The sequence below is a fragment of the Cannabis sativa genome, chromosome 5 (genome assembly GCF_029168945.1).
Source record: "Cannabis sativa cultivar Pink pepper isolate KNU-18-1 chromosome 5, ASM2916894v1, whole genome shotgun sequence".
In the NCBI taxonomy this organism is placed as follows: domain Eukaryota; kingdom Viridiplantae; phylum Streptophyta; class Magnoliopsida; order Rosales; family Cannabaceae; genus Cannabis; species Cannabis sativa.
Genome location: NC_083605.1, coordinates 58,491,329 through 58,563,417, shown reverse-complemented (window position 1 = coordinate 58,563,417; position 72,089 = coordinate 58,491,329). Strand labels below are relative to the sequence as shown.

Here is a 72,089-nt window from a genome sequence, read left to right as displayed (position 1 = left end):
AGTTTTATTTAGGGCACAAAACCCAACAAGTGTTTTAAGGATAAAATACATTGAAAGGGTGTAACGGTAATTTTATCCCTATGCAATGTAAATCATCTATAGATGATCATTGATTATTGGCATTATAACAATGGATAATTTATAGTCTATCTATATCGTGGAACATATAGAGTGTTCTATATGACTGAGAGTGCAATTCTATGTTCTATGCGTGGATGCAACAAGGAATTAATAAGTTAGTGAATTTACTCGGTAAATTCTTGATCTGCTTATTGGAAGCTCGGTTATATAGGCCCATGGTTCCCATACTAGTTGAGACCATACTGCTTGTAAGACTCAGTTAATTGATTTTAGTTAATAAATTATAATTCTAAAATTAGACAATGTCTAATTTATGAATTTTTACTAAGCAAGGGCAAAATTGTAAGAAAAGAGATTCTAGGTTTTATTTATTAATTGAAAGACTTTATTAAGTCTAATTAATAAATATATTAAATGACAATATCATTAAATAATTAATTTTTAGTTATTAAATAATTGAAATTGGCATTTAAATGGTTAAATTGGAAAATTAGCGTTTTTGAGAAAATGGGATAGAAAAATGACAAAATGGTAAAATTTCAAATTGGGTCCATTATCCATTCTAGGGCTGGCACTTAGTGTGAAATTTACCATTTATTTTTCTATTATTTTAATACCAAATAAATCTAACCTAAACCTAGGTGGTTACCTATAAATAGATAGTGATGGCTCACATTCAAACTTAACAGTTTGAGATGAAATTAACTTTCAAAAAATTGAGTCTTCTGTTCTATACCCTAGCCGCCACTTCATCTTCTGTTTCTTCTTAAATTTTATTCAGCCTTGAGTGATAGAGTGAGTGCCCACACACATAAAGTGGTATCTCAATCATAGTGTGTAAGACTGTGAAGAATCCAATCAACAAGAAGGAGAATCAGCATCAAGGAAGGAGAGAAAGAGATCCAGGTTCAGATCTGGATAATGCTCTGCTACTGAAATGAATCAAGGGCTAGAGATCTGAACGGAAGGAGTCATTATATTCCGCTGCGCCCAATGTAAGGTTTCTTAAACTTTATATGTGTTTATTTTATTGTTTAGTAATTCACATTAGGATTTTAATGAAACATACTTGGTAGTAAATCTAGATCCTGGTAAAATATTCCCAACAATAACAATATTGTCATTTCTTGGGTCTTGAACACTATTTCAAAAGAAATATCTTCTAGCATTCTTTATGATTAATCTGATGCTGCCATATGGTATGATTTAAAGGTTCAATTTCATGAAAAGAATGATTCACATATATACAACCTAAGAAAAGGGTTGATGAACTTATAGCAGGATAATCAAGGTGTTAGTATGTACTTTACTAAACTAAAAACTATATGGTAACAATTGTCTCACTATCGGCCCACCTTCATGTCCTTTCTTATGGGACTTTCAGATTCTTACTCACAGGGAGCAGCATGCTTCTCATGGATCCCCTACCTGAAGTAAATTGTGTCTTTCATCTGGTTACTCAAGAGGAAAGCAAGAAAGGAAATGACACTATGACAAATGTGTTGGAAATTATTTTACCAGGATCTTAAATCTACTCATAAGTATGTTGATTAACACCCTAAATATGAATTTTCTAAAACGATGAAATAAACACATATAAAGTTTAGGAAACCTTACATTGGGTGCAGCGGAATATAATGACTCCTTCCGTTCAGATATCTAGCCCTTGATTCCTTTTTGTAGCAGAGCATTATCAATATCTGAACCTGGATCTCTTTCTCTGAATCTTTGATGCTAAAACTCCTTCTTGCTGAAAGTCTTTCTTCACGATCTTCCTCACTATGATTGAGGTATCACTTTCTGTGTGTGGGCACTACTCATACACTAAGAATTTCGAAATTTGAGAGGGAAGAAAGAGAGAGGGAGTGGTCGACCAGATAGGGAGAGAGAAGGCTCAAGTTTTTCTGAATCAGAAGTGTCAGAAGAAAAGTGTAATTTTCCTGAAGCTTTCACTATCTATTTATAGCATTCCACTAGGGTTAGGTTTGAATTATTTGGCATTAAAATAATGAAAATATCAGAGGTAAATTCCTATAAAAGTGGCTGGCCCTATACTAGTGGATTTGGGCCTCACTTTTTGCAATTTTGCAGTTTTATCTTTTCTGCATCTGATTTTCTCAAAAACGCCAATTTTCTAATTCAACCATTTAAATGCCAATTCTAACTATTTAATAACTATAAATAATTATTAAATAATATTGTCATTTATCATATTTATTAATTGAACCATACAAAGTATCATAATTAACAAATATGCCCCTATTAACTCTTTCTTTACAATTTCGCCCTTACTTAGTGAAAAATTCACAAATAGACATAGTCTAATTTGAGAATTATAATTGATTAATCAAAACCAATTATATGAGTCTTACAAGCAATATTATCTCAACTAGTGCGGGGACCATGGGTCTATATAACCGAGCTTCCAATAAGTAGATTTAGAATTTAGCACTAAAATTCACTAACTTATTAATTCTTCGTTGAATCCAAGCATAGAACTCAGAATTGCACTCTCAGTATATAGAATGCTCTATATGTTCCACCATATAGACGCATCATTAGTTATCCATTGTTATAATCCTAATGTGATCAATGATCCTCTATATGAATGATCTACACTGTAAAGGGATTAGATTATCGTTACACCCTACAATGTATTTTATCCTTAAAACACTTGACCCCGTATAAATGATATTTTAGCTTATGTGAAATGAGTACTCCACCATTTATGTTTGTTTGGTCAAGCTCGAAGGAGATCATCCTTTGCTTACTATTCGCCAGATAGAAGCTATAGATTCCATGTTTATGCAAGCGCTCCCACTCAATTGCACTACCGTGTTCCCAAAATGTACGTATCACCCTGACCTAAAAGTAGGCTTAACTAACAAATCAAAGAACACGAATAACCATTCAAGATTGAGCCTAATCATAACAGGATTAAGAACATTTGATCTAGGATCAACTAGGCGATATTGACTTGAATAGATATTACGGTAAATTTAATAAATCTAAGTCAAAGTTCAATATCGGTCCCTTCCGATGCATACTCCATGCACCCAACCTGAGCTTTACTTTAACCAATGCTCTGGAAAGAACATAGCATTTCTCCAAATGCAAGTAAACTCTGTTGTAGATTCTCATATCAGTAAAACCCTATGTCTGATAAATCTAGGAAACTTTATTCACATAGTCATGTTTACTTTCCAATGTGTTCACGGCACAATAAACAGGATCAAGTATGTGAAAAGGGTTTCAGATGAATTTATACATTATGTACATATAATCATGAAATAAATCATGTGAACCATGCAACATTAAATGTTATTTCTGATCTATATTAATAAGTAAATATTATTATATTGAAATGAGTTTTATTTAGGGCATAAAACCCAACAAACTCCCACTTGCACTAATATAAAACAAAAAGTGCGTTTCAAATAATCTCAACACCTCGATATACAAATCAAGTGTAGTAGTAGTAAACTCCTCGTAATAGGATCTGAAAGGTTGAATTAACCACAACCTTTTCTCCACCATTACTCTTCCTTAATCACAAAACCATTGATAATGTGAAATTCGTCTCTATATGTCTACCCTCTTGAGATAATGGATTCTATATCTTTGGCAACTACTACTTGGTTATTCAGCAAGTAACACTAGTAGTTAAGGCAATTTGGAATGGTGCCAAAGATGTATAGAACTTTCCTTAGACTGAATAAGTACCTTTCCTGGAGCTTTAACATTCAACCCCTTTCTGGTAGACCTAGAGACTTCGGATAGGTTTTTACACTTCTCCAAAATCACTATTCCACCCCCAGAGTAATCACCATCTTATCAGAAAGATTTTCTAGCACAAAGGAAAATTTCGAAATCTGATGTGGTGTAGTATAAGAGTTTTAAACACACCCTTATAGACTAACATATAGTTCCTCTTCTTAATCTTAAGATTTACTTGATTGTCTTCCAATGTTCTTCTCCTGGATTAATCTGATACCTACTCATTACTCCCACTCAACAGCAGGTGTCTGGTCTAAGGCATACAAAAGCATATCTAAGACCTCTCACTGTTGATTTAAAAAATTCTTTCATGGCTTTATCTTTTCTGGAATAGTTGAGACTTTTCCTTAGATAAATAAAATCTATGCCTAGAAGTCGAGAAGCTTCTATAGATTTCCATTAGAAAGAAAATGCTTCAGCATCTTACTAAAGTAAGTTGCTTGCATTAGAGTAACTAATTACCAGGTATACCACAAGCCATAGGTTTAGATAAACTCAAACCTATAATACTAGGAATAGGAAGTTTGTTAAGTCCATTGAACAGACTTATAAATGAAAATTTCCTTTTATGTCCTTGTAATAGAAAACTTTAGGTTACTCCATGTGAATGGATTAAACCATAGTTCTCTTGGCTTTTCTTCTTAGTTTCTTATCTTGACAATCCATTACTTGTTTAAACTCATAATGGATTTTAATTACTAGTGTCTCCCAAGTCATAAGAAGGAGAGTTCCTAGAAACTCTCCCACTACGACAAGGTACCGTGAATTATGTCGAAGAAAACTAAATGGTATTGATCTCTTCGGTTGTGATAAGACAACAGAGGCAGTGGGATCATCATATGTCAAATAAGATGATAGAACACTTTTGGAATCAAGAATTAAATATCTCCTTTATTTGCTACTTTATTTTCAGACTTAGTCATTTCCTTAGAAAAGTAGTATTTGTTTAAACAAACACTTTCTTATCTATTGACTATGGGATGGTCCACCCCTAATCACTTAGAATAGCTAACAAACCATGGTTAATAGTTCTAGCTTTTCTTAAGATTTTGATTAGGTCATCCATGAATCTAGTAATGATTTACATTAAGTATACAACCATTACATCATTCTGAAATTGTATTACCATAGAAAGAATTAGGCAACGACTAGTAACTAATCATCAACATGCAGCTCGAAATTTCTGGGGAGGTAAGTTTGGATATAATTCAAAAATCAATTTGATGATCTTTGAACTGCATATCTACTAACTATTTCTCCACCCCTATCAGTTCGCAAGATCTTTAACCACTTACCTTAATGGTTTTAACCATTGCTAGAAATTAATGAAATTTTTTAAACATTTCAAATTCTTTGCATAAGGTATAATCTAGAGTTATCGTTAAGAATACAACGAAAAACTCATATCCACACCTGAATGTACATCCATCTGCGAATGAGATGAACTACTTTCAGTGGATATAGGCATATTAACTCTTTGCAGAGATTGATCTTGTCAAATCCTCTATGAACAAGATACAAATGCCATAGATTAAAAAAAAAGTGGTAGTGTCTTTTGATGACTTAGGTTTAGTTACATCAAAGAGTTCTTAGAATAGTGCAAGTGGATCCTTGTCACAAAATACCTAACTCATATTCCATACAGTTTGAATCCATTAATAGAAGATGGTTATTAAACACTTGAAAGTGTAACTATATTGCTTCCTGGAAATATAAATATAAGAAAATTTCTGTTTGGATTCTAAAATTAAAGTCAAAGACTTAAATTCAACCAAATGCAATGAGTAATTCTTTCTTGGACAACCACTACTAATTTAACTCTAAGTCTGATTTGCCCATAAAGTAGGAGATTTCTAAGATTGAGGTTTTATATCAATTGGTAATAGAATTTCGGGATTATAATCATATGCGTCATTTAATTTCTTAAGAGAAAATATAGAATGACATGATATGATATATAGACCATTCATCCAATGATATGTTATTGAGCTAATTCGAAATGAATAAGCTAAGAGGAATTAGGATAATTTCGTTTATAAATAAGAATCCAACGATGCTTCGATTAGCGAAAGACAAAGTAATCTTATTTATGTAATCTTCTTGTTTCATATTGTAAAAATACTAGTCTAAGGTGTCATCAATTGATGAACAGCTAGAAGTTGCATATACAATATTTATCTTTCGAGATCTTACACTATTATGAATGTCTAATGGTGAAAATCCACTAGGGATTTATCTCATTAGAAAAACAAACATGTTAGACTAACAATGAAGATTCGAAATTAAACTACAATTTAATAACAGAAAATAATATGGTTCAATATAAATTCATACACAATTCAGAAATTATTAAACATATAGCAAGTAGGAATGACCAGTGAAAATACTAAAACATACAATCCTAAATAATTTCCAAGGTTTCCAACAAACTGATACAGTGTCCCGGTAGGCGAGAGTCAAAGTATCATTTATTGAATAGAGTTGTCAGCTCATCTAAAATAGAAACTGAAAAACCGTGTTTTTGCAAATGTCAGTTGTATATACGAAAATATAAGAACTGTAAGCGTTTGCAGCAGCAAAAAGTAATTCTGCTACAGCAAAACGGAACAGGCAGAATATAAAATATTTGTAGAAAAATAAATAACTTGACACAAGAGATTTATACGTGGTATCAGTGTTCTCCCGAACACTCCTAGTCCACGGGGCCACGCCCAGAGAATGAAATCAATTAATAGAGTATCAAAATTACAAAGACAATTGACTTAAACAAGTTTAGACTCCCTCTAAAGTATTGCTGCAATCCTTTGTAATCCACTTTATGAATCTGACTTCTTGAAACACCTTCAAGCCCGAACTCCCTTCGTCTTTGAAGTGTGAGTGCTTACTTCCTCCCGAAGTAAGGCTTCAACAAGTCTTCTCCCGAAGACCAAGTGCTTACTTCCTCCCGAAGTAAGGCTTCAACAAGTCTTCTCCCGAAGACCAAGTGCTTACTTCCTCCCGAAGTAAGGCTTTATCAAGTCTTCTCCCGAAGACCAATCTCTTGTTCAGTCAAGTAGTTCTTCACAACCTCTAGGATAGAGTAAGAACAGAAATAGAAAAACTAGAACCTAGATGAACAACTAGGCTCTCACAAAACAAAGAAAGACTCTCTTCTCTCAAAAGATAAATGTAGAAAATGAATAATGAAAGAGGTAAATTCCAATGGTTGCTCTCTAGGCTCTATTTATAGATCATAGAAACCAAAGAGGCAACCACAAGTTCGAATTAGCAGCTGTACAAAAACTTTCCAAAAGAAACACGATCTGCTACATCAGATTTGGATGCTGACGAAGCAGATACGCCTTAAACGGAAACTTACTAAAATCGGGACCGATCTTCTTTTAATGCTTGATTCCTGCCAAAAACAGATTAGATATTCTAATTGTATCAAGATACAATCGAAATCAATAAGGAAAAGGCAATAAACAAGGTTTCCCTAAAAAAGACAACTTTCCAAAAGAGAATCCCTTCTCTTTTGAGAAGTTTTCAACCAAGGAAAGTTCAGCTGTAAGTGCAACTTTCCAAACAAGGAAAATGGCAACTAATAACCGAATAATAGAGGTAAGATTTCGAAAATGAATGCAAGGCAATCTTACCATAAAAAGGAAAAATTATTTTGTCACCTAACTTGCCAAAAAAGGACTTTACAGAAACCATTCTAGCAACCTTTTATTAGATCAAAATAAGAATCCAACATTGTCCTGGTAGGCGAGAGTCAAGGTTATTCTCATTTTATGAGCTTCCACCATTGTTTCATGTTTTATAAGTTTATCTCTAAGTAGTCACCGTAGGGGAGAGTCTAATAGAGACGAAAACTTACAAAACACTTATCAAAGGAGATCTTACGGTGTCAAATGCGTTCAACGAATAACCATCCATAGGGGGACGAAGTCTAGCGTCTCGAGGTTATATTGAAAACATTTAACTATTGTAAGACCAACAATGGAGATCGAATATCTTAATAATAAAGCTCATTATTTAAAAAAATTGTATTTTCTTTGATTCTTTTTATTTAATCTATTTATTTTAAATATATATATTTATTAATTAAAATTTCCAATTTAGAATGAAAAATTCTAAATATAAATTTTAATTTAATATTTATAAATTTTACTTAGATGGATATGAAAATAACATGAATTATTTCCATCTTAGTAATAATTTCCAATAAATATTTAGAAAAATATTCAATTTAAGTTGTTACAAAATTAATTTAAATTAATTTACAACTCAAATTTAATTTTCTATAAATGTATATTGCATTTCGAAAAATTAATGTATTGTAGGACACAATTTTCGAAAATGCATGTTAAAATAATAAAAAAAAATTAATCCTGGAAAAATTATTCTAATTTAATGTTGGCCCAAAATTAATTAATAAAATTAATTTACAACAAAAAATATAATTTTCCTATTTAATTAAATATATAAGAAGAATTTCAAATATTTAAGTATGATGATGAAAATCAACTTAAATATTAATTTTATATTTAATTAAATACACTAGAAAAATACTTCAAGCAAAAATATCATCTATCTAGATTTTCCTTTGACTAATTAATTTAATTTTTAATAATATACTTTAATTCAATTTATTTTAAATTAATCATTAAATAAAAAAGTCATTGATTTAAGTTGATCCAAGAATTAATTAAAATAAATAATTAATTTACAACTTAATCTATTTTTCAAGATAAATTCAAAATCATCTTGCATTATGAAATGCAATTTCGAAAATTGATTAATAAAATAAAGAAAAATATATTTTACTTCATTTATTTTAATTAATCATTAAATGAAAAAATCATTGATTTAAGTTGGTCCAAAATTAAAATAAATAATTTACAACTTTAATCTATTTTCAAATAAAATTCGAAATTCCAGCATTTAAGAAATGCAATTTCGAAATTTGATTAATAAAAAATATATTTTGAAAATTATTTTAAATTTAGTTGAAAAAAAAAATTCAACTAAAAATAATTTTCTATTTAATTAAGTGTCATGAAAAAGAAATATTTAAGTATGATGATGAAAATCAACTTTGATATTTAATTTTCAATTTAATTAAATGTATTAAATTCAAGAAATAAATAATTAAGTGTAGAGAAGGCTTAATTATTAATCTCTATTTTAATACTAGGAAAAAATATACTTAAAATAAATTGAACCAAAATTAATTATTTAAATAATTAATTTCACAATTTATAATATTTTCCTATTTTAATATTAGAAATAATAAGTAGTCTAGAAATAACTATCTAGAAAATATCTTATTTGACTAAGTATCTTTTCCACAAAATTTGAAAAAATATCTAATGTAAGTTGTATTAGAAAAAATCTAGAACTTAAATATTTTCAAATTTAAATTTAATTAAATATCAAAAATTAAGTTGTAACCACTTAATTCAAAAATATTCTATTTTAAGTTAATATTCGAAAAGATATTAACCTAAAAAATATCTAAAATATTCCATTTTAAGTTAATATTCGAAAAGATATTAACTTAAAAAATATCTAAAGAATCTTAATAACCAATGCCTAAAATTTCTCAACTTAATTTTGAAATTTTAAATCCAAAAGATATTCAGATTTAAGTTGGTTAGTTGTAGATAACTAAATATCAACTTAAATAGTAATATTTAATGAAAAATTTAAATTAAGTTTCAGAAAGAATCTAGATGGTTATAATTCTATATTTAATTAAATACAAGAAAATACATATAGTTTAGCTTAGAATAAAAAATTCTTTAAACTATAATTTTCTTAAATTAATTTCAAAATAAATGAAATTAATTATGTTGCTAATCAATTTTATTAGGTTAAACTAGTGTAATTAACCTAGTACAGTTGTTCAAATCAGGCACATGGGCCTTCACAATTGGGGTGGTTCATGTGAGGGGGTGCTGGGTTTAGTATGTCGTACCCACTACTATGGCTCCCAACTCTCACACAAGGTCCAAAAGAGAGGAATTTAACCTTAAAATGAACAACTGTTATTAATTGAATAGGCCTAAAAAACTAAATGGGCCTAAATAAAATCTATCAAGAACTATGACATTTTATTTAGCAACAACAACCTTTATGCATCTATAATGAAATTAAACACATAGGCTCACACAGGCACACTTTGGATGGGTCCTATCATGTTGTTAGGTCATACACAGATGAAAGAAGATTGTAAATATACCTGTTACAAATTATTAACTTGACCAAGGGAGCCATCAGATCATTAGATCTGGCAAAAGGTAAACATGACGATTTGCAATCAAGTAATAATAGGTTTTGAAAACTCACACACAAGCTAAAACACATACTCCTGTAACAAGGTTAGCTGGATAGTTGGATGTAGGATTTATTTAATTTTAAATTAAATAATTAATTTCGAAATTAAATAATTAATTAAAAAAATAATTTTTGAAAATTTAAAAAAAAATTGAAATAAAAAAATTTCGAAATTAAATTAAAATTTAAATTTAAAATTAAACCTACAATTTTGAAAAATTGGGTTTCAACCAACCTAAATATCATTTCAAAAATTTGCTAACTACTTTTAAAATTTAAATGTTATTTTATAAATAAAAATTAAATAAAAAATTAAAAAAGATAAATGAATATCTTTTTCAGATTTTAAATGTAATTTAAATAAATAAAATAACAAAATTTAAAAGTTAGCAAAATATCTTACATCTTTTTAAAAATTACATGATTATAGTTATCTTATTTTAAATTTAAATAAGGTCAAACTATTTTTAAAAAAGATTTAATTTAAAAATTTAAAATCTGACCTTAAATTTAAAAATAAGATAAGATATAATCAAATTTAAAAATAAGATAGATTATTAAGCAAAAAAAGATAGATACTAACTATTTTTAAATTCAAATTATACTAATATCTTGAATTAAATTTAAAAAAATATTAAATTAATTCATTATGATAATTAGAATTGAATTAGGAATAGTAATAGTATAAATACAGAACTACACAAAAAATCGGAAGTTAATTCCATGAAAAACATGAAAAAACGAAGAAAAACGAAAAAATTGTGAGCTGTACGGACAGTATGCCAAGCATACTGTCCATGGGCGCACTCTGGGGCTGCCTGGGTGTGAAACATAGGCGCAGGGGGCTGCTTGCAGCCTCTCCGCGCGCGCACGTGGTGCAGCGACACAACTCGATTTTTTCGAAACTTCAAAAAAATCATAACTAATTCAAATTAAATCAAAATTGAGTTCTGTAAAAAAGTAACTTGCTTAATTTTTTCCGTACTATCCAATAAAAATAATTCCAGAAATAGATATGAAATTATGTTTCACGAAAATTCACAAACACCAATCAATCATCAAATAACACTCAATACAACATGATACCATCCAAAAACAAAGAAACACTCGTATTAAAGTCCAAATTTCTTGCAAGTAAATCAATTACCATGGCTCTAATACCAGTTGTTGGAAATTATTTTATCAGGATCTTAGATCTACTCACAAGTATGTTGATTAACACCCTAAATATAAACTTTCTAAAACGATGATATAAACACATATAAAGTTTAGGAAACCTTACATTGGGTGCAGCGGAATATAATGACTCATTCCGTTCAGATATCTAGCCCTTGATTCCTTTCTGTAGCAGAGCATTATCAATATCTGAACCTGGATCTCTTTCTCTGAATCTTTGATGTTGAAACTCCTTCTTGCTGAAAGTCTTTCTTCACGATCTTCCTCACTATGATTAAGGTATCACTTGCTGTGTGTGGGCACTACTCATACACTAAGAATTTAGAAATTTGAGAGGGAAGAAAGAAAGAGGGAGTGGTCGGCCAGATAGGGAGAGAGAAGGCTCAGGTTTTTCTGAATCAGAAGTGTCAGAAGAAAATTTTAATTTTCCTGAAGCCTTCACTATCTATTTATAACATTCCACTAGGGTTAGGTTTGAATTATTTGGCATTAAAATAATGAAAATATCAGAGGTAAATTCCTATAAAAGTGGCCAAACCTATACTAGTGGATTTGGGCCTCACTTTTTGAAATTTTGCAGTTTTATCTTTTCTGCATCTGATTTTCTCAAAAACGCCAATTTTCTAATTCAACCATTAAAATGCCAATTCTAACTATTTAATAACTATAAATAATTATTAAATAATATTGTCATTTATCATATTTATTAATTAAACCATACAAAGTATCATAATTAACAAATATGCCCCTATTAACTCTTTCTTTACAATTTCGCCCTTACTTAGTGAAAAATTCACAAATAGACATAGTCTAATTTGAGAATTATAATTAATTAATCAAAATCAATTATATGAGTCTTACAAGAAATATTATCTCAACTAGTGCGGGGACCATGGGTCTATATAACCAAGCTTCCAATAAGTAGATCAAGAATTTAGCACTAAAATTCACTAACTTATTAATTCTTCGTTGAATCCACGCATAGAACTCAGAATTGCACTCTCAGTATATAGAATGCTCTATATGTTCCACCATATAGACGCATCATTAGTTATCCATTGTTATAATCCTAATGTGATTAATGATCTTCTATATGAATGATCTACACTGTAAAGGGATTAGATTACCGTTACACCCTACAATGTATTTTATCCTTAAAACACTGGACCCCGTATAAATGATATTTCAGCTTATGTGAAATGAGTACTCCACCATTTATGTTCGTTGGGTCAAGCTTGAAGGAGATCATCCTTTGCTTACTATTCGCCAGATAGAAGCTATAGATTCCATGTTTATGCTAGCGCTCCCACTCAATTGCACTACCGTGTTCCCAAAATGTACGTATCACCCTGACCTAAAAGTAGGCTTAACTAACAAATCAAAGAACATGAATAGCCTTTCCAGATTGACCCTAATCATAACAGGATTAAGAACATTTGATCTAGGATCAACTAGGCGATATTGACTTGAATATATATTACGGTAAATTTAATAAATCTAAGTCAAAGTTCAATATCGGTCCCTTCCGATGCATACTCCATGCACCCAATCTGAGCTTTACTTTAACCAATGCTCTGGAAAGAACATAACATTTCTCCAAATGCAAGTAAACTCTGTTGTAGATTATCATATCAGTAAAACCCTATGTCTGATAAATCTAGGAAACTTTATTCACATAGTCATGTTTACTTTCCAATGTGTTGACGGCACAATAAACAGGATCAAGTATGTGAAAAGGGTTTCAGATGAATTTATACATTATGTACATATAATCATGAAATAAATCATGTGAACCATGCAACATTAAATGTTATTTCTGATCTATATTAATAAGTAAATCCGATTATATTCAAATGAGTTTTATTTAGGGAATAAAACCCAACAAAATGATCAAAACAACAGTATGGCTTTTTCCATTCAAGGAGAGAAAAACAACGCAAAAGGGAACAAGACTCAGCAAGAATAAAGAAATAGGCCCTTTTATACCCATTGTAACATCTTGGGTCACACCATTGAAAAGTGTTACAAAATACATGGATACCCTCCTGGATACAATCAGAACAAGGGAAAAGATGCAGCTGTAAACCAAGTGCAAGCCAATCCTGAAGTAAGCAATACTGGTGGAGACAGTCAAGTTATTCTTCCTCAACTCACCTTTGCACAGTATCAACAACTTCCAAATTTACTGGTTCTGCAACAAACCAACACTGCTGCTGCAGATCTTGGCACATCCACAGGTAACACTTGTATTATGTTTTCCATTGTGACCAAACTCCCCCTTGATAAAACTTGGATACTAGATTCGGGAGCAACAAGGCATATATTAATGGGTTGTTACTACCCAATAATAAATATATGCTTGTTGATAAAGGTGGTTTAGTCAAACTCTCATCTAATTTGATTCTAAATGATGTGTTGTATATGCCTAGCTTCAAATACAACATTGTGTCTGTAAATTTCCTAACTAAAGACAACTCTCTTTATGTGAAATTCGATACTAATCATTTTGTTATACAGGACAATGTGCACAAGAGGATGATTGGCAAAGGTGAATCCAAGAATGACCTATACATACTGGATCCTTCACCCGATCAATTCCCTTGTTCTCTATAAGTGCTGATGTTTGGCATTCCAGATTAGGACACCGCTCTAATAAATACTTGAATATTCTTAGCAATAAACTGAATTGTAATGTTTCTGTTTTACACAAAGACACACCATGTTACATTTGTCCTTTGGCTAAGCAAAGGAAACTTCCCTTTGCTAGCAGCAATAAATTTGCTTCTGAAATTTTAGATCCTGTGCATTGTGATATTTGGGGACCATATCATATACCAGCTCATTCTGGACAAATTCTTTCTCACTTTGGTTGATGATCATTCTAGATTTATATGGACTTACTTGCTGAAACATAAGTCTGATGCTCTTAATGTGATTCCACAATTTATTTTTTATGTTAAGAATCAATTTTCTTGTTCTATTGAAAAAGGTTTAGGTCTGAAATGCCCCTGAATTGGCTTTCAAGGAATTGTTTCAACAGCAGGGTATCCTGCATGATTACACTTGTGTAAAGACCCCTGAACAAAATGTTGCTGCTGAAAGGAAGCACCAGCATTTGCTCAATGTGACCAGGGCAATCTATTTTCAAGGCAATATGCCTATTCAATTTCGGGCTGAATGTGTAGTGAGTGCTGTCCTTTTAATTAATCAAACACCAACCCCAAATCTAAAAAATAAATCACCTTATGAGCTATTATTCAAAAAGCAACCAGATTACACCTATTTGAGAACTTTTGGTTGCCTGATTTTTGCCTCCACTCTCACAGCACATCGCACCAAGTTTGATGCTAGAGCTAAGGCTTGTGTTTTTATTGGATATGCCCAAGGTGTGAAAGGATACAAACAATGAATTGAATTTAAAACAAATTTTCATCTCAAGGAATGTTGTTTTTCACAATAATATTTTTCCTTTTCATAAATAAAATGAAAACAGCAGTGGCATTGATGCCTTTATTGCACCTGTCCTGCCTTCCCCTATTGTTACTAACACTCCTCTTGGAGATTATCCCACCATTCAGACTAACAATGCAGGGACAAGAAATGATTCTCCTATCAACAATACATCACCCACGGTTGAAGAGAAACCCACAAACATTGCTGATAGATCACCACAATCTAACAATCCTCCCACTGAGGTTTTACAAACATCACATGATGCTCCTCCTGCTGTTCCAAGAAGGACCACTAGACCCACAAGACCACCGAGTTACCTCAAAGACTTTGAATGCTATTCATACATTCAAGATCAATCTTCTACACCACATCCTTTAGATAAATTCATTTCTTACACTAGATTGACTAACTCATACGAAGCTTTCATTCTTGCAGTTACTTCACAAAAGGAGCCACAAACATACAAACATGCAATGCAATTCAGACAGTGGCTTGATGCCATGAACAGTGAACTCATTGCACTCAAGGATAATAAGACTTGGTCTATTGTTCCTCTTCCTCCAAGAAAAAGAGCAATTGGCTGTTAATGGGTGTATAAAATCAAGTGCAACAGTGATGGCTCGATTGAAAGGCACAAAGCTCGCCTTGTTGCTCAGGGATATACTCAACAAGATTGGCTCGATTTCTTTGATACATTCTCACCTGTGGCCAAAATGGTCACATTCAAGCTTTTGCTTGCTATTTCTACTATTAAACAATGGCACATGCTCCAAATTGATATTAATAATGCATTCTTAAATGGTGATCTTAATGAAGGGGTATATATGCAGTTACCTCCTGGAATGACCCTACCTAATTCTTTGTCTACAGAAACTAATCTCGTCTACAAACTTCACAAGTCAATCTATTGATTAAAGCAATCGTCCAGGCAGTGGTACAAGAAGCTATCCGATGCACTTATCCAAGAAGGATTCAAGCAATCTCAAACAGACTATACCCTGTTCACTCGAGGAAATGAGACTGATTTCATAGCCTCACTTGTCTACGTGGATGATATCATCATCACTGGACCCAACCTAGCTATCCTACATCTGCTTCAACAATCCCTACACTCAAGATTCAAACTCAAGGCCCTTGGATCCCTACGTTACTTCCTTGGCTTCAAGATTTCCAAAAGCAAAGACGACCTATTTCTATCACAATTCAAATATGCGATTGAACTTCTTGAAGAAACGCGATATGCAGGTAGCAAACCTGCAAAGGCTCTCATTGATCCACGGACTAAGTTAGATGATAAACAAGGGGAACCACTAACAAATCCCTCTTACTATAGACAAATTGTTGGCAAATTGCTCTACCTCACTTTGTCCAGACCCGACATCACCTACACTATCAACTGTCTTAGTCAGTTCTTGAGAAACCCCCAGCACACATTTGCAAGCTCTTCACCACCTACTTAGGTACATCAAAGGCCACCCTGGACAAGGCCTATTGTACTCACCAAATTCTTCTCTCTATCTCCAAGGTTTTTCAGACTCTGATTGGGCTTCCTGCCCCATCACTAGACGCTCAACTATAGGATTCTGTATCTTCATCAGAGACTGCTTAGTTTCTTAAAAAACTAAGAAACAACCTACCATATCTCGTATTTCAGCAGAAGCAGAATATAGAGCGCTTGCTGCAACCACTATTGAGATAACTTGGCTTCAATACCTACTCACTGACCTCAAAATTCCTCAAACAAAATCAGCCTTTATTTACTGTGATAATCAATTAGCTATTCATATCGCCAACAATCCAACCTTCCATGAAAGAACTAAACATATCGAATTAGATTGCCACTTTTTTCGTGACAAAATTAACAACTCGGCCATACGACTGATCCCAGTTTCCAGCAACCTCCAGTTAGCAGATGCTTTCACCAAACTGTTGGCCTCCACAGTTCTAACTACACACATAAACAAGATGTATGTCTATGATCTATACCGTCCATCTTGAGGGAGGGGGTAACAAGTTATAGTATATTTTTCTTCTCCAAGCTCTTCTCCAGATTGACTGTCAATAGCAGTTATTGTCTTTAACTATTTTTGGTTGGTTAAGACAACTTAGTTAATTATGTTAGGACTTTCCTTTTCTTTAGTTAAGTTGGTTAGTCACTTAACCGCCTCTACTACACTATATTTAGTTGCATTGGTTCTCTTTGTAATTTTAGATCGATTATCAAATAATATTCTTTCACTGGTTTCAATTCAATTCCGCAATACACACTTTATAATAATATATACATTATATATGTGCTCACAAATAAGATTCTAATCCAACATGCAACACAGAAAGTTTTAGAAGACGAAACTCTACAAGGATTATTGTTCGGGGGATAAGTCCTATTTATTTTTACATTATTAATAAGAGGTCTATTTGTGCTCATAGACCTAGTGATTCCAAGTTAAAATCCCCGTCTTCTAATATAAAAATAAATAAAAGCTCTATATGTAATATATGTATCATTCACTAGAGATAGCGCTTCATGTAGTCGACAGCCGAAACATAATTAATTTCTGGATAAAGTTCAGTGGCTTCGACACCTTCGTCGCCTATTTCGAAATTTGTTAGGCAACCTTCAAAAAACACATTGTAGTAATGTCCCATTCCAACTTGCCAAGCATAATCTAGATCTTCATTTCCATACAAATAAAAATCAAACAAGGAATTAAGTTAGGCCAAACCTGCTGTCGTTTTGATAATAATAAGCTAGGAAGAAAATATAAAATTACTCACATTTTTTGATCTACGTGCACAACACACAAGCTTCGACCATTTCTATATAATTTAATTAGATTATATATTGATCTATTTTATTAATTTTTTGATCGCTAATTGTCCCTAGATATTATTTTATACATATATATTTTGTCACACATTAATAGTAAGATAAACAATGAATTAAAAAAAAAAATTAATCATTTCCTTAAAAAAAAATTATTTAAACATATTAATCACAAACAATTTTGCATATACTAATGAAGCTAAATTCTTTTGATAAAGCAAAGAACACCTAAGAAATAAGTAAAATTTTTGCATTTGGTAAGACTTTTATTTATTTAATTTTGTAAGTTACCTAAAATAAAGTAGTAAAATTTTCAATTTTTAAATTTTGTTTTTGGAAAAATTAAATATATTCTATAATTAGTTTTGTTTTTTAATTTTAAGAACAAAAATAAAAGTGTTATATAAATTTCTTTTTTTGTTTGTCTTTATTTGAGTGAGAAATGAGAAAATGAGGTGAGAAAAAGTGGGATCGTGGCTAGGTCTCGAGTCGGATATGGGTCTAGGGGTGCCTGGGGTCGAGTTTGGGTCTTGGAGGTTGGTTCGGGTCTGAGGGTCAGAGCCGAGTTCAAGGGTCGAGGGTCAAGTCTGAGGTCGACGGTCGAGTCTGAATTTGTGTCTAAGTCTGGGGCCAGGGCAGGCCGGCCTGGGTTTGGGTCTATTGGGTTCTTTTTTAGGGGCCAAGTCTGAGTTCAAGTTTTAGTCAGAGTCCAGTCAGGGTCTGGGTCCGTGGTCCTTGTTAGGGTTCAAGGGTGAGGTTAAGGTCCAAAGTGTCAGTAAAAAAAATATAAATAGATTATAATAGATTACAATGACTTTAAAAATTTTCATTTTAGAAATTAAAAAGTTTATAGAATATGTTTTTTATGAATATTTTTTAGGTTTTTGTTTTTTTTTTAATTTAAAAAAAAAGTATTACAGAACGCAATTTATGTTTTAATTAAGTGGCCGTTAATTATTTTAACTAATAAATACTTCGGCATGCTCTTTTTTTAGGCTACTTGGGAGTGAGTTCTACCCAAGTATTATGAGAGTCTCGCACCACTAGAGGATCGATGTCGCGGAGAGTACGAAATTGGTTAGGTAGTAGTATACAACTGTTTCGACATCTTAGAGTAGGTTGTGGAAGAGAATTCTCTCCAAGAAGTTGTCAGAGACTCAGAGATCATTCAAACACTATTATGTTTTCAATAGCAACTAATGTGGCACAAGTTATTCACCGTCATTAGTCAATAAGGTTTTATAATAACTTTTTCATAGAAAACATGCATTCTCTCCACTTCTTCAATGCGGTTATAATTTATAATATACTTACTAAGTGCCTGCATAGAAATGCAACTATTTTGGTTGACGCTAAGAGAAATATATAAATAACAATATATTTACTCTATGTATATTAAGCTCTCACCTTTCGCACTAGCTAGAAACTCTTGCTTTGAGATTGATGACTTGTGCAACTCTTTCCCAATGAGCTTCTCCCAAACTCCAATAACTTCTCTCTGGGACAAAATATTCTTTGGTGGTCTAAGATACACCGTCTTGTTCAGAGTTCGAGGGTCATCTACGGTTTTGACTGTGTACCTTGCTATGTCATCTTCATCAACGTATATAGCTGCCACATATACATAAACATATATAAAAGTTCCATATTATTGAAATGATAGCTAGGTTAATAATTATTGCCGTTTTCAGACAATTGAGAATACGTTTTTCCATAAAGAAAGAAGTATAATAGCATAGAATAATTTATAAGGTAATTTCTTCCCTCCTTTTTAAGGGTGATTTGGTCTTTTAGATATATATATAAAAGGTATTACTAATGTTTGTTTAGAGTTGCATTAGAGTTGTTATTATTTAATTATTAATTTAAATAATAATAAAAAGTTAAATTTAATAAAATTTAATTTGATTATATTTTTCATTAATTTAATTTTAAATTTATTTATAAAAAATATATCTAACTAATTTTATCAAACAATAAAATAAGCAAATAAGTTTAGATATTTTAAATAATATAACTAATAAATTTGCTGCAATGTATGATTAATTAATTGAATTAATGTCTAATTTAAACTGAAATTAAGATTTATATAAAAAAAAATTATCTAATTTTGTTGATACTTTTAAATAATTATCTATTTTAATAAATAAATAAAATTAAAATAGTTAAAAATATGTTTTCAATCTTAAAAAAAAGGATAATTAATCGATTGATTTAGCGATCTTGGTTTTAACCGTTAACTTTAACAGAAAAAAAAAATAAAAACTTTAAACGAACAATTTTTATTTGTTATCCATGTTTCCGGAAGGTAGACCCGTGGTACAACCAAAAGGTAATCACCATCTAAAACTGGGCCTAATCTTATGGAAGTCCAAGCCAAACTTGGAATGGGCCCAAGCCCAATAAAGACTAAGGGCTTCGCCTCCGAGACTTAACGATCTTCCAAGGCCCAAAACGTGCCTAGTATTCTAAGTCACTGAAGGAACAAAGACCTCAAAACGAAGGTAAGGGCATACATGGACGCAAGTCGTATAGGACTAAAGCTAGAAGCCTACCACAGATTAGGAGCTGGATATCTACCACGGGGTTAGTACCGAATGTCTACCATGATATGGAAAGCATATGTCTCCCATATAATGTCATGCCTATCTCTCTAACACATGACAGAATATTGTCCTGTATATCAGATCATGGTAGTGCAAGCACAACATATACACCTTTTGTCCAACGACTTTTTGACACCTTTGTCTGCCACACTTATTCTCTATGCAACACGTGCCCTACACTAAATAGTCTCCTTGTTAGTACGAAACAACCTCCCCACGAGCTGAATATCTCGATTGGCCCTTATAGTCATGTGTTTGTGTATTTTATTCCAATAATGGGCTTGCTATTACATATAAAACTTGAATGGGTCACTGGTATGCCTGAACCCAAACTCTAGCCTATATAAACCTTATCCCTTTATGCAAAAAGGGACAAAATTTTAGCTAAAATTCTGCTAGTTTTATTCTAAGCTTTCTTTTTATACAAGAGAAACCTAAAAAAAACACCTTATAGCAAGGGTTAGAGTTTTTTATTATAAAACTCATTTGTAATACATTTCAAAGCCTAAAAGGGCAATACACTGACTTGTAGACTATGGATAATTAATGCATGAACCTCGTAAAATTCCTCCATCTCTTTTACTTATCTATGTTTAATCTCTTCAAGCTCTTAAATATTCAGTTTTCAAAAATATTAGTAAAATTTTGGTGCTTTCATTAAGAGCTGCAGAAAGAATCCAATCTACCTATCATCTTCAACGATGGTGGATATAAGGAAAACTGTTGTTGAGAAACCTCATCCTTCTAACCAGGATGTCATCATGGACGACATTAATCCAACCCCTCCAAAATATGCTCAGCCAAGCCATATGAGGGACGAAGAAGTGTCTAAAACTGACGGACAGATGCTTGAAACGAACCAACAATGAGAGTTGTTCGTTGAGAAAAACCCAGAAGAAGAGAAAGACAAAGAAGAAGACGATGAAGAAGATTATAATGGAGAAATTGAAGACGGGTACTATAAGGATAGATATTATTACGAGTAGGATCAAGATCTACTCTGAGTGTCCAATGAGTTTCTTGTAACTTAACTAAAGCTAGCACAGCAAGAAAGGTTCTCTCAAAAGATATAACAAATGATCGCTCGCCTCCGATCCAATCTTGACAACCTAGATGAAGACTTTGAAGAAAATGCTTTAGAAGGACATGATGATCGGGAAAACAAAGCAAACCCCACCAATGTTGGAACCTTAGCTCTAGGAAAAGACAAGGGGAAGGCAAAGGTGGGCGAGCCTTACACCAAATCTGCCTCGTTGCCTTCTATAAAAAATATGAACACGACCAACCAACCCTTATGGACGCAGATGGCCACCAACGCCTCTGGGCTGGGATGCCATTTTTCTCCATAAGGCATGGTTGCGCCACACAAAAGGCCTAGTATTAAAGTACCAAAGCCTAAGGTAAGGAAAAACCATCCTAGTGATTCTGTTAACCAAGTGGGTGGAGGGAATTTTCTTTGAAGATAGTTGGTCCACAGTTGACCTTCAAAGGCATCTTAATGCCAAATATGAGAATGCCAAAGGAGAAAAGGCGAGACCCCGAGGAAACAACCTGAGGAACTATTTAAATGATAAGGTTTGCGAACGTGACCTTCTCAATAGTGACACTAAAAGATTGGAAGAAAAAATGACTAATCTTACCAAGTTTTTTTTTCTCTGATGAACCAGCTGAATTTCATTACTCCAAAAAAACCTTTTACAAACTTATACAAACTAGAGAGACTTCATAAATAGTCTCAAACTATATTCTTTACAATGAGCAACTAATGGAAATTCCCCATTTTTACAAAGCCTCAAACCATATTGCTTCTTCTCTATATCCGTTTTTATGCCCAAGGCAAGTAACTCTATCTTTGACTATTCCTCTTACTCTATATACAAGTTGATCCGCCAAATGCTCCTTTGCCAACCACACCTTTTCATTCCTTGCTGTCCAAATTGTGTATACGAGGCAAGCTAAGGCTGCTGATAGCACCTTCTTCCTGATTCTACCTACTTTTGCTTTTTCAATCTACCGCAAGAGACTTTGCAATGAGTTTATACAAATATTCCATTGCAGCCACTTCTTTACCTGGTTCAAGTAATCTAGAGTAAAGTCACACTCAAAAATTAGATGCTGAACTGATTCTTCCTGTAAGCCACACAAACACAAGTGGGGCTATCTACAATGTGAAACCGATATAATCTCTCTCTGGTTTTTAACCTGTTAAGAGCAGCAATCCACATAATAAAAGAATGCTTAGGCACATTATATCGGCACCACATTACTTTACACCATCTCACATTTTCTTGAGGAGCCTGTAGCAGCTTATACCCTTCAGTAATTTGGTATTTCTTTGACATGAATTGTACTGAATCTATGACTAGCATCACTTTGTTCTTGACCTCCACTACTTTCCTCCAGTACCAGCTGCTTTGAAAGTTTGTGTTGTGTTGCCACCAGTCATCTTCTTGTATATATACATGATTTACCCATTTTAGCCATAGACTATCTTTCTTGGTAGCTATAGCCCAAACATATTTCATCATCGCTGCTATATTCCATGTTGAGATGTCTCTGGATCCAACCCCCCCCCAGTGGATTTGGTTTGACATAGTGTGTTCCAGGCCACTGCTCCTGGCCCAGCGGCAGCCGCCTGGTCTTTCCATAGGAAAGCACGACAGATGCTCTCAATTTCTGCAATAGTCTTCTTCGGCAATATCATAATTTGACAGTATGTATTGCCATCAAAATCGAGTTGATTAAAATAACTCGTCCTACAAATGATAAATTCCTTGTACACCATGCTCTAATTCGGACAGTCATCTTCTCAGCAAGAGTTTTGCATTCCACTTCTGATATTATCTTTACACAGATTGGGATTCCAAGATACTTGAAGGGCATCTCATTCCATCCCACTGAAATGCACAACTGACTTATTTTTATTTGGTTGAAGCCCGGAGGTGTCTGAGAATAGTTTAAGGCCTTGCAGCATGTAGTAAATGCTCTTGAAATCACCTTTACAGAACAACAGAACATCATCTGCAAAGCTTAAGTGGTTTAGTCTTAGAGCTTCACACCTGTCATGGAAACCAAAGTCTTGTTTAAGACCAAATTTCTGCAAAATCCTGGTGAGATATTCCATCCCAAGTACAAAGATCAGAGGAGACATGGGATCACCTTGTCTCAATCCTCTTTTAGCTTCAAAGAACCCATGCATAGAACCATTGAACATGAGCGAGAATCTGGGAGTTTGTATGCAAGTCATGATTAGCTGGATAAATTTTATTGGAAAGTTGAAAGCATGCAGCATTTCTTCTATGAATCCCCATTCTATGGTGTCATACGCCTTGTGAAGATCCAATTTGATCATACAGTTTAGCTTTGCTGATTTCCTGCCATAATATCTAACAAGATCTTGACATATCATAATATTATGAGTAATGAACCGACTTTTTATAAAACCTCCTTGATTCTGGGCTACTAAATCAGGTAATATGTTCTTCAGTCAAGTACAAATGAGTTTGGTATTCACTTTATAAATCACATTACAACACGCAATGGGTCGAAAGTCACTTACATTGATCTTACCAAGTTAGTCCAGTAGTAGAGTGGGGCCCTCTCAAACACGGATCATCGAAGCCCCACTACCCGACAACTTCAAAATACCACAGATAGAGTTGTATGATGGACAGACAGACCCCATGACCCACTTGTTAAAATACAATCGGATGATGCAACTGGAAATAGTAAGTGACGACACCAAATGCCTTTGTTTTTCACTAACACTGACCAAGTCCACAGAAGACTGGTGGAGATTTTGTCTCCTAAATCGATTAATGGCTGGAAGGAGTTGCAGTCTGCCTTCCACAAATAGTTTTATAGTTGCCAGAGACTATGACGTGGAGGTCGGATCGCTGAATAGCCTCAAACAATAGCCTAGTGAAAGCTTGAAGAACTTCATCTAATGGAGGATGGAAGCAGCTGCAAAGACAAAGGTTAGTGGTGATATGAAATTGGTAGCTCTCTAGTCTTAATTAATAATAGGCTCCTTTCTTGTGGAGTGAAATGCAATGAAAAAGAGCTGAGACGCTGTCCAAGTTCATGTCCAAAGCTCAAGGAAATATTAGCTTGGAAGACTTATCAACAAGCTTTTGGAATACCTTCGGCACCTACTCCACTAGTAGCAATGCTAAGTTTTACCCCACTAGTCCCAATTCTGGCAGATATACTTCGGGGAATTCAGTATACATCGACTGTCTACGGGACCACTGCTTCTGAGCAAGCACCCACGAAAACCCATTTCTCTAGGTATAGAGCAATCCAGACTGAATGTAGTATCGCTCCTAGACAATCAAAGCAATAAACACAAGTTTTGGAAGCAAGTGTAAGCCATTCCAAGAGCAAGCGAGGCGGAAGAAGTCAGAACCAAAGTGATTCTCCAAATAAACCAAGGAAAGAGTATGAGCCTAAAATTTCTGAGCATATAAGTTTGGTCTATACTCGAGAAAATGTATACAAGAAAACCTACAACATGGTCCATTATTGGAAGCCTCCATGGATGCCCTAAGGAGGAAAACACAAAAGGGACCAGAGTAAGAGATTTGAATATAATGGAGACATGAGGCACACTACCAACTAGTGTTACTACCTGAAAGACAAAATTAAATTTTTGGTCAGAGTTGGGCACCTGGGCCAATGGATCTAGATCCTGAGTATATATCCCAAACAGGGAGCAGATCACAGACAATCGTTTATTCGCGTCAGTAGGGAACGGTAATCCTTCACAAGGGGTAAGTCTCTCTCAAGCTCTTCGAACATAACTTCCAACTTTCCCTGCTCTATCGGTGCATGTTGTAGTAACTGTCTTAGCTTCAAGACCCAGGAACCCATACCACTAGGTCTAGCTCTGCCACCTGTTGATGCTCACGTTTCCACAATTTTGAGGGGGGCACATATTGCGGGGAACACCCTCAACTCCCAGAAGAGGTACTTAAAGGAATTAGAGCATGAAGAGGAAATATGTGCTTTAGTGCAGTCACCAGCTTAACATCCGAGGATGATAAATCTACCCACCACCTTTACAAAGAAGGACGCTAGGCATGTGTATTTTCCCATAATGACCCCTTAGTCATTGAAGCTCACATTAGCAACAAAAGAGTTCTGTAAATATTGGTAGAAAATGGAAGCTCTATTAACACTCTGTTAAAGTTTGATGTTCAAGCAATCTGATTGATTAAAGGCTGGTCACCTTTCCCCATACAACTCTAATGATTCAATGTTAACTTACTGATTCCAATGGGAAAAATCCACCTTCCAGTCACATTGAAGGGAGAACATAACTTTTGTGCCTTCAAGCACTACACATTTGTAGTTGTGGACTGCCCTACAACCTATAATGATATATTATGATGACCAGTCCTAGTCAATTTTGGCGTGATCACATCCATTAGGTCCTTGTGCAAAAATTTCTCTTGAGACAACGAGAGTATTGGAGTGATTAAAGATGACCAAAAATGATCCAGAAGTGATGACAACATCTTTGTTTTATCCGTGTTTATGGTCAGAGAAGATGTTGAAAGTGCTCCCAGAGCAATTGTCCAGGTAGAAGTTGAAGTTGTTCGGGAGGAGATAGAGGACAAATTGGATCCCAGAGTTAGGACAGAGAGAATGAAAGAACCACTGGAGGATGTTGAAGAATTCAACATTAGTGAGATGGATCCCACAAAATTTATCAAGGTGGGGAGAAACTTACCTCCAGTAATACGTAAAAGGATTGTGTCCACGTTCAAAAAGAATCAGGACGTATTGGCGTGGAATCATTCAGACATGATAGGGATCAATCCAAATACCATTTGCCATTCCCTTAATATTGATGAGAATGAGACACTTGTTTTCCACAAAAGAAGACTGTTGGACCCCATAAGGGCACATGCAATAAAGGCAGAGGTCAAAAAACTAACTGCCAATAAGTTCCTCTAAGAAGCTTTATATCTGGTGTGGTTGGCCAACCTGGTTCTAGTCTCGAAGCCCAACAACACTTGGAGAATGTGTATAGATTTCATGTACCTCAATAAAGCTTGTCCAAAAAACTGTTTTCACTTTCTCCAAATTGACTCAATTATGGATGCTACGTCAGGGTATGAACTGTTAAGTTTTATGGACGCATACTCTGGCTACAATCAAATCAAGATGCATGTCACATGTTGACGCTAAAAAATGACCAACATCAACTCGCTACATTGGCAAGATAAATAATAATTTTAAGTAAAAAATTTAGAGACACACACACAATTTATAGTGGTTCACTGGGATTTTTACACTAGATGTCAAATTTGACATCTTTTTTACATTTTTTTTTTTTTTAAAAATAGCCTGTATTAATGATAAAAGTGACATAATTTTTAAGGAAAAATAAAAAAAAAATATATAATGTCTTTCAATATTTATTTTTTGTTTTTTTTGCACAGTAACAACATATATATAATGTATATATTAAATATAATATTAACTTAGTAAACAATGGAATTACTTTTTGTTCTATTTTTTTAATATCATTTTTTATATGTACTACAAAGTTATTTTTCATATAAAAATAACCGTTTATAATTTTTTTTTTAAATAAATTTATATCACATTAATTTTATAAAAAAATATCAGATATAATTATTTCAAAAATACATAAAAACAAAAAAAATTACAAAAATACAACTGTTCAGAATTTTAACATTTTATTTATTGAAAATACTGTCTTTTAATGTTTCCATGTTATTTTATGTTGTATTCTTGTTAATTTATTGTTAATTTTTGTTATTTTTATATTATTTTTAGGTTATTTTCATGTTGTTTGTTTTATTATTTTCATGTTATTTTATAGAACAATGTAAAAATATTAATATATATATATATGAACGTAGAAGTGTAATTTTTTTTTTTATCAAAAATAATACTTTGTGTAAATTAAAAAATAAAATATATTACCAAGATAAAATATCAAAGCAATTTTTTTTAAAGAAGTATATGTTTAATTTTTTGTTGTTACATATATTTTTGAGTAGATGTAAAATTAATTTGTAGTTGCTTTTAAGTTTATTTATTCTTTTGAGATTACTTAAGTTTTGTTTTTTAAATTAATGCAATGTATTAATTCCTAATTAATTTTCATATTCCAGCAAAAAAAATCAGTATATTAAAGTTGGATTGCTATTTAGTTGTTTGTTCGTTATTAATTAGTTATTCGACCAACAGAAAAATAAATTTATATTTAATTTTTATGGGTACATATATTTTTAAAACGCTTTGTAGTTCCTTTTAAGTTTAGTTTATTTATTAATCATATTTTTATTTATCCTTGGAGTTATACAATCTGTGGAGTTATTTTATGATGCCTATTTAAATATTATTATACACTGGAGTTATTATATAATTATTTATTTATTATTCTTCAGTTGTTCAATTAAGAAAAATTAAATATATATATATATATATTTAGTTTGAATGCATACATATATTAAGATTTTTGTTGTGTTATTTTTCTAAGATTATCTATGTTTTTCAAGTTAACATAACATGTTGATGTCTAATAACTTTTCATATTAAAATAGGATTGTTATCGAATTTTTTGCTCATGTTATTTAGTTGTTTAACTATGTAAAAAAATTAAATGAATATATGTTTACTTTTTATGGGTATATATGTTTTTTAAATTAATGCACTAGTATTTTGTAGTTGCTTTTACTTTTTTTTTTTAAGATTATTTATCAGTTGTTTTTAAAATTTCTTTTGAGTTAATGCAATGTGTTGTTAACTAATTAATTTATGTATTAATATGAAGTTGTTATCTAGTTATTTTATTTCTTCATATTTAATTGTTCAATCAAAAGAAAAATAGTTTATGTTTTAGTTTTTTATGGTTCATACTTTTTGTTGTTTGTTGGTTTCTTTCATATTTTCTACACTATTAGTTGATGTACAATTAATTTTTATATTATAATAGAATTGTTATATTGTGCTGTTTATTCATTGCTATTAGGTTGTTTAACAAAGAGAAAAATGACTATATATATATATATATTTTTTAATGTGTAGATATATTTTTAAGTTGGTGTACAAGTATTATGTAGTTGTTTTTAAATTTATTTTATAGATTATTTGTGTATTTTTTTCTTGAATCTGATGTAATTTATGAAGTTGTTTTCATGCGTATTTAACTTGCATATTATAGTAAGTTGTTATACAGTTGTTTATTTATTGTTATTTAGTTATTCAACCACATAAAAATAAATATATATACATGTTTATTTTATTTTATACATTAGTTGTGTTTTTTACTTTTTTAGAATTATTTTCATGTCTATGTAATTTGCATATTGTAGTGGAGTTTATGCAGTTGTTTTTTTTTTTTTTGTTATTTAGTTGTTTAACTAAGAGAAATAAATGTATCTATATATATGTTTTTTTTATTTGTGTGTTGTTTTTATTTTATTTTTTAAGTTGACGTAAGTGTTGATGCTCAATTAATTTTTATATTAAAATAGAATTGTTATCGTGTTGTTTATTTGTTGCTATTAAGTTATTTCAGTATTGTATTTTTTGAAATTTTAATCATATAAATTTATTTTTATTTGCATAATATTATAAACTTTAATTGATTTATATATTATAGTTAAGTTATTTTCTAGTTGTTTTTGTGTTGTTGTTTAGTTGTTTTGCACTGAGAAAAGAAGCCCTACACGTTAAAATCCACTTTGTCCGAATTCGCCACGTGGCAACCACTGTTGCGTTCTGACGCTACAGTTTGTGAGCGCCAGGCAACTCTGAATGCTTTGTCCCTCACTCGCGTGTGAGTCTCACTCGCCCACATAGCCACATGTGTGTAACACTTCTCATTGCGCATCTGGGGGAGTTTTTCTACCGTATTTTTGTAAATAAGAGACTTTAAAAATAGTATATTTCAAATTAATAAACAATATAAATATTTATTTTTTCTTGTAGTAGTATAAATATTTTTTTAAAGTAATATTAACCCAAAATAGAAAAAATCCCTAATTCACTCCCCATGTCGTGATGGTAATGGAGCTACGTCTATTTTGAGTTTTTATTTCTCACGAGACGGTAATTACAGAAAAAGGCTAAGTGTTTAAGCTCTAATTTCTAGAGAGAAAAACTAGAGTGAGATGCTCTGACCTTGTGCGTAATTTTTTTAATATGAAAAATAAGCTAGAGAAACTCCCTTTTTATAGGTTAAGGAGATCCTTAAAAATAGGAAAAAAATAATTCAAAATATGAAAAAAATATAAATTTGCTAAATTTAACTGTAGATGCTGATCTAACAATCAAAATTAATTTCTAGGGTTGATAGTCAATTTTTTTGAGCCAAGATCGCGGCGGCGAGACCCACTCCAGGTAAGTCGGAGCTTATTTTCATAACTCTGAGGGTCAAATTTAAGGTCGAGAACTTCAGAACTACGATTAAAGTGTGAGACAAGACTTGATAGGTCATTGAAATAGCTTCAAAACACAATTTTAATCGCATCAATCAAACTAATCGTGAGTTATTTATGATCGTTTCACTAAAAGTAGTTCATAACCCAGCACCCAGGTTAACATCTAATGCTTAGGTTGACATCCCAATGCCCAAGTTGACATATTTCGTCAACCTGGATGCTGGGTAAGTGAGAAAACCTCCCAGTGATGTACTTTTTGATGTCTAAGTGATATTTTGACATCACTCTATCTATTTTTGCGTTTTGGCAAAGCTGGTCACCAGTTCTTGGAGATGTTGCTATTCTACAGAAATGAGAGACTCGAAACTCTTCATTTCCGAGTGGTTTTCCCATGTTGGAAATGAGAAATTTGAAGTTATAAATTTGACTTCTCTAACTTCATGGATCTTAGTTGTTGTGAAAAATTAGACGAACAATCAAAACAGAATAAGAATTGGATAAGCAGAACCCAGTTCATTTCTAGGCTCCCACGTTGTCATTTTGATACTTCCAAGGTTCTTGAACTTGATAAAGAGGTCTCTTACCCCATTTTTTTGCATTCTTAAGAGAGTGCTCAAATCATATTTGGCATTTGAATGATTGAAACCAAAACACCAAGTTGATTGTCAACTTGGGCCCTGAGCACTGTTTCTAGGCCCTCGAGTTTGTGGTTTTCTCCCCGAGTTTGCTTGAATCTTAATTATTTCAGATGAGGAAAAGAATTTCTGAAACACTTCTTTGAAAATCTGATTGGAAAAGGCCTAGGTTGATAATATGTCAACCTGGGCGTGAGGCCTAGTATCAAGTGTCAACTTAGGCGATGGGTCCTAGTTTGTGCCCTTTAGAAGCTCTGTTTGGTCCCTAGAAATAGTTGAATCTTAAGCTTTTCTGAAAATGAAGAATATGTGCGGAAGAGTTCTCAAAAAACATTATCAGAATCGGTGCAGGTTGACAAAATGTTAACCTGGGTGTTGGGCCTTGCTTCTGGCACTCATGAAGTTCATTCCCTAAAAGTACATATTTTAATGTTTTTTATGAAGATGAAGATAATGAAAAAGTCAGATCTTTGATCTAATACTTGAAACTTGTCCAGATTGATAAATTGTCAACTTGGGCACTAGGTGCTCAAGCACCGGCTGCTCTGGGTGCTCAAAAATTAACTTTCTCTGAATTTAATTTTGATGCCTCAAATATGTTTGTGGTATGTCTAGTTGATGTCCCAATGAAAAGTTTGACCTATTTTCACTAAGATGATACCAAAAACTGAAACCCTAGTTATGAATGCAAACTTGGGCACTAGGTGAAACCCTAGGTGCCCAGGATGGCTTTTAGGGTGCAAGATTGTGTAATTTGAGCTCCCTGGGTTTGGATTTTGATTGCTCCATGTCTTCATGGTAAAAGATACTAAAACATAAGGAGTTGGGAACATGTTATCGAAGTTTGAACTTCTATTATGGAATTCCTAAACCCTAGTTAGCAATGTCAGCCTAGCCGTTAGGTGAAACCCTAGGTGCCCATGTTGGCTTTTGGGGTGTAGGATCGTGTAATTTCAACTCCTCAGGTCTAGATTTTGATTGCTCCATGTTTTCATGGTAAAGAATACAAAAAGATAAGGATTCAGGAACAAGTTATCGAAGTTTGAACTTCCATTATGGAATTCCCAAAATCAACCTAGGTGTAGGGCTAGGGACCTGTCCCAAGTCGACTTGCTATGACATAGGACTACTCAACTCCATGTCGTCTTTCATGCAACATGTCAAACATTGTTGTCCATGTCATTAGGGCTAATTTTTGTGTAAACATCACGGACTATGAATACACTAGCTTCCAGACGGATAAAGGTATGTACTGTTATGGTCATGCCATTTGGACCAAAGAATGCCTGAGCCACTTATCAAAGGCTGGTCAATAAAATGTTCAAAGATATGCCTGCGAGGAACATGGAAGTATACGTGGATGACATGCTTGTGAAGTCTAGAACTTCTAGAGAGCATAACAATGATCTGGAAGAAGCCTTTGCTGTCATCCGAAAGTATGGCATGAAACTCAACCCAAAGAAGTGCACATTCAGAGTATCTTTTGGGGAATTCTTGGGTTTCATATTAGTTACTGGGATGCTAATCTAGAAAAGATCAAAGCATTCATGGAGTTTCCATCTCTGCCAAGTGTTACAGAAACTGGAGTCATCCAAAAGGTTTTTGAAGTGGGCCATGGAACTTATTCAATTTGACATCCAGTATTAGCCCCAAATCTAGATTAAGGGACAGGCCCTAGTTGACTTCATGGTAGACTGCTCTGGAATGAACGATTATCCAGCCGAGCTAGTTCCAGAATTGCCACCCTAAAAGATCTACGTTGATGGAACGTCAAATGAAAAAGGATCTAGAGCAGGAATCATCTTAGTTTCTCTGCAAGTATAGCAGATCCAAAGTTCCCTTTGTTTTGAGTTTCCCGTCTCAAATAACGAGGCAAAGCATGAAGCTATGATAGCTAGCTTGCAATTATCAAGAGAAGTAAGAGCACAAAACATTGAAGTGTACAATAATTCCCAACTGGTGGTAAACCATATATCTAGGGAGTATCAAACCAAGGGAGAAAAAATGGCTTCCTATGTGTCACGATCAAGGGAACCGTTGCAAAATTTCAAAAACTACAACATATGACAAGTCTCGTGCGAGTAGAATTCATTTGCTATATGTTGGCGAAGCTTTCAATAGACCTAGAGATTGTGTAATATGGCATGGTGTCCGTTGACCACTTGAAAGCCCCAAGTATTGAAAAATTTAAGGTAAAATCCATAATTGACCACTCAAAATCATGGATAGGTCAGATCTTCCACTACTTGAATTCTAGAGAGTCTTCAACTGACAGAGCTGCTGCTCAGAAGGTTCAATACCAGGCTCCCAGATATGTCATTCGAAATTTAAAAGCTTTATTGTAAGGGATTATCTGCACCATATCATAGGTGTGTAGCCAAAACCAAAATAAGCGCCATTATTCATGAGGTTCACAAAGGTTTCTATGCAGTCCATACTTCTAGACCGATCCTTTCAAAGAAGATTCTTCGTCAAGGGTAATTTTGGCCAACAATGAAGAAAGATTACATTGAGTACATTTGGAAGTGTGAGAAATACAAATCCTATGAAAACGTTTTGTGAACCCCACCAACAGAAATAACTTTGATGAACAGTCCTTGGCCTTTCGTAGTATGGGAAATCGACCTAGTGGGATCTCTACCAACTGGAAAAGGAGGAGTCAAGTATGCCATAGTTATTGCAGAATACTTCACCAAGTGTGTAGAAGCAAAACCCATGAATATAGTCACCTCAAATAAGGCTTTGGACTTCGTCATCAAAAATATAGTGTGCCATTTTGGCCTTCAGCATAAGATCGTATCAGATAACAGGAAGCAATTTGACATTGTGTAGTTCACAAACTTTTGTGTCCACCATAGAATTATCAAAAGTTTCTTGGTTGTGGCAAGACCACTAGCGAACGGACAAGTGGAGGTCGTAAACAAGATCTTAAAGATCACATTGAAAAAAAATTGTAGGCATTCAAAGCTCATTGGCAGGAAGCACTTCCAAGAGTTCTTTGGGAATATCAAACCACAAAAGGAACTTCAACATGGCACAGGCCTTACTTAATGGCTTATGGATGCAAGTACCCATCCTAGTTGAAAACACCATTCCTTCACATATATGAGAAATCTATTAACCATGCTCTGCTTCAAGAATCTTTGGACTTAATCGAGGAGCTCCAAGAACAGTCTCAACTCCAACTAAAAATTTATTAGAGCGAGATTGTCAAGCATTTCAGTTCCAAAGTTAAAAGTTGATCATTTGAAGTTGGAAATCTCGTCTTAAGAAAAGTATTCCCATCTTCTCAAGAACTGGGAGTGGGGGTCTTAGCACCAAACTTGGAAAGACCTTATGAGATCCTACATTAAGTGGGTAATAGAATGTACCAATTGAAAAGACTGGATGAATTGGAGATTCCACAAGCTTGGAATGTAGATCACATGCACTGCTAGTACCGGTAAACTGGTGTTGTTTGGATCAAAACATCTTCTTCTATTGGTTGTAATTTTTTAATTTTTCTTCTTTATTTACGCCTCTGGGCACAATGAAATTGGAAAAATTAATGAATTTTATTTTTGTTTTCAAGCTGCATTTTAAATAACTGATCAAGAATTTAGAGACTTTGGAATTCTCAACTCACTTGGGGAGTAGGATATATAGCTATGTACCCCTAAAAATGTGAAATGCCATTTTATTGTTATGTTCAAGTTCTACTCACTATTTTTATTATCAAAAATTGTGGAATGTTGAAGTAGAAAAATTTACCTGAATCATTAACATTTTTAGCTATTTTCTTGCCATATTCAAAATTGATGGAATATGGAAGTAGAAAACTTTGACTGAATCTTTAACATTTTTAGCTATTTTCTTGCCATATTCAAAATAAATGTTTATACCTTTATGTCTTAAAATTGAGAATAGAAAACCACGCCTAAAATTCGTTTTTCAACTGTTTTCTTAACATTTTTTGAGAAGGGTGAATTCTTCGCGCATCATTTTACTTTGTTAATTAATGAACAAATCATGGAATATATACAATACTTTTCTTACCACTTTTTAAATTAACAAATCCTAGTGCAGTCGTGAATCAATATTAAACTAGTTACGAAAGTATAGAGTTCTAGCTAAAACTAGAGACTTTTAGAGCCGAGAGCAAGCCACTATCTCACTGTACTTAAGAATAATACTCACTAAGTCAAGTTGGTCCAGGAACAAAAACACAAAATGAAGTCCATGAGTGTGTATCCTCTAAAATTAGTTGCCTAGGGAACCGAGAGTAAGCATAGCCTTTTTCATCACCTGGAGCCAACAGACTAAGGTTTTTGTTTCGTGGAAAGTTCCTAAGTTGAAAGATATGTACTTGTGTGGAAGAAAAAGCTAGAATCCAAAAATCGTAGGTGTCCTATGTATTAATTCTTAGTATTAAGCACTAAGAAACTTAAATGGAGGATTTTCTTCTCAAACACGAGGGACACATAACATGAAACTTAGAATGGTCCTAACTAAAGCTTAAGCCTTGGAGTTCAATTCATTAGAATCAAGAACTCATGACATCCAAAGTCGCTTGAAAGCACTTATGCAAACATAAATACCAAAGGGGGTATTTTTTTTTTTTTATGTACAAAAACATAAAAAAAAAAAAAAAATGGGTAGCAAATATGGTCCGATGGTCACCTGATGCTACTTTTTTTTTATGAACAAAAACATAAAAAAAAAAAAAAAAAGAGTAGCATCAGGCCATTATTGGACCACCATCGCAGCCACATCGGACCACCATCAGTATAGATGGAAATACGAAGTATGGATGGTGAAGTTAGAAGAGAAGGGTATAATGTATATGAATACAAAATGTGCCTATTTTTTAAATTTTATTAAGTTTTTATTCAAAAAAAAATTAATATACTACAAAGATATGCATATAAATTCAAATTTTCCAACAATTTTATTCTACTCTATTCTTTTTGTTACTTTTTAATATTTTTAAGCAAAACTAAATATTAATTAATCTAAAAAAATAACATCACTATTTACAAATATAAATATTTAAATAATAATATATATTTTTTTAAAATGATTTTTATCTAAAAAAAAAAACACTTTTAAAAATTATAACTTTTCTATTTTTATATTTGTGATATATTCATTTCTTTCTTTTTTTTTAAAAAAAAAAACAATATTAAATGATCACATTTTTTCAAATAAATAAATTTATATTTATATCAATTAACAAAAATATTATATTTTTTTTTTATAAAAATTAATAACTAATTTTTTTGGAGGGGTTTTTCTTTTTTTTTTTCTTTTTAAATTTCACTCATTACCATATATATATATATATATATATATATATAAATATATCCTAATCTTAATTATTTTTTTATGCTACCCCCTCTTCTCTATTTTTCTTATGCTGTTACAATTTTTTCTTTTTCTGTTTCAATTTTATGTAGGAGTGTTCATCCAATCTAATCTGCACTATTTTGCTCATAGTGCATCCGATCTGCACTAAGTGCGGATTTTATTTTTTAGATACAATCCAATCCGCACAATAGCTCAAATCCAATCCAATTCGCAAAAGTGTAGATTGGATCGATTATTTTGGATGGTTACTTATTAATATTAAATTATTTAATATTTATGAAAAAAAAAACTATTTTTTTCACATAACTAGCAACAAGATAAAACAAATTATAATTATTTTATGTCTCCAACAACACATTAAAATAAATAAAATAACAAATACTAAATTCAAATGAAGAAAAAAAATTGTATGTACAAAGAAATGTTTACTTTTATTTTAAATTATATGTATAAAAATAAATTATATATAATAATAAAATATACATTTGATCTATTAAATTTTGAAATATAATTGTATTATATGTATTAGAGTTTTGAATTACTATTTTCTTTACATTAAAATATTATTTGTATATATAATTTTTTAATTTTTTTTTATAAAGATGTGTGGATTAGATTGGATCGGTTACTTTTACATGTCAATCAACATCCAATCCGCACAAGTACAGATTTTGAATTTACTAATCCAATCCAATCCGCACAAGTACGAATAATCGCACTTTGCGAATTGGATTATATTAGATTGAATCGACTATTTTATGAACACCCCTAATTTTATGTGTATAGAGAAAATATTTTCTACTTCAACATTATTTTTTTAAGTTATTTTGTTAGTATTGATTTTGTGTTTTGTTTATATATATCAATATTCCGAAATTGAATCTATTTATGCATATTAATTTAGAAATTTTTACATGAAAAATCTATTTTGCACAATTTATTACATAAATACCTCTACACGCCTATGTCTACATTTTTACTTACAAAGTTGGTTTTATTACACAAATACCACTTAGTCATCATTCCATCCATCATCAATCAAATCCTACTCTCTTCCCTCTCTTTTTTCATTTTCTATCAATCAATCCATCATTTCACTCTCTTTTTTTCTTTTTTCCTTTTTATTTTTAATTTTATTTCAATTTTTAATTTTTTATTTTTAATTTTATTTCAGTTTTTAATTTTTTATTTTTAATTTTATTTTCAATTTTCAATTTTTAATTTTTTTTTCATAACAATTCTTCTTTTTTTTTTTTAAATTTTTAATTATAAAGCTAGTTTCTTATATATTGTTGCTTAGGTCTAGGATTGACTTCTAATTTTAGTGCTACTGCTTATCCATATATTAATACATAGCTAATCTTCATCAGTTCTTTTTTTAGTGAATAATAAATATTTATAATTGGTTATATAAATTTATATATCTATATACTAGGGAACTAAGCCGCGCTTCGCGCGGGTTCGACCCAACTTTAATAATATTTTAATATTTTAATTTATTTTTGTACCACTTGAGTTATATAATTTATAATATAATATTTTGATGTGTATATTATAAATAAAATATTAACTTCAAAATTAGAAACATAATTTGCTATTTTCAAATATGTAAAAAGATAGTAAACTATGTTAAATTACTTAAATTATAATATATTAGTAACATATAAGTGCATTAGTAATTACATAAGTTACTTTTTTTTTTTTTTGAATAATTGCATAAGTTACTTAAATTATAATATATTAGTAATTACATAAGTTACATATTGTTAATTGTTGGTATAGTAACGGTTTTTAAATAATAAATATATAATATATATATATAATTAAGTAATTACATAGGTTTAATTACTTAAATTATATAATATATAATTAAAAAATTGAGAAAAAAGAATAATATAGAACTCAACATATAAACTTATTCATGTTTGTTCCGTGAGAAACTACTTGCAACATATAACTAAATGAATAAAAGTATATTTTCATAATTGAATATATATATATAAACATAAAAATGGAGATTAAATGATATATTAAGAAGAAAAATAAAAAAAAAAAATAAACATTAAATTCAATAGATTCAGGGAACCATACCTTATAGCATGATTATATTGAAAATTTATTGATGTTTTACATTAGAGAAAATAAGTCAATTTCAAGACTAAAGGTTTCTAATCAATAAATAATATATGTGTAAATATATAAATAAAATTATTTAGTGAATTAGTATTTACATAAATTACTTAGTTATAATAGATATAATAAAATAATTAAAAAATTAAGAAAAAAAAACATAAAACTCAACATAGAAAATCAATCCATGTTTGTTTATGATGAAAAACATGATTATATTTTGAGAAGAAAATGAAAAAAAATACCTCATATCCGCTCCATACCTTTAAACATGATTATATTAAAATTTCATTGATATATTACATTAGAGAAAATGAATCAAAATCAAAGCTATCAACTATTAGTATTTTATTTGAAAGAGAGTAAAAAACCTAAAAATAGTAATCTAAAGCATTGACATAATCTTTTTTTCTTGACTTTCCATTTCACAATCCTCATATCATATATATATATGCATGATTATATATATAGATAAATATATCCTAAGAACTATTCGTATTCATAAATTGATTTTCTATTATGATAGTTTAAGATAAATATGTATATATAAATAGAGGCATAATATTATTTGTAGCACACCAAAAATTATTTTTCATTTAAGAATTAGTAATAGTAATATAGTAATAATGGATATCATAAATTGTGTGAGTTATAGAAATGAAAAGACACACCTTGATCATTTAAAAATATATAACAAATAAAATTATAAATAAATTAGAAAAATTAAAAAAATTGAGAAATCAAAGAATAGGATGAAGAAATCATACAAATTGCCACATCATAATGTTTGTGTTTTTCTTTATAAATAGATATATATATAGATAAATATTGATTTATTAATTATTATTGTCTAAAACATACATTTAGAAAAGGAATAATTTTCTGTGTTTTATTCATTAATTATTTATTTATTTACTCGTTATTATTTTAATAACTTACATGAAAGAAGGATTTTTTGTTCAAATTTTGTATTATTGAATAAATAAAATTTTATTATTATTATTTAAATGTACATTTAGAAAATGAACAATTTTCTTTTTTAAAGGTTAAATTATATATGAAATGATATCAAAATTAAGAAAAATTGAAAATGCAAAGAAATGGATAATAAGCTCTTATATGGCATCTCTTATACTTTCTTTTATTTATATATATATTATTTATTATTTATATATATAGATAGATTATTTATATGTTAAATTAATTTTTTTTTTTAATTTTACAATATTATTTTAAATAATTAATAATTGTGAAATATGATACACTCTAATTAATTTTCTCATAACAATTATATTATCGCCCAAATTACCGTACAATATCATCCTAGCTTCAAAATTATACAAATATATAAATATAGATAGTTAAAACATATGTATAAATAGATATATATATAAATAAATAATGAATAATTTTTTTTTTTTGAAAATGATAAATAATTAATAATTAGATACACGTATGTATAAAAAAATAAAAATTAAAACAATGAGAGAAAGCCACAAAATAATTAGTATATCTAAAAATCCAAACATAACCAACATGATATAATAATAAACATGAATAATGTACTTTTACAAATATACATTTTATATCAATTTTTACCTTTTCACCTTATTATATCTATAACTAACTAATCATATTACATTATATAATAATTAATACTGCCAAATATATATATTTTTACATCTAAATATATTTTTGATATTCTTAAGAAGAACTTAAAAAAAAAATACTATTTAATGTATATGTTAATACTAACTTTAATAAAATCTAAAAAAGAAATAAAAATACTTTGGAAAAGAAAAAAATTTGAACAATCTTTATAATCATCTATGTAGATATATATAGTGATCATGAAGAATGTAGATTGAGAGATCATCACATAATTCTCATATGAACAATGGCAATAGATCGTGCTTCTTTTATAGTCTAATATATAGATTGATTTTGTAGTAACTATTTTGTTTAATTTAGTGGGGCAAGTTATAAAAAGGGAATATTGAATACTATATTATCATTGTGTAACTGTTAAGATTGTAAATCAAAGATCATGATATAATTATATAAAATTATTAAATAAGGTGAGATGAAAAAAATGAAAGGTCTTATTATTAAATAAGGTGAGATGAAAAAAATGAAAGGTCTTATTATTAAAGAAAAGTAACTAAATTTTTTTTAAAAAATGTGAAAATATGAGAAAACAAAGAAAGGGAAAGAAATTTTATAGAAACTGCCATGTCATCACTATTGTGATTTCCTTTATTTATATATATTGATTGGTCTGACAATTATTTGCAATGCTCGTCGGTATATTGTTCTCTACAATTACCCCCAAATTTTATTGTCCTCTGCTATTTATGAACTTCTGTCACAAAGAATTACATTATTGCTTAAAAAAATCTTCAAAACTATATATAGTGGTGTTAGAGAGTATTTCACCAAAGTTAACCATTCAGCAGTCATTCCTTAAAATGAGGCAATTGGGTGAAATGAGTCAATACTGATTGAAAACAATTACATTATTACTTAAGAAAAAATTGTTCCCATATAGAGATTTCATTGTCAACGTTTCTGGGAAAAAAGCTAATGTTGGTGCTGATGTTCGAACCGAGGTTTGTTTTCGGTTTCTTTTTGGTTTTCTCCCATATTTGAAATTTTACACCTTCTGTATGTATTTTTTTAATATGTTTTTTATCTAGTTGTTTCCTGTCCATTTTTATATCATCAATGGGTAACAATGAGATTTATCATGGATGTTGATGTTCAAAGAGTTTTTCCTGTATTTTAGTTTGTATACAGTTGTTTTGTAGTTTTATTATAGTTTTGCTACTTGCATATGTTATTTCACTATAAAATTAATATGCAACTATTTGCACAAAACTTACTATGTATAACTACTATTTCTTAGTCCCCATCAAATTAAATTCTTGCATAATATATAAACTATCATAAAACGATAATGCAACTATAAGGCAACTATTTGCACTTGCATACAGTTGTTTTGTAGTTTTATTATAGTTTTGCTACTTGCATATGTTATTTCACTATAAAATTAATATGCAACTATTTGCACAAAACTTACTATGTATAACTACTATTTCTTAGTCCCCATCAAATTAAATTCTTGCATAATATATAAACTATCATAAAACGATAATGCAACTATAAGGCAACCAAAACAAAAAATAAATCAAAATGTAACTGTATATAACGTAGATGTATTATTCATGAGGTTTTTTAAAAATTTTCACATCATACATTGTTTTGAATTTGGTGGGAGGTCCAGATCTGTTTGTTACAGATCTACATTTCATGAATCTGGATTTCGATATTAGGGGGAGTTGTTTTGATCGAATAAAACAGAAAACAAATGTGTAATTTCGCTTTCTTCAGCTTTTTCGATTTTTTTTTCGTCATTTTCGGTTTAGATCATTGCGGTATTCTTTTCCGTTGATTTTTTAATTAATAGTTGTATTTTTCTCGTTTTGGTTTCATTTTGGTTGCTTTGCGGTTTTGAAACGAGCGCGTATTTTCATCTTCATGGTTCGCTCTGTACAGCTGAAGGCTTAGTGCATGTGGTATTTTTGTAAATATTTGTATGTGGACTGTATAAATGTTTAATGGGCCGGCCCAAAGTATTTTTGTAATTTTTTTTCCTTTTTTGTATTTTTTTGTTTTTTTCCCATTAATTTATGTATTAATTTGTGTTTTTGTAATTTGAGTATAAAGACTTGAGCTAACTCTCTTTATATGTTTGCTTAAATTCTTGTAGGTTCGGTGGTGTATGGGATCGAGAGTGAGTGGCAAAGTGAGAGGTCAAGACTAGGTTGATTGTGGTTAACGACTATATGGAGTCGACGAATTACTGATGATATTTTCTTTTTGCTTTTCTAAATGTTATATCGACCACATGTGAACGTGATATACTTATATTTATAATATTAAAAATTAATTGTATAAGTTTCTTGGTTTATAATGTGTTCTACTTTTTTATCCTTTTAACTAAAATGGCTTTTCAAAAGAATTTTGTCTTTTTTATTGTGTTATGTATGCCAACGCAATATCATAATTTTATTTAAAAAATTGTGCTCGAAAAAAATCATTTATATATAGTACATAAAAATTTAAATGTTGATGTTATATATGTTATTTTCTTTTATGATTTTTCTCAACAGGTTGAATTAATTTGTTTAATTTCAATAATTTTATATATATATATATATTAATATTATAATATATATATTTAAAAAATAGTTCAAATCGTTTAATAATATCAATTGAAAAAAAGGGCTTTTTCATTAAAAAAATTAATTAACTTTACCAATTAATAAATTCGTATTCATTATATATGCTTATCTATTATTGCAAAAAAAAAAAAAAAAAAAAAAAATAAAATCTCCAAACTAATTTATTTTTTTCTCATTTTTTTTCAATATTTTTCTAATTTATAATAATTAATTGAGAAGAAAATTAAATCTATTTAAAGAATACATACAATAATAATTGTTAATATTTTTTTAAAATTAATTAAAATACTAATTATTTATAACATATCCATCTAAACCAAATGTATTAATTTATTTATTTTATAAATATTTGAAAAATAATCAATATATCTATCACATAATATTTATTTTGTGATGACAATAATTTTTTCAATTGTCTTTTTTGAGAATTATATTTTGTGTGAAGATTTTTCGAATTCTAACTTTTGAAGATATCTCTTTAATTGAAAATATCTAAAACTTATCATTTGAATTTATTTTTAATTAGATGCAGTTGTATCTGTTTTCTCATTATTAATTAATAAATTAGAAGGATAGGACGATTACAAGTAAATTACGGTAATGACAATAACTTTTAATGTAGTGACGAATACAACAAGTGAGATATGATGTTAACAACGGTTTTGAATTAATAAATTTTATATATATTTATCTATTTTTATATATCTATATATATTTTGAAAACTAACTGTATAATAATGTATATTTATAATAAACTAATTACTTAAAAAATAATCATTTATTAGTTTCAAATAATTAGAATAATTAAGACATTAAAACATAATTTATTTTTCTTACATTATTAAGAGTAAAAAAATGAAGATTTAGTATAATAGTTACTCATACTATTAAAAATTATGTACAAAAAATATTTAAATTTAAAATACAAAATTTGATATAGTTTTTTAATTTAATTATCACTAAATAAAATACAACCGCACATAAAGCGCGTTTCGTTTCTTAGTTTAACTAATACTTTAGATTTGCAAGTAGAAGTTAAGTTAAAGGGTTTTTCCACTTAAAAGAAAGATTAATGGGTTAAGTGTATACAAATTGAAACTTAAAGGAGTTTAGCTGCAAATTTCTCAATATTCTATTACCGATTTAATTTTCGACAACTAATGTGGCATAAATACTAATAGAGTATCTCATATATAAATATAGGATATCGGTCCCAAACTCACTATTCATTATGTGAAAATATTAATTCAATCTAAGAGCATTAGAGTGATTATAAAAGTCCGAATACTCACAGTAACGTCAGTTTTAGTTTTCTTTCGTAGATCCAAAGATCGAAGAATCAAAATTAAAAGAATTAATAGTTGAAGGTATTTTCAGTTATATTCGATTCAATATGTTTATGGTTTAATTCTGTATTTTATATCATTTTTATGTACTTCATGTTTTACATTAAATTATATACATGTTCTTGTAGTGAACGATATTTAGCTTTTATACACGTAAATTGTTAGATAAATAAATAAATATTTTTAGAAAGTTGTCCATAATTATTGTTAAGGGACTTATACACCAGGAATTTAATTATCCCTATATAAATGTCTTACATATATTAAAATTATAGCACTGCTTATTAGTCTTATATTTAGTTGTATATAAGTTATTAATATTTTACAATTTAGTAGTGATGATTAATTAAGAGTATATTTAATTGGTAAAAAAATAGAAAGACATGATTTGAGTATGGATTTTCGAATTTATTTTAGGCTTATACTTTCTTATAGCTAAAATATATATATTTATATATATTATTTGTACCCTTTTTGTTGCCATCTCCAAGCAAATGCACAAAGTCAGTAGAAGGAAGATAGTGACCTGGTTGACCCAAACCACCGAGGAAATAACCAGCACAACAATTAGCTGAAATATATGTAAAAGGAATATTTGCTTCTTCAATAGCTTTTCTCACTTCCATTTTGTCATTAAATACTACTCTTTCTGCACCTATTGTATTTTTCATTCTTGCTGGCTCAGTTCCAAACTCAGATGGCAAAAATCTCTGCAGTTATTTTCATTCAATTATTATTATATCATCTATAAATTTTTTAATAAATATTATAGTACTCATTATATATGATGTTTCTATTTAATTCAAGGAAAATGTACATATATTGTATCTCATCTTTGAACATATATATAATGACCAAGGACAAATTAATCTATATTATTTTGAATCTTGGCTCGATAAATTAGTAATATTATTTTGGAGGGAACTAAAAAAATATAATTTTTATTTGAGATAACTAATTATGTAAAGAATAAATTTATACAATAAGAAAATTTCAGGACAATTTATCATGTATAGAATTTGCATAAGATGCAATACTTGTTAAAAAAACAAACAAACTCAAGATATAAATTTACATGTGGTATAGTTCTTCTAAATAAAAACATATCCAAAAGTTATTATTATTCTCAGAAAGTTGTTGACTGCGGATGGAGGTCCTAGAAGGTTTTCTTGACCTTTCGGAAAGGGTCTTCAGGAAAGCTAGTCCTCCTTGAGAAAGGAGTTCCGAAGGGCTAGTTGTACCTCTTGGAAGGTATTCCCAGATAGTCGACTTCGGTTGGCTCTTTCCTATCCAGGAAGGACCTTCAGCGAGTGCATTGGTCTGTGATTCTAGAAGCCCTCATTCATGCTCCTGAATTCACTCTTACTTTTGCTAACATGGAGATCTTGCTAAAAGGAGAGTTGGTTAAATTAGGTGAAGTTAATTATTGCCTAAGTAACTTAAGAACCTAATTTCTTACAGCCACTAACTTTAGAATATTGATCCCAAGCCTATAAATGCTATCAACACTTATCATTTCAGATATATCAGATTGAGTTGAGAGAGAGAGAGAGAGAGAGAGAGAGAGAGAGAGAGAGAGATTGAGAGAGAGAGAGATACAAAGAAAAGAGAGAGATTGGGTTTGAGTTTTTGTATGAAGAATCTTCTATAGATGAAGAAGATTCTTGGGTAAGAGTGTGAAAGTTGAAACACTTTGAGAGAACTCTTCAAAGAATCGATCTCAACTTTATGATACCTATTCTTACTCAATCAATAAAGAGAATTTGGTGGTGTTTAAGAACTGGAGTAGAGCCATATATATAAGGAGGAGGTTCTAATAGTTGCATTAATTATGTAACCATCATGGTTACATTTTTTTAGCCATTAGATTACTATTGAATGGTTGTGATTAATTTAAAAATTAAATAAAAATAAATAATAATTAACTTATAACCTAATAGTCACCTAATAATTTATTTCCTTATAAAACTTAAATGAAGATTAATTATATTTTAAAATTAAATTAATTATAATTATTAATTAATTTTTCTTAATTTATTATTAGATAAGGATCTTTTAGCAAATTTTTCTGTCCTTATATTATTAAAATTTTATAGGAACTCTTTATAATTTAAAATTATACACACATACTTTCATAATTAAAATTTTATTACACTTATAACTTTAGTTTAAAATTATTACACTTAATTATTTAGTTTTTTTATTTAAATATTTAAAAAGTAAAAAGTGAAATAGGTTGAATGTATTTTCTAAAAAAAAATGGCTAAACTCTTTCATTTTGTTTTTTGATAAGGAGTCATTTACTCATAAAACAAAGTCAAGTTGTCTAGAAAAACGAAGCAACCTCAAACTCGAATAGAAAAACTCATACTTAGTTCTTCTATAAGAAAATAATTTAATATCATTTAAAAAATAATTAATTATTTAAAAATTTATTATACAAGAGGAGAATTTTAATGTGTAAAAAAAGAAAATTTTTACACTAAAAATACAAAATACATATTTTATTACTAAAATACTACCACACGGTTAAGCCTACATTTTTACTCTTCAACTTTATTTTATTACAATTTTACCACTTACACACACATTTCATGCATGCATCACTATATGTCAATAGACTATGACCTCTATCAATCAATCATCCATCATTTTCTTCTCTTTTTCTTTTCTTTTTCCTTTTATTTTCTATTTCTTTTTAGTTTTTTTTTTTTTAAAAAAAATATCAACCTCCATAGCTGAACTCTTTCTTCTCCATGATCCCAACTCTATTTTTCCTCTTCTTTTTGTTTTTCAATTTTTTTTTCAACTCCCATTAACCGAATCTCATAACCGTTTTCTATCCTTTTATTTTTCTCCTAATCCATATATAAATATAGTTGTAACTCGTTCTTCATCAACTCCTTTCCCTGTTCAAAAGAAAAGCTTTAAAATGGGATTGAAATCTTTAGCTAATAGAACAATGGTAAAAGACCTGTTGTTGAGGAGGATGACTCTGATTTTGCTCCTCCATTGTCTAAACGTAAGCGACCTCCTCCAAAGAAGAAATCAAAGGTGGCTGCCCAGGAAAAAATTCCTGAAGATGTTTCTCAAAAAAATAATCAAGTTGGTGGTGGTCTTCGCTCTCAGGTTTTTTTTCGGTTTCTTTTTGGTTTCCCCCTTTTTTGATTTTTTTTTTTGTATTTGACATTAGTGTGTTTTGTGTTTATCGATTTTACTATTTTAGGTTTTTCCTTTTAACATTTCTTTTTGTTTTGTTTGGTTTTTAGGGCTTCTATTTTTTTAGTTTAATTTATATGTTCTTTTATGGGTTTTTCATTTTTCGTTTGTTTAGTCTTAATTTCTGTTTCATTTTGTTGTTTTTTTTTTCTATTTTTATTTTTCCAGATGTTTTATTGTTTTTCATTTCAATTTCTTCATTTGATTATTTCTCATTTTGTAATAGTTTTTTCATAGTTTTTTAATAGTGTAGACACCTTCTGTATGTATTTTTTTTAATATGTTTTTTGTCTAGTTATTTCTTGTCCATTTTTATATCATCAATGGGTAACAATTAGATTTTCCATGGATGTTGATGTTCAAAGAGTTTTTCCTGTATTTTAGTTTGTATACATTTGTTTTGTAGTTTTATTATAGTTTTGCTACTTGCATATCTTATTTCATTATAAAACTAATATGCAACTATTTTGCACAAAACTTACTATGTATAACTACTATTTCTTAGTCCCCGTCAAATTAAATTCCTGCATAATATATAAACTAACATAAAACGATAATGCAACTATAAGGCAACCAAAACAAAAAATAAACAGACTTATACGTAACTGGTTGCACCTTAATTCGAATTTACTCTTCTTATTGTGTTTCTAAAAATATTGTTGTAAAGTGGCCTAGAAACTTAGCCTTAGCTGAATACTTTTAGGACTTTCCTAACTACCTTACCGGTTTTATAGTTATGTTAGTTATGTTGGTTTGTCTATAAATAGACTCAACTAACTCCTAGCTATGTGTGGTTCATATTCCAATTTACAGAAACAATAGAGAGAGACAGAGAGAGAGGCTGTGAGGTGATATAGGACTGGTATTAAGAAACCAGTTTCTGGTGTGCTCAGTTTGAGTTCAATTTCCTCTCACTCATTCTCTAGTTTGAATCACCTATTGATGTACCTTGTATTCTTTGCATACATGTTTAATGGAAAGTTCTTTAATGGCTGAATCTTGATTTCATTCTCTCTTGCTTTAACTCAGTTACTCTTACTGTTTTTTTTACTTATAATCCTTTGCACTAAGCTTTTGTTAAATCTGTCATAGACTTTGATCGATTAGTTTGTTCTTGATATTTGGTCATTGTGATCGGTTTGATCACATCAAATGGTATCAGAGCTGAGGTTCAATCGAGGAGATCAAGAAGTGTTTGATTAAAGTCTGACTGCAACAAGATTGAAATCAAGAAATGGCATCAACTAAGTACGAGGTTGACAAGTTCACAGGAGCTAATGACTTCAGTCTTTGGAGAATCAAGATGAGAGCCTTGCTGGTACATCAAGGCATTGCAGAAGCCATTAATGTGGATGCATTGAAAGGAATTGAAGATGTGAGGAAGAAACAAGAAATCGAGACCAAGGCACATTCTGTAATTCTTCTCAGTCTTGGAGATGAAGTACTGAGAGAAGTTGCGAGATGAGGAGAAAGCCACTTGGGTAATGTAGGAAAAGCTTGCTACGATCTACATGAAGAAGTCACACTTGCAAACAAAGTTTGTACTTGAAGAAGAAAGCTGTACACCTTGAGGATGGAAGATGGCAAGGACCTTAGAAGACACCTAGATGACTTTAACAAGATTGTTCTTGACTTGAACAATATTGGTGTGAAGGCTTAGATGAAGAGGACCAAGCTATAATCCTGCGAGTTCTTTGCCAAAATTGTATGAACACTTTGTTGATACAATTCTTTATGGCAAAGATACTCTTCTACAATGTACGAGGTGAAAGCGGCCTTGAATTCTAAGGAAATTCAAAGCAAATCGGAATGACAAAACGAGCACGATGGAGAAGTGCATTTGTCAAAGGAAGACATGACAAGAAAGGGCCTGAGAACTTCTGAACATGGTGGTGATCGAGGCAGAAAGCAAAGACGGAGTTCGAAACACAAGCGGCAAGAAGTGTTTCTATTGCGAAAAGAAGGACATTTCGAGAGATGAATGTCTTGCTTTGAAGAACAAATTGAAGAAAGAAAAGAACAAAGAAAAGGGACAAGGCGATGTTGCGATGGTTATGACTCGGTAGTGTGTTACGAGTGGTGTCGAACACGGATTACGGACAAGAATGGATACTCGATTCTGGTTGTTCTTTTCACATGTGTCCTTGTGAAGAAATGTTACGCAATCTTGAGAAGAAAACGAGAGTCTTGTTTTATTGGGTGATAACGAAGGCATGCACGATTCAAGGAATTGTGGATCTATTGTGATGCGAGATGAATGAAGGTGCTCGAAGAATCATCAACGATGTCGGTATGTTCTGAACTCGAGAGAAATCTCTTGTCAATTGGTGTCTTAGCCTCGAAAAGGATGCAAAATTAAAATTGATGAAAACTCACTTAATGTAATTAAAGGTTCCCTTCTTGTAATGAAAGGAATATATAGAAATGGCTTGTATTTTCTTAATGGAAAATCGATTCGGCCTAACTTCAAATGTTACGGGTACGGGTGATGATGACTTGACAAGGATGTGGCATTTGAGGCCAGGACATGTGAGTGAAAGAAGGCTTGATGGAATTGAAGAAGCAAGGGATTCTTAAAGGAAAGGTGTCATGCGAGATGGATTCTGTGAGGAGTGCATATATGGCAAAGGCTATGACAGAAATTCACAGCGAAGCACACAACCGAAGAACGAGTTGGCATATGTGCACTCGGATCTTTGGGGCCACTTCAGAATTCCTACACTTGGTGGTGCTTACTATTTCATGAGTATCATTGATGATTACTCGAGAAAGGTGTGGGTTTATCTCTTGAAAACCAAAGATGAGGCTTTCGACACATTTGTCAATTGGAGAAAACTCCTTGAGAACCAAGCGGTAAGAAACTCGAAGATTAGAACGGATAATGGATGGGAATTGCTCGAAACCGGTTGAAGGAGTTACTGTAGCAAAGAAGGGATAGCCGAGGCACTTGACGATTAGAGACAACTCCTCAGCAAAATGGCCTGGCGGAGAGAGGATGAATAGGACCTTTAACTTGAAAGAGTTAGATGCATGCTTAAAGGAGCTAGTTTAGAAAGAAAATTGGGGGTGGTGAACACAACATGTTATCTAATAAATAGATGTCCACTCCTTGGTATCAATTTCATGACACCACGAGAAAGTGGTGCCAGAAGGCTCGAGCTATGACCATGCAAGGTTTTGGGTGCCTTGCCTATGCTCATGTAAGGCAAGACAAGGCGAAGCCTAGGGCGATTGAAATGTATGTTCTTGGGATATCACGAAGGGGTTAAGGGATACAAACTTTGGTGTCTTGAATCGGGGTTCAAAAAGTGTATCATCGGCGGAGATGTCACTTTCAGAGAAGAAGAAATGGCCATGAAACCATTACCAAATCCAACACGCTGAGACGGAAAGAGCCATATTGCGAGTCAATCTTGAGGTGGATCGGTCACCTGCCTGAGACAAAGACTCGAAGCGAGATGAGAATCAAGCTCGAGAGCTTGAAGAACAATCTCATGAAACACGAGGAGATCTTGATGACTATCTCTTGGCGGGAGACGAGGGAAAGAAGAGACATGAGACCTCGCAAGACTTGGTTATGCGAGATTTCTCTTGCATTTGCACTAAGCTAGCTTGCCGGTGAACTCGAAAACTGCGAACCCCTTGCACATACAAGGAGGCAGGAAATGCAAAAACGGGGAACCTTTGGTTGAGGGCAATCAATGAAGAAAAAGTATCATTGATCGAAACAAAACATGGTACGTGTGAACGGACCACCGGGGCAAAAGATTGATCGATAGCAAGTGGTAACATTTAGACGAGAAAGAGGAGTTAATGAAAATTCGGTAAGATTGAAGGCAAGGCTTGTGGCAAAGGGATTCACTCGGAGAGAAGGTGTCGATTTCAATGATATATTTGCACTGTGGTGAAACGAAGCTTCCATTAGAGCCATTATGGCAAAAATTTCTTGCTTCAGAGATCTAGAAATAGATCAAATGGATGTGAGAACTGACTTTCTTACATGGCTCTTTGGATGAGAGAATTTACATGAAGCAACTTTGAGGATTTGACAATGGTAATCCTAACCGGGTATGCTTCTTTACCTAAATCCTGCATGGCTTTAAAGCAAGCACACAGACAATGGAATATCGGATTTGACAAGTTCATGTCAAGGATAAAATTCACCAAGAGCAAATATGATCCATGTGTTTATTTTGACAAAGAAACCTACCTTATTGTATGTTGATGACATCTTAATAGTAGGCAAGGATAAACACAAAATCAGAGAGCTAAAGTGCCAACTCAAAGGTGAATTTGAGATGAAGGATATGGGAGAAGCCAAGAAAATTCTTGGAATCAAAATCAAGAGAAAGAGACCTGGTTTCATCATGCTGACACAGCAGGGATACTTGAATAAAGTTCTATAAAAGTTCAACATGAATGAAGCCAAGCCTGTGATGACACCATTGGCTCAAGATTTTAAGCTCAGCAGGAGCGGGCACCCCCGAGCGGGGAAGAGAAGAAGCATGGATGGCATACCTTATGCAAGCTGTGAGGTTTGCTTGATGTATGCCATGGTATGCACGAGGCGACTTGGCCTATGCCATGAGCATAGTAAGTCGTTTTGTTGCGGCCACTGGAAATGCCTGTGGGATGCGATAAAATGGGTCATGAGGTATGTTAAAGGATCTCTGAACATGGGTTTGATCTACAAATCTACAGAGAAAAGTGAATGTGAGGTTGAAGGATTTGTCGACTGCGATTATCTTGGATGCATTGACACGAGGAGATCATTGACGAGGTTATATCTTCACGGCTTTAGGTGGATGCATTAGGCGAAAGTCAAACTGCGAGAAAGTTGTAGCTGTCATCCACGAGGCGAGTACATGGTACTGAAGGCGATAAAAGAACTGCTTGTGGCTAAAAGGTCTATCAAAAGAACTCGGGTTTAACTCTGAGGACATGACTGTCCATTGTGACAACCAAAGTGCTTTGCACTTAATGAAAAATCCCATGTTCCATGATAGATCAAAGCATATCGACATCAAACTTCACTTTATCAGAGAGATCATTGCCAATGGAGAGGTTCAAGTGAAGAAAATCGCATCGACCCATGACCACATGAGACATTTTTACAAAATGTGTCACTCGAGCCAAGTTTAGACAACTTGTCGAACTTGGTCGGCTTATCAAGGAAATTGGATGAGTTTCCAACTTCACTTAAATGTTCGGCCCTTCTTTGCTCATGTTCTCTAAGTCTAGAAGTATACATGCCAAGGTGGAATTGTTGTAAAGTGGCCTAGAAACTTAGCCTTAGCTGAATACTTTTAGGACTTTCCTAACTACCTTCTAGGTTTTATAGTTATGTTAGTTATGTTGGTTTGTACGCCAAATAGACTCAACTAACTCCTAGCTATGTGTGGTTCATATTCCAATTTACAGAAACAATAGAGAGAGACAGAGAGAGAGGCTGTGAGGTGATATAGGACTGGTATTAAGAAACCAGTTTCTGGTGTGCTCAGTTTGAGTTCAATTTCCTCTCACTCATTCTCTAGTTTGAATCACCTATTGATGTACCTTGTATTCTTTGCATACATGTTTAATGGAAAGTTCTTTAATGGCTGAATCTTGATTTCATTCTCTCTTGCTTTAACTCAGTTACTCTTACTGTTTTTTTTACTTATAATCCTTTGCACTAAGCTTTTGTTAAATCTGTCATAGACTTTGATCGATTAGTTTGTTCTTGATATTTGGTCATTGTGATCGGTTTGATCACATCAAATATATATATATTGGAAGCTAGTAATCAATCAAAATGCAACTGTATATAACGTAGATGTATTATTCATGAGGTTTTTTTTAAATTTTTCACATCATACATTGTTTTGGATTTGGTGGGAGCTCCAGATCTGTTTGTTACAGATCTACATTTCATGAATATAGATTTCGATATTAGGGGGAGTTATTTTGATCGAATAAAATAGAAAACAAATGTGTAATTTCAGTTTCTTCACAGTTTTTCTGATTTTTTTTCGTCATTTTCTGTTTAGATCATTGCAGGTCTTCTTTTCCAGTTGATTTTGCCAGAATTAATAGTTGTATTTTTATCGTTTTGGTTTCATTTTGGTTGTTTTGCGGTTTTGGAACGTTCGCGGTATTTTCACCTTCATGGTTCGCTCTGTACAGCTGAAGGCTTAGTGCATGTGGTATTTTTGTAAATATTTGTATGTGGACTGTATAAATGTTTAATGGGCCAGCCCAAAGTATTTTTGTAATTTTTTTTTCCTTTTTTTTATTTTTCTGTTTTTTTCCCTAAAAAAAGTTTAATTTTTGTAAAAAAATAAAATAAAATTTGATTGTAAATATTATAATTAATTAACTTAATTGTTAAAATAATTTTAGTAGGAATTTATATATAAAAAATATTTATAATTATTAATTGCTAAAAGATCTTATTAAATATTCAATTAATTATTTTATGAAATAATTAATTATAATTAATTATTTTATGAAATAATTAATTATAATTAATTAATTCTAAAAAAGGAAGTTTTACTTATTGTTAACCTACTATTATAGGTAAAAAAAAAATATAATCATAAGTTACAATAAAAATATAACCATTAAATAGTCACACATATGTATATTTAGAGATATTTGGATTATGTTTAAAATGCCTATATCCAAGTATGGAACACACCCTTTCAAAGAAAAAAAAAAACAAAACTTTGGAACAACACAGCAATGAGAAAAGGACAGATGGCAATTAATGAGTAAAACTAAAAAATGTTCAAAATGAATTCCAGCTTGGGAAGGCTTCCAACGCATGAATTGATTAAAACTTCCTAACAACCATTTCCGAACGAAAAATATAAATTTATTTGGATTTGAGGCTCAATTACTTCTAATATTTATCAAATTCTCAATATCCTTTTTGTAATGTAATAAGTCTGTCCTATCTTCTCTATTGAATCCGCTCACTAATTCAATAAAGAAAATAATATTTATGACCAAACAAATAATTGTAAATGTTAAGCACTACAAGATTGAAATATATTATTATTAGTATAATTAAATATCAAATTTCACACATTTTAATTAAATGATTAGTATGAGAAGCGGCTAATTTTTTACAAAGCATTCATTGATATTTAAGAACAATGCTCTTATAAAAAGTATGTGGTCACTAGCTACATACCTTAACATTTCCAGCTTGTTTGATAGCATCCACAAGCTTGAGCTGAAGAAGAATATGGTGGCTTCGGAGATGAACACCAGAAATGGCGCAAATGACAACATCAACAAGTTTCACAGCGTCGACGAGACTTTGATGGTCATTGAAAGAAGCGGAGACAAGTGTTGCTCCTTTCTCCTTGAACGACAAAAGCATTTGAACTCTCTCAATATCAACATTTATCTCAGGTCTGTGAACCACATACGTCTCATGACCCTCTTCTAAACTTGCCTTCACTAGCCTCTTCCCCAAGTACCCAGTTCCCCCTACTATCAACACTTTGCTTTTCCCCATTCCTCTCTCTATGTATATCTATTCCTCCCTTCCTCTATAGATATCTATATGTTTGTTTCTATAAAATGTTATACATTGAATTTCTTTTATGAGGTCTTCAAATAATGAGATGTGTCTTTTCTCTCTCCTCAATCATTTTTTCTCTTTCTAGCTAGTTTTTTAGGTGAACAAAATAATGAGATATGTATAATTTTACTACTATAAAATTAAACTTTAGAAGCGGTTTTTAAGACCTTTCAGCGTCGATTTTGAAAAAATTCATTACTAATATTGTTCCAGGTGACACTGTAGGAGTTAAAAACAACCGACGCCATAAAACTTTATCAAATTGATTATTAAGAAAATACTGACACTAAATGGTATGTGATTTTCATAAAAAATCAATTCAATTTTTCAGTTTTAAGACCTAATATAATAATACAAATTTAATTTATTTAAAATAAATATTAATAAATTTAAATTAAATATTATTTAAATTAATTTTACACAACTAAAAAATTAAATTAACAATATACTTAAATGTATTTATTCTAACTAAATATATTATACAAATATGTTAAAATTAGTCCAAGTATTAACAAGTTAATATATCTAATTAAACATAGAAAAATAATAGATATAAAAATTATAAGTTAACATAAAAAAATAAGAGAAGAAAAATTCTTATACAATTCAGCATCAATCTAAGCCTTCGAAAATTACCGCCAACAATTGTTTTATTCATTTTTGCTGTAACACTAACAATTCATTTTTTGCATCGTACGCCTTCTTTTCCCTAAACTGTGAAAAGAAGTAAATATTTATATTAGTATATATATTGGTTTGTTTGTTAATATAATAAATAAGATAATTAATAATTAAAACTTATAGTTTTTTGATCGGTTAAATAACGGTTAGGATTTACACGTGCGACAATGCTACTCATGTATTTCAATACATAAAAACTACATTCTTGATTTTTAGATTATTTTGGATAATTTGCAAGTGATATTTCTGGATAGACCCCAATAAACCCATTTAATTCCCTTAAATTCTTATATGCATGGTTTTAAAAATTATATTAATATTTTAATTAATTAACATATCTTTATATATTAAAAGTGCCTATCTAACGGCATTTCTTGGTTTAACAGAATATACTTAAAAATAAAAGAATATTCTGTTAAATTTAACGATTAGGTTTGATCTCCCGTTAAAAAATAAACCCAATAATTAAACCAAAAAAATTAAACAATCTTTTAAATAAACAATCTTTTAAATATTAATAATCTCTTTTTAAATTAAAAAAATCATCTTAGCCACATATCTCTCTAACAAACCTATCTTGGGAGAATATTAATAATTTTTTTATTTATTTTTTAAAAAAGAAAAATATAGAGAAAATATTTAGAAAAGATAATAAAAGAAGATTGATTGTGTTGGCTTAGAGATTTTTGGGCTTGGGCTTAAAAAAATAATAACAAAAAAAAGATAAAATAGGCTGTAATTAGTATTTACCTTATATGTTTGTGCTTATTTTTAGTTTTATTTTTAATTTTACCACCAAGAGGAGAAGGTTGAAAAATATTAGAATATGAAAATATTATTGGTGCTTATTAGTAATTTGCAAAGAATGTGAAAGTCTATAAATATATAGTTGTGTAGCTATTATTAGATATGAAATGAGATAATGGAACTTTTTTCAATTAGAAGATTAATGTACATTTTACTATTAATAACATACATTATTATAACACAACTATATTTTACTTACTAAATATACTGACACATATTTTATTTTTATAAAACAAATCGTTCAAATAATTATACTATTTTAATTATTAATTCAAATAAAAAACTAAAATATTAAATAAAACTAACACTACGTGGCTTGGCACGTAACAATCACCTAGTATATATATATATATAGGATACTTATATGGAAGGGACCCTTATTTTGTCCCTATGAGTGAGAACATTTTATTGTAAGTAAATTAACAATCTAAGGGTGATAAGAGAGTGAGATATATGAAAGTGAAGGTAAAATTTAGTTTATGTTAACATATCTCCTCCTCAGTTTTTTTAATAATATTCTTTTATTTTATCTTTTAGCAAAAAAAAATTATTATTACTTTGCACAACCTTTTCACTTTTATCTTTAAAAAAAAAATAATTTCACCTTTCATTCAATTTTTGTTATTTTTACTTATTAATTTTATTTGAAAAATTCTCACATCCATCCGGGATAGAAGTTGATATTGCTGTAGTCTTCTGGTTTCGTTTTGGTCATGGTTTTTTGGCCTTGTGTTTTTTATTTCCCTGTTTGCTGTAGTTTTCTTGTTTTAAGTTGTCTTGAGTTTTTTCTGTTTCTTAGACCTTATCATTAGCCTTTGGTTAGTTGTTATGCTGTATTGTGTTTTGTTTCAATGAATCTGGTGCAATCGCACCACCCTTTTCACCAAAAAAAAAAAAAATAACAATTAACCCCATATATACATAAAAAAAATAATAAAATAAAAACTAAACAACAAATATTTATAAATTGTACTAAGAAATTATTGTCAACATGAATTTACAAAATTAGTAAGATATAAACTATTTCGAAGATGTAGTTATAAAATAGTTAAAAAAAAATACATGAATAAAATATATCAATCTTAGAAATATTTTTTTTAAAAAAAAAATAAAATTTAAAATATCATATCATTTTTCGATGCATATAACTTTTTTTTTTGTGATATTGGAGTTTTTTTTATCACAATTTGTTTTTTCTATTTTTCTTTTAACACTTTTGAAAACTGGCACAAATAAATAAATAGAGTATATATTAGACTAGACAGTGGCAAAATTAGGTGAACTTATTAGGAGGTGCCAATTTTTTTTTTCCAAGTGTATACATGTGTTTATATATATTTTGTTTATGTAATTTTTAAATATGTGCATATATTTTTTTAAGGAGTTTTTTTTGGAGGGGGGCCAATGCCACTCTTTGGCCCTTCAACATCTCTTCTAAGTTTACTATTTCAAATAGAATTTTGACAGTGGCTCATTAAATTGTATTTTCTGTGTTTGGTTTTGGGGTACTAAGTTGTTAATTTTTTTTTTTGTCTAAGTCATGCATTGTTAATATTTATGTAGTTTGCTTGTTATGTATCAACTACCTTTTCTTTTATCTTAGTAATATAACTTTATCCTTCTTTATTATTATTATTATTATTATTATCTAAATATATTTTCTTATTATTGAATTTATTGTTTTAGATGATTCTTATTATTAAATTGGGTTGTCATAACAGAAAAAAAATTGGGGGTTGTTGAGGTATCCTTTAGGGATAAGAAAAAAAAATAAAACAAATAGATGCGTGCTAAAGTTAACCTCTTATTTTCAATCTCTTAGTCAACTTCTGCGCCTGAAAACTTATGCCGGAATATTTTCTGTTTCAATTTTTTTTTCATGACGATGTTCGTTATAATTACAATATCAAGCCTGTAAATTTTCAAATTTTATTGAATAGTTTACAATATCGATAATATAGTTCCTCATATTCTAATTTACCACCCGTATTCAGAAAACGTCAAACCTATTTTCAGCATTGTAAATTATTTAAATTTTTCAAAAAATTTACAAAGATAATATTATAACTATAATAAGTACTGCTATGAAAATAATATTATGATATATATTTTTAGGTGTGGAGATTAACTAAAAAAATTATAGAAAAATTACCCCATATGTTATTTTCTTAATTTTTTTTTTAATTTTTTTAAATTTATGGTTTGGGTTTTTAAAGTTGTTTCTCCATGAGTTTTTATGTGGGTTGCTATACGATTTTTGGTTACGATTTAGGTTGCTCCGCTAGTTACAATAGGGGTTTCTATGTAGAATCCCATAAAAATGCAAAAGAAATTTTTTTAAAGTGTAAAAATAAAAAGCCCCAAAATTATAATAGGAGATTATTATTAGCACTCAAGTAAATTTGTAAAATTCATTTATTTTGTTGACAAATTACATTAGAACCCACAGTGTACAATTTTTTTTTCTTTAATTATATTTTGCTGACAAATATGTATTTGAAATTTTATTTTTTAATAAAATAAAATTAAAACTACAATTAGGACAAACAATTTGTGTTATCGTATTGTGTTTGTGTTGACACGTGTTGACCTCGCTTTTAGTCAACGACACTAAGTCAATTAATAAGCGATTAAGAAAATAGAGCAAAACTAACAAAGTAATAATGAACACTAGATTTTAAAGAGGTTCGGCCCCGTGAGTGTGGTAATAGCCTACTCTCCTTGAATTGTATTAACTCAAGAGAAAGAACAAAGTGTTTTTCTCTGTAAAAGCTCTTACAATGAATCTCTGAGTAATTCTCTTAGATCTCTCTCTCTCTCTCTCTCTCTCTCTCTCTCTCTCTCTCTCTCTCTCTCTCTCTCTCTCAAGCAATTCTTTCGATCCCTTTCATAGTGAGGTTAAGTAACTATTTATATTGCCTTAATGCATGAGGGAAGGTTTCCCTTTTGCTTACAATGTATAAAATAGAAAATTATATTTATTATATAATTATGATACATGAAATAGAAAACTAGAACATGTTGCTATATTTCTCTGATTCAATCCCACGATTGTAGGGATTGCCTTCGTGTCTTTGCATCGCAAGATTACTCTGAATTGATTAACTCTTTGGAAGTAGTTCGGAAAGCCAGGCTTATACTTGCCCAGATGATCTATCTTTCATCATGCTCAGGTAATCAAAGTTTATACCTGCTGACATACAACATGGAGTCTGCTCGGGACATTCACCTCCACCCAAATACAAGAAATGCAGGACTGTGTCACCTGATTCTTTTGCCACATCATTGTGCAAAAATTGGATAACATTTTCCCCCCAAGTCTGTGCAGGACCTTCTTGGTCGCACGTGGACTTTACTCGGTCTGGATTCTTGTCTGATTGGGTGACACGTGGCCGTGGTGTCAATTGATGACCCAATGTAACTCTGACCAAGAGTCTCTTCAGTTTCGGCTCATTAGTGTTGATTGATAATTTTACCTCGAACCACCCCTCAAAATTCGCATGTGACGACGGTTATCCTACAAGTAATCGAATGCATAACGTACACTTTTAGGGGGAATTCGAGACATTTTAAAATTTGAAATGATTACTCCTCTTCTTTGAATTGCTTATAAATAGGGTTAAAAATCCTAATTAAGAACTTTTAGCCAATTTTTACTCTTGGAGAATCAGAGCAAAAATCTTTTTTCTCTCAATTCCTTCAAAGAATTCTCAGAAAACACCGGCCAGCATTGTCCGAGCAGATCAAAAGCTCCGAATCATTGAGTAAGTTCTTCATTTCCTCCTTTTTATATGTTTTCATGTTTAATTTTTTGGGTTTTTTCTTGCGAAACTTGATTGTTCTTGAACCTGTTCTAGGAGAACTATAGAAATTTTAGATTTAAGATTTAGAAATCTTGATTATGCTTAATCACGTTGCCTGATCATAACTGTGTTTTAATTTCAACCCCACGACACTCATTTTCACTTATCCATTTGGGGTTTAGTGAGAGTCAAACCTTATTTCTAAATTTTGAACTTCTGGACTGAAAATTCCATTGTTGTGCAAAAATTCTGTTTTTGATCCCTTGATCGGATCTCGTTGGTATAATCAACTTGTTTTAATTTCATTCGTTATCCTAACTAAATTCTTATCTTGTGTCCTACCTTTTGTAGATGAACCTTGGTGAGTTTTAGGAAGGCGAGCACCATATCAACCAGGATCTACTTCAACTCTTATACGAGGATCATCCTCGCCTCTGTGCGAGTCTGTCCTCATCCAGTGACAAACTTTCTAATTCTAGCTTCAAAGATTGAGAAATAAGTAGTGAACACACACCTTCCCCAGAACCCTAGGTGCAAGACTACTTTTATGCCTACCAGATTGAATGTCAAGGCTATGGACACTTCATTTGGGAGCTTAGAAAGGAGTGGAGATGCTATCTTCTGTCCAACTGGACATGTATTATCCGTCCAGATATCGCTGATACCTTGCCCGCAGGCCGTCCAAATCCTGCTACTACAGGTAAACTCGTTACTACGTTTGTTGTGACCATCGCTAGACATACAACCAAAGTTCCGTCCAGACCGAGGATGATGGTGCAAACCAAGCAAACTGTGGGGAAGTCTTCACTGTCTGACCCACAAATCGCCCGTCTTGCTACTTTGCCAAATGCTAAGTAGGCCCGACCTTCTACTGAAGAGGCAGATACTACTGGGGACGTTGAAGTCCAAGAGATGGAGGATCAGGGCGAGGTCCGTCCTGATACTTCTTCTGAGGCTGAATATGAGGAAGGTGCAGCTCAATCTGAAGATTGCCTACTCTTACTCCCTAGCCAAATCTGCTACCCTGAAGAATATCACCAACACCACCAATATGTAGAAGGAGGTGGATACGACTAGGGGTGAGCAAAAAATCCAAGAAACCGACCAAACTGAGTACATCGATCGTCTGAGCACCGAAAAAACCAAAAATTGAAAAAACTGCCTTCGGTTAAAACTGCCTTTGCACAGTCGGTTTTAGTGTCAATGGCAAACTGACCGATTAAACTAAGAACCGACTGAACATATATATTATACACTATACATATATAATATAATTATTTTGTACATATTTAATATACAATTTTATGAAACTAGTTTTACTTCTTATCTTTTTTTATTTGAAATCTCAATTATTCATAGTTTTATTTTATTATAATTTGATGTATTTACGTATTATATACACACATTCATAAAATAATACGAGTTTTTAATATAACTCATTAGCATACTAGTAGCACAAATAATTTGAGTAAATTTAAGAAAAAATGTTTTACATTATTTATTTATCTAAAAAAGTTTTTGTTCTTAAATTATATGATATTTGATACAATACTTTAATTTTTTTAGTTTCCAAATAATTATAGCAAATTTAAAAACTTATTTTTTTTTAAAAAAAATGTAGCTCGGTTTGGTCAGTTCAACCGACCAAACAGTGGATTAAAACGGTCAGTTTTTAACATTTATATAATGGTCGGTCGGTGTTCGGATTATAAACATGAAAATTGAAAACCAATTTTTGGATTTCTTTTGTGTAAAAAACCGACCAAACCAACTGTTGCTCAACCCTAGATACGGCTAAGAAGGAGGTCGATACTGTAAGGGTTTATCTGGGTAAAGTGAACAAGAAGCTTTTAGCCGCCAACAAACGAATTGAGTAGCTACGCGTAATGGTTTGTTTAGACGGAATACTGCCTCTAGTACTTCTTTCCAGCTATGTGGTTTTGGAGGAGAGTCGAATGCTCATGCAATTTTCTGGTATCCCGTTTCACAAGTCATTTGGAATCTTCTGGAATTCTCTTTTCTACATGAAGTAAAAGAAGAGATTAATTTAAAGAATGTTTTACTTTATACTTCTGAAGTGGTGGAAAGAGATGCCTTTGGAAAATTAATTATGTGTTCCTGGGCAATATGGACAGAAAGGAATAAGATTACTCATGGCCAACAGATAAGACAACCACAAAATGTGGTTGAGTGGATAATTAGTTATTATGATTTGATCATTTCAATGAAGGATGGCCCCAAAAAAAGTCTCCAAACTAATGGAAGAAATAGAGGAGTTTTGGCTAGAAATTCTAGAGGTTCCCAAGAAGAGAGTTTACACTCTAAACTTATGGTGGATGCAGTGGTATTGAGCACCACGAGCTTAGTTGGATTAGGTGCTGTTATTCTTCTTGCGCCAAAGATCTTACCATTTCCGAAGGAACTGGAGTTACATCTCTTTTTCATTTCCATTCAAGAGTTCTTATGTGTTTCCACGCCCCTTCGAGACCCCGAAAAATGGACAAATTCCTTTTCTTTTATCAGAAGATAATATAGTCCACGCTGCGTTGAGCAAACCCCTCAAAGGTTAGTCATAGTGGGTACATTAAAAATATTATTCGTTGCTTATTTCATTATTGTGATAATTTCCAAAGGAACTTTTGATATCCTAGGTATGGGAGCATTGCAGGACTTATTTCTTGTTACTAGATTACATATCAAAATCTTTTTTGGGTCTTAGGGTCTTAGTAAGGGATAGTAATCCTAAGATGATTATGAAGTAAAATACAAGAGTTAAGTTGCTACTAGCCAAAGGGTATTCCCTTTGGCTAGTTCTAGTATTTTATAGGGGGATCTAGTTTTAGTTTTTGGGTTTTGATTGATTTTGATCAGATTGATAATTTTCTAATTAAAATATTTCTGGTTTTTTGATATTTTTTCTGGTGGAATTTCAATGTTATAGGCTGAAACTTTAGCCCTGTTGGTTAGTCTTAATTGGGCTCATATGTGTGGTCTTCCAATTCATGCAGTCTATTCAGATTCATTAGCTTTGGTGACGGCTATCAACAATGGAAAAATATATTTCAACGAGTTAGGAGCGTTGTTTGAAGATGTTATAGCTTTATTGTCTAAATTTCCGAGGGCAGTTTTGTCCCATGTGGCTCGCTCTGAGAATTTAGCGGCCCATGGCTTGGCAAAGCATGCTCTGCGGTTATACGATGAGCTATCCTGGTTCGAGGAGGTTCCAGCCCTGGTGGCGGACTTCTGCGTTGTAAATTCATGAGTGATTCTAATCACTTTGTCAAAAAAAAATTGCATATTGTAGTGAAGTTATTATACATTTATTTATTTGTTCAACCAAAAAAAATTGAGTATACATATATTTAGTTTTTAATAGATACATATATTAAGATTATTGTTGTATTGTTTTTCTAAGATAATTTGTGTTTTTTAAGTTAACACCATGTTTTGTTGCCTAATACCTTTTCATATTAAAATAGGGTTGTTATCAAATTTTTTGCTTGTTGTTATTTAGTTGTTCAACCACGTAAAAATAAGATGAGTATATATTTAATTTTTCAAGAGGACATTTTTTTTAGTTAATGCATTAGTATTTAGTAGTTGCTTTTATTTTTTTTTTCGGATTATTTATGAGTTGTTTTTTAGTTTCTTTTTGGTTGATGCAATATGTTGATGACTAGTTAATTTATGTATTAATATGAAGTTGTCATCTATTTATTTATTAATATTTATATTAAAGTGAAGTTGTTATCAATTACTTTTATTTCTTTATATTTAATTGTTTAACTAATAGAAAAATAGTCTATATTTTAGTTTTTCATGGTGCATATTTTTTGTTGTTTATTAGTTTCTTTCAGGTTGTCTACACTATTTGTTAATGTCCAATTAATTTACATATTTAACTAGTATTGTTATGTAGTTGTTTTTTTATTAGTTATTATCTTGTTGTTTAACCACCCAAAAAAATGAGTATATGTTTATTTATTTTTACGATTAAAAATATTTTTTAGTTGATGTACTCGTACTTTGTCTTTGTCTTTTTAATTTTTTTAGATTATTTGTTTCTTATGAGTTGACATAATGTGTTGATGTCTTTTTAATTTTTAAATTACAATGGGAATTTATTTTTATTTATTTGTTTGTTGTTATTTAATTGTTCAACTAGGAGAAAATAAAGTATATATGCATATGTATATTTAATTTTTCATGAGTACATATATTAAGATTATTTTTGTATTGTTATACAGTTATTTGTTGGTTGTTATTTAGCTGTTTAAAAATGTATTAAGCTTGGGTGTTGTGTTTATATTTTTTTAAAGTTGTTGATAGTATTTTGGTGATGTCTAATTAATTTGCATATAATTAGTGTTGTTTGTATAGTTAAATTTTTGTTGCCAAACAAAGTTAAAAATAAATTTTTGTACATATATAATTTTGAGTTTATTATCTAATTATTTATTCATTATTATTTAATTATTTATTGTTATTAAATGTTCAAATAAGAGAAAATATATGTATGTTATATATAAATATATGTTAAGTTTTTATAAGTACATATGTTCATACTATTTTTAGGTATTTTATAGTTTTCGAATGGTATTAGAGTAAACAAATATTAAGGTAATTTTATTTTTAATTTAGTTTTTTTTTATTTTGAATATAATTTTATAGATACAATATATATTTGTTATTGTTGTCTACTTGATTTATAATTAAGCATATTTTTATTAATTTTTTAAATTAATAATAAGGTGTAATTTTTATAATTAAGTATAATTTTTATAATTTAGTGTAATTTTTATATATATTTTTTTAATTTACGTGTTTCATAATTGTTTTTATTTATTGTCCAGAATTTGTAAATTTTTTATATGTTTAATTAGTTGTTCTTTTAAAGTGTTATTGTGTTATTTATAAATTTTAATTTTGTTAATGCAATATATATTAAAATTTAATAAATTTGTTTTGAAGTTTGGTTGTTGTTAAGTCGTTTTTGTGTTGCTAATTAGTTGTTTTTGCATAATTGTTGCATTGAGAAAAAATAACCCCACACATCCAAGGTCACTTTGTCCAAACTGCCACGTGGCAGTCACAGAGTCCTTGTCTCATTCTGATATTATTGTTCTACGCGTTAGCAAATAGCTACTCTCTCCACTTGTGTGTGAGTCTCACTTGGCCATATAGTGTACATGTGTCTTTCACTCTTTCATTTTGCTCTTCTTCCACCGTATTTTTGTAATAAAAAAATTTACAAATATTATTTTTGTAATTAGTAAATAGTATAATTGTTTATTCTTTTTTAAGATGATATAAATATTTATTTTAAGTAATTTTAGCCTAAATTAGAAAAAACACCTATTGTATCTCTATAACAACAATACTTTTATGCCCATTTTCTTCCAAACAAAAATAGATAAAACAATTTGAGCTCATTTAATATTACCGTAATTTATTATACTGTTTGTAATAGATAGTCTCCTCAGTCAATCAAAGGTCAACCCATTTTCTATATTTATAGAAAAGTTCTCCATGTCTAGTGGCGGAGCACGAAATCATCCATCACATGCATTCACCGCCCCTTGGCTTTGATGGTGGTCAGATTATTCCACGATTCAGCTTGGGTTCCCTCCCATGATTTAAAGAGCACGGGGCAGCCACCAAACCCAGTTTTATTTTGTAAATAAATAAGACTAGGTGAATTATAATCCTTTGTTTTGCAGCTTTTATCTATGGTGTTGGTTGTTTCAATTTACAGATGGACATCAAATAAATGCATCCAAAGAACTAGGTTGGGTAAGGTTTTGAGGTTAGGAGATATAGTTTGTTAACGGGCTAAGTGAGGTAGATAGATTGTGGAGCTTAATGAATATTTACAATGGATTTTCATCGTCTGACTCGGCGATCAGGTTGTTTAGAGTTGAGCTCAGTGAAGAAATTCAGGCAACGACAAGAGGAGTAAAAGAGAGAAATATATTAATTAAATTTTTTTGAAAGGAAATATATTAATTAACTTATTTATCAAATTATTATTTATTTTTAAACTATTATTAAAAATCAATTTAATTCAGTCCAAATATTAATTATTGTTATATACCTATCAATTTGTTACAATTAGATTTATTATATGTGACTATAAAAATATTCATCATATAAATTAACATGTAGTGTACCTTAAATAAACATGTGCTATATATATATCATATAGTATCTATATATAAATTGATCTCTGCAAGAAGACAGAACAAAATATTTATTTATATCTTTTTATATATTTTATTTGATTTTCTTTTTGAATTGGTTAACTAGTTTTTTTGTACATTGACGTGACAAGAGCATTGAGCGACACGTGTCCTATATTTTTGATACTTAGGTAGAGGTAAATGTCCCTAGCAGCCTGCACATAATTCGTCAACATCTATGATTGTTGATTACCCGAGCAGAGCTGTAGAGAAGACATCTGAACAGGTAGAAGCCTGTTATGCCGAGCAACTTGAAAGAGATAATTACTTCAGAATGATCTTATTATGTCCCAACACGAAGAGAATCCTTATAATCGTGAGATTGAGTTAGAGAAATATGGCAACCTGTTCTAGTTTCCTATTTTATATATTATAATTATGTAAGTATTGTAATTTCTTATTTTATGCATTGTAAGCAAGAGGGAAACTATCCCTCATGCATCAAGCCCCTAAATAGTGACCTAGCCTCACTATGAAAGGGATCGAAAGAATTGCTTCAGAGAGAGAGATGCTAGAGAGAAAATAGTGATCTAAGAGAATTACTTAGAGATCAGTTGTAAGAGCTTTCAAACGGGAAGAACACTTTGTTCCTTCTCTTAAGTCAATACAATACAAGGGAGTAGGCTATTACCACACTCACAGGGTCGAACCTCTTAAAAATTTGGTGTTCATTTTAGTTTATTATTTTTGTTCTCTTATAATTATTCAATCGCTTATTATTTGACTCACTGTCGTTGGCTAAAAGCGAGGTCAACATTTTGGTGCTTTCATTGAGAGAAAAAATACAAGTTCCTTGTTTTAAGTTTTGACAGGCAAACAGGATGGTTGTACAAACTCGTAGAGGCCTTGTTGATCAGGGCGACCCGATGGTGACAGATCCCAACGTGCAAACTCCTAGAAACATGAGAGGACCACCAGGGACAAACCCCGAGCAAATAAATACACAACCACCCACTGAGGGCCATGGAGTGACTTCCCCTGTGGCTGGAATAGTTAGATTATGTTTTACCAGGACCTAGATTTACTAACAGGTATGTTTTTAACATCCTAAATATGAACTTCTAAAACAATAAAAAATAAACGCATCCAAAGTATGAGAAACCTTACACTGGTTGAAGCAGAATTAAATGACTCCTTCTGCTTAGATCTCTAACCCTTGTTCCTTCCTGTTGTAGAGTATAATCAAGATCTGAGCCCAAAACTCCTTCAGATTCTTCACAGTCTTACACACTATGATTGAGGACTAACTTGCTATGGGTGGGCATGCACTCAATCACTAAGGCTCGAATTCTAATGGTGAACAACACTAAGAATTTCAAAATAGTAGGGAGAAAAGAAGAAGAAGAAGTCTCAAAACACTAGTTGTCTAACAGAATGAAAACTAGGTTTTGAAGCACTAGTTGGATAATGAGACCATTCTTTTCTTTTTATACTAATTCACTTAGGTGGCGTTTGGTTGGAGGTAATGAAATGGAATGGAATGGAAAGGAAACAATTTTCATTCCATTCCTTTGTTTGGTTGCATTTGAAAGTATTGGAATGGTATTCTAATGGAATGCTCTTTCCACCATTTTGGTGGAATGGCTATTCCATTTTTTAAAAAAAAGGAATGCCCATTCCAATGTAATAAGAAAAAAAATTAATGATATTCTTTTATCAATTTTTTTATGCATTTTAAAATTTATTCCATTTTATTCCTATTCCTATTCCTATTCCCATTCCTATCCCTATATTTTCATTCCTCCCAACCAAACGCCTTAGGATTAGGATTGAATTATTTGGAATAAAAAATGATAAAATAATAGCGAAAATCAGAGTATAGTGGCCGGCCATATGTGGGCCCATCACTAGTTAGATTTTTTCCATTTTTCTCATTCATTTATCTATTTTTCACAAATACCATATTTTGCAATTTCAATCCTATTAATGCCAAAACTATTTATTAAATAATTAAAATTAATTATCAAATAAAATTGTCACTTATATTATATATTACTCCACAAAGTCTATTAATTAATAATAAACCCTAAAATTCTATTTCTTCACAATCAAGTAATATCTTAGTGAAAATTCATAAACTAAACATAGTCTAATTTTAGAGTTAAAATTGATTAATAGAAATCAATTAACTGAGTCTTACAAGCAGTTTGTCTCAACAAGTATGGGGACCATGAGCCTATATAACCGAGCTTCGAATAAGCAGATCTAGAATTTACCAAGTAAATTCTCTAACTTATTAACTCCTCCTTGCACAACTATAGATTTTGAATTGCACTCTCAATTATATAGAAAGCTCTATGTGTTTCACGATATAGATACGCTATGAGATTATCCATTTATTATTATTCTAATAATCAATGATCCTCTATAGATGATCTACAATGAGTAGGGACAAATTCACCGTTACACCCTTCAATGTATTTTATCCTTAAAACACTTAGCTACCTATAAATTATATTCCAGTGAACTAATATAATCACTAAAATGAGTACTTAACTATTTATCTCTATTAAGCCAAGCTCGAAGGAAATCATCGTTTGACTTCTATGTCTGGATAGAAGCTATAGATTCTGTATCTATGATTAGCGCTCCCATTCAATTGAACTACCATGTTCTTAATCTATGTGTCACGAGAAGAAGCATTTGGTTGACATTAATGAACAGATTTAAGAACATAAATAATGCAACTGAACTAGAACCTAACCATCTCAGGATTGAGATCATTTGATCTAAGATCAATTAGGTGATATTGAATTGAATATATATTATGGTAAGTTTATCATATCTAATTCAAGTTCAATATCGGTCCCTTACCATGCATACTCCATACATCCAACCCAAGCTTACTTTAACTAATGCCCTAGGAAGGACATAGCACTTATCGAAGGTGCAAGTAAACTACATTGTAGATTATCATATCAGTTAAACCCTGTGTACTGATAAATCGTAAGAATACATTTAATCACACAATCCTGATTACTTTCCACTATGTTGACCACACAATAAACAGGAATATCAATGTGATAAGGATTTGGATGAATTTATAAATCAAATAAACAAATAAATAATCACATGAACAAAATAACACACTAAATAAGCAATGAAATAAAATTTGCCTCTTTATTGATAATTGAATAGAAAAGATTACATTGAAATAAAATTTTATTTGGGGAAAAAAGCCCAAAAAACTCCCACTTGCACTAACATAAAACTATCAGTAAATTTCATTTAATCCTAAATTCAGTCTGTGCTTTTCAAATGTAGTTACAATCAAAATTTTGGTGAATGGATCAGCTAAGTGTCTTCAGTTTCAACTTTCTCCACCAGTACATCCCCTCTTGCCACATATTACCTGATGATATGATATTTTCTCTCTATGTGTCTGCTTCTCTTGTGGCTTCGAGGCTCTTTACTGTTGGCTATAACTCTAGTGTTATCACAAAGTAAAATAGTGGTTTTTCCATTCCAAGAACAATACCAAGTCTGGAGAAGAACTTTTTAAGCCAGAAAAGTTCCTTAGAAGCCTCGGCGGTAGCTATATATTCTGCATCCATGGTAGAGTTTGACGTTGCGGTTTGCTTAGCACTTCTCCAAACAACTGCTCCAACCCCAAGAGTAAATACCATCCCAGATGTAGACTTCCTACCATTAAGATAAGCCTAGAAATCTGAGTCGGCATAGCCTACAAGATTTAAAGCACCACCGTTGTAGACTAACACATAATGCCTTGTACTCTTTAAGTACTTCATAATATGCTTAACTGTAGTCCAATGTTCCTCTCCTGGATTTGTCTGATACATGCTCACAATTCCTACTACATAGCAAATGTCAGGTATAGTGCATAACATTACATACATTAGACTTCTAACTGCTGAAGCACATGAAACCGTTCTCATGTCCTCTATCTCTTGAGGATCAGTGGAGAGTGTTCCTTAGATAGATAGATACTGGTTTTAGAAGGCATCACTGCCCCTTTGGTATTTTTCATTGAGAATCTCTCTAACACCTTATCAATGTAAGTTGTTTGAGAGAGAGCAAGGGATCTGCTCTTCCATTTTCTGATGATCTGAATACCAAGAACATAAGCAGCTTCACCCAAGTCTTTCATTTCGAATTGAGTGTCAAGCCATTCCTTGATGTCAGTCATTTTCTTGATATTGTTACCAATAATCAAAATGTCATCAACATAAAGGACTAGGAATACTACCACTTGATTATCCTTGAGTTGGTAAACACAAGGTTCATCATCGTTTTGGTGAAAGCCATAGGTCTTGACTAGTTTATGAAAACTTTGGTTCTAAGAGCGAGAAGCTTGCTTAAGTCCATAAATGGACCTATTGAGTTTGAAAACTTTCTCTTCCTGCCTTGGAAGCACATCACCTTCTGGTTGCTCCATATAGATGGTTTCTTCAAGAATTGCGTTAAGGAAAGCTTTCTTAATACCCATATTCCAGATTTCATGATCAAAAGCAGCAGCTATGGAGAGAAGAATTCTGATGGATTTGAGCATGGCAACTGGACTAAAAGTATCGTCATAGTCCACACCTTCTCTTTGGGTATAACCCTTAGCGACCAATCTAGCTTTAAAAGTTTCGACTTTGCCACCAACAACTCTTTTCTTCTTGTAGACCCACTTACATCCAATTGGAAGATAATCATCAGGTGCGTCTACATATTCCCAGACTTTGTTCTTTTTCACGGAATACATTTTTGAATCCATGCAGGCTAACCATTATTTTCATTCTGGACTTGCAGTTTCCTGTTTATAGGTTAATGGATCGTCATCAATATCGTCGCCAACGACCATATAGATTTCACCATCCAAGCCATAACGAGCTGGTTTTGTGGAAACCCTCCCACTACTATGAGGAGTTGTGACCTTCTGAATAGGAACATTTGTGGTATATTTTTCAGTTGTAACAATTTGCGTTGGTTCAACCAAGGGAGTAGGATTTTCCTCTACTTGAGTACAAGAGGATAGAACATTAGATGGAGTTATTTTTGAAAGCATTTCCTCTAACACTACTTTACTTTGTGGCTTGAAGTTCTTTATATAGTACTCTTCAAGGAAAGTGGCGTTTGTAGAAACAAACACTTTATTATCCTTGTGACTATAAAATATTCCACCTCTAGTCTCCTAAGAATTTCCGACAAACATGCAAATCTCAGTTCGCGCTTCTAGTTTGCCTTCTTTTGGTCAGATCCTCAGTATTGTCGCGAATAGCAAGATCCCAATCGCGAGACCTGAGTGTCCAGAGGTTGCGCCAATTGTTGGTGGCGTGTTGCGAGCTCAGTTGAAACCCCTCAGTCCCAACTTCAAGGGGTAGGGGGCAGGAGGGCTCAAGGAGAACCATCTTCGGAAGAGAACCACAGAACTTTACCTAGTGTGCCGACCCAGTAGGTTGCTCCTTGATAACCACTGCAGCATAGACCTCAGTCCCCACAGCAAAGACGTCAATGCCCACAGTAGAGACCTCATTCCCTGCTTCGGGAGACTTGTCAGCATCAATGATAAGCTTGTTCGAGGATGTCCTCGTGAAGGCCTTAGTCTTGGTCCATTGAGGTTCTTTAGCGGAATCTGAGACCTCATAGCTTGGGCTACCTTCTTCCTGGATCTCTTGTCGGCTTGGGGAGGACTTTTGAACATGCTCTCAAAATCTACGTCCATTCATGCGAAGACAAAGGCAAAAGATCAGTGACGCTGGGTAAAAACATTGGTTTTGTAAATGGAATAAAAGTTTTAAAAAAAAAAGGATGAGTTCAGATCAGGCCACAATTTAGAAAGAATGATTCTTACCTTCGAAAATCTCTTGTAAGAATCGCCTATAATGATTGATCGTCTCTTCTTGGTTTGGTTTGATCGGATGAGCTTCAATCCTGGAATCATTCATTTCCAATTTTGACTGAGGGTCGAAATTTTTGGGTGTATATGGGGAGGATAGATGTTTGCTATATTCCGGAGCTGCAAATTTTGGAGGATAAATTTCTGAACCAGGATGGGACATCTGTTGGGTTTTGTGCCCTAAATAAAACCCATTACAATCTGATTAGTTATCAATTTAGAATTTTGAAGTGGTTTATGATTACATGTATGTTACATGTTTATGGTTTAATATATATATTTGATACATGCACAAAATCAGTTAAATCCAGAACATATAGTTATTCACAATTACAGTATTGTCAATACAGTGGAATGTGATTGTGATTATATGATTCAAAAGATTTGGTCCCTGTTCATCAGTGTTTTGGATTTACACTGATGTGATAATCAGCGATGAAGTATACTTACCGTTGTATCTTTCCAAGTCAATATCAGAAGTTAATCTTAGATTGAGAGATTCTAAATCCTGATATGCTTAGGCTCAATCTCAGGAGTGCTATTCATGTTCTTTGATTT

The 72,089-nt window shown here is 31.4% G+C and overlaps 1 protein-coding gene across 1 annotated transcript; it reads right to left on the bottom strand.

The window, feature by feature from the left end:
- Window positions 1-17,025: 17,025 nt before the first annotated feature.
- On the bottom strand, window positions 17,026-54,272 carry LOC115716735 (bifunctional pinoresinol-lariciresinol reductase 2). Its single transcript, XM_030645617.2, has 4 exons — window positions 53,764-54,272; window positions 43,837-44,077; window positions 19,043-19,246; window positions 17,026-17,483 (listed from the first exon to the last, which is right to left on the bottom strand). Exons 1-4 carry the CDS (start codon window positions 54,091-54,093, stop codon window positions 17,320-17,322), a joined length of 939 nt encoding a protein of 312 aa, XP_030501477.2. The 5' UTR covers window positions 54,094-54,272; the 3' UTR covers window positions 17,026-17,319.
- Between the last annotated feature and the right edge of the window lie 17,817 nt (window positions 54,273-72,089).

Excerpts from the sequence above, each read along its gene's own strand:
- LOC115716735 (XM_030645617.2), bottom strand. The coding sequence starts at position 54,093 with ATGGGGAAAAGCAAAGTGTTGATAGTAGGGGGAACTGGGTACTTGGGG. Across the intron at positions 44,078-53,763 it reads AACAAGCTGGAAATGTTAAG|AGATTTTTGCCATCTGAGTT; the intron begins GTATGTAGCTAG and ends AAATAACTGCAG. Across the intron at positions 17,484-19,042 it reads GTTTCTAGCTAGTGCGAAAG|ATCTAGATTATGCTTGGCAA; the intron begins GTGAGAGCTTAA and ends ATGGAAATGAAG.